Raw genomic sequence first — 72,089 nt, forward strand, 5'->3', positions numbered from 1 at the left:
TATGAGTAAAGTGGAGGTAAACCTAAGCGTTGGGTAACAATGAAAGAGATAGCATCGCTGGAGGCATCAATTGAGTCGGTCTCCGCGTGTATAGGGGGAGGGGCAAAGGAGCTATCTAAGGCAGGTTTAGCTAGGCTGGGGGGTCTACAGTGATATAGTACAATTAGAAATAACCGAAACAACAATAAACTAACCATGTTTGGGCTGAGGCTAAACATAAACAGGATGTAGTACCGTAAAAAGGAACAGTCCAGCAGATATCAGCTGTATAGCTGAGTTATCATAAGGTCCGGTGGTGAAGCACTAGTGAGTAAGAGGCCACGGCTAGCGTGTGCTAGCGGGCCAGGGCTAGCAGATGGATGGAATCTTCGTGGTTAACGTCGTAACCACATCAGACGATTTCGTCGGCAGACCAGTCGTGTAGGATCGGCGGGGCTCCGTGTCAACACTAGGTGGTCCCGTCCGGTTGACAGAGAGGTAGATAGCCGGGAGATGGGCCTAGCTCAGGATGATTAGCCAGACCACAGCGTCCGTTTTGTTGTAGCTAGCTGGTAGCGATGAATCCGGAGTTAAAGGTCCAGTGATTCAGTGATTCCGGCGGAAAAACTGATATGTTCTGGGTCGATAACGCGCTGTGCAGACTGGCCGAATATCCGGTGATCAATGTCCAGTGATTAAAATTAATCCCGCAGAAAAAAAATCCAATGTTCTGGGTGAAACACCGCTAGCTGTGGCTAATAGCAAGTAGCTAGTTAGCTGGCTAGCTAGTTTCAACTGGAGATTCTAGATTCTAGATAAAGGTAAGTCAATAATAGAATCCGTTCCACATTGAGTGAGGCGGGTTGCAGGAAAGTATATCTTGTAGAAGGATGAAAAGTCTGATAGGGAAATATGTACGAAAAATAGGGTATTTACAGGCTATTTACAGACATACGATAAAAACACAACTGCACTACTACGCCAACACAGGGACTATTAGACTACACACATTACACTACAGGATAACACAGGGACCATTAGACTACACAGATTACACTACAGGATAACACAGGGAAGACTACACACATTACACTACAGGATAACACAGGGAAGACTACACACATTACACTACAGGATAACACAGGGACCATTAGACTACACAGATTACACTACAGGATAACACAGGGAAGACTACACACATTACACTACAGGATAACACAGGGAAGACTACACACATTACACTACAGGATAACACAGGGACCATTAGACTACACACATTACACTACAGGATAACACAGGGACCATTAGACTACACACATTACACTACAGGATAACACAGGGACCATTAGACTACACACATTACACTACAGGATAACACAGGGACCATTAGACTACACACATTACACTACAGGATAACACAGGGAAGACTACACACATTACACTACAGGATAACACAGGGACCATTAGACTACACAGATTACACTACAGGATAACACAGGGAAGACTACACACATTACACTACAGGATAACACAGGGAAGACTACACACATTACACTACAGGATAACATAGGGACCATTAGACTACACACATTACACTACAGGATAACACAGGGAAGACTACACACATTACACTACAGGATAACACAGGGAAGACTACACACATTACACTACAGGATAACACAGGGACCATTAGACTACACACATTACACTACAGGATAACACAGGGAAGACTACACACATTACACTACAGGATAACACAGGGAAGACTACACACATTACACTACAGGATAACACAGGGAAGACTACACACATTACACTACAGGATAACACAGGGACCATTAGACTACAGGATAACACAGGGAAGACTACACACATTACACTACAGGATAACACAGGGAAGACTACACACAACCTAAAACCATCATCCTCAGTGTGGTGAACTGAAATAAAGCACTACCCTACAAAGTAGTTTGAGCCCCAATACACCAGGAGAAAAACTGTACACTTCTACAGCAAAACAGAAAACTGGAGAATTATTCATACTATTTTGACCATGGTATATACTGCAGCCAAGTGAAGCTTCATAAGCTCTTCATAAGGAAAACACTAGCCAGTAACCACACCCCTTCACAAAGATCAGAAGTGCAAGAAGTAAGTTAGCCGTTGTTCAGAATGTGAATATTTCCTTTGCTCCTTGACTAACAAGTGAAGCCTAACATTAGTCATGCCATGCTTGCAGTCACTCCAAACCTATACTCCTCCTCAGAATGGACGGTGAACTGAAACTTAGGCTAGTTCAACTCTACAAATTATTTTCAGCCCCCCAAACAAGAAAGTTACTATTTGCCATGAGTTGTGAGCTGAAAGCCACGCCCAGAGTTGAGTTTGGTTTGATGGAGCTGAAGCAGGAACAGAAGCGTCCACAGCTGTGCCCAACTGGGCAAACGGAAACGTGTCTAAGAGAAAAAGGACACATGAAAAGATGCAGTCTCTCTCTGCTGTCTCAAAATAGACCAGCCAGGAATAACACAACACATGTAGATGACACAATCACAGGGAGGAGAGGAGAGACATCCCTCCATCTCTCCATCTCTCCATCTCTCCATCTCTCCATCTCTCCATCTCTCCATCTCTCCATCCAAAGAAGGAATGGGAAACAAACTTGAACAAAGTAAAGTACCCCTTCATCAAGACAATCTCAACCATCAGGCAGCTGAAGTGGAGGGCTGTGTGTGATTGGTTGGTCAGCCTGTCAATCAAGAGACCAAACATTCTTTGACAAATGGTCAATTCTCACCGAGCACTAAATTCAGTTAGATCTCATCTGAAACATGTACTAAAAGATGCAGCTACTGAGGTGATTCTATTAGAGTTAATCTGAAACATGTTCTAAAAGATGCAGCTACTGAGGTGATTCTATTAGAGTTCATCTGAAACATGTTCTAAAAGATGCAGCTACTGAGGTGGGCACTGCTCTGCATGATGGCTTTGATCAAGGCTACATCCGAAATGGGACCCTATTCCCTATATAGTGCACTACATTTGACCAGGGCCTGCATAGGGTCTGGTCAAAAGTAAGACACTATGTAGGGAATAGGGTGCCATTTCAGACGCAGACCACATTACAGTGAGCAGAGAAATTAAATATTAATCAGGATTCAGGAAACCCCTTTCCACTAAAAAGTCTCAGGCTAAAAATACACTTCATAACAAGATTTCTGAAAGGCTATTGGGGAACATTAGCATAATGGCAATAATTGAGATAAGAGGAACTTGGACTGGAAAATATTTTCTGGGACATAGGCCTGTATATTGCTGAGAAAGTTTAGTGAACTTTTCATCCAATTATTTAACCTAATTTGTAAATGAAGTTATTACTATGATTTTATTATGATTCTGACTTGGTTAAATTCAATTAGTGAATCATTTCCCAACCTGTGAATGGAGATGTATTGCCTATTCAAACTATTGTATGCGTCTTAAATTGCACCCTATTCCCTATATAGTGCACTACTTTTGACCAGATCCCTATGGGCCCTAGTTAAAAGTAGTGGCTTGCGAAAGTATTCACCCCCCTTGGCATTTTTCCTATTTTGTTGCCTTACAACCTGGAATTAAAATTGATTTTTAGGGGGTTTGTATCATTTGATTTACACAACATGCCTACCAACCACTTTGAAGATGCAAAATATGTTTTCTTTGTGAAACAAACAAGAAATAAGACCAAAAAAAAGAAAATGTGAGCGTGCATAACTATTCACCCCCCCCAATGTCAATACTTTGTAGAGCCAACTTTTGCAGCAATTGAAGCTGCAAGTCTCATGGGGTATGTCTCTATAAGCTTGGCACATCTAGCCACTGGGATTTTTGCCCATTCTTCAAGGCAAAACTGCTCCAGCTCCTTCAAGTTGGATGGGTTCCGCTGGTGTACAGCAATCTTTAAGTCATACCACAGATTCTCAATTGGATTGAGGTCTGGGCTATGACTAGGCCATTCCAAGACATTTAAATGTTTCCCCTTAAACCACTCAAGTGTTGCTTTAGCAGTATGCTTAGGGTCATTGTCCTGCTGGAAAGTGCACCCCCGTCCCAGTCTCAAATCTCAGGAAGACTGAAACAGGTTTCCCTCAAGAATTTCCCTGTATTTAGCACCATCCATCATTCCTTCAATTCTGACCAGTTTCCCAGTCCCTGCCGATGAAAAACATCCCCACAGCATGATGCTGCCACCACCATGCTTCACTGTGGGGATGGGGTTCTCGGGGTGATGAAAGGTGTTGGGTTTGCGCCAGACATAGCGTTTTCCTTGATGGCCAAAAAGCTCAATTTTAGTCTCATCTGACCAGAGTACCTTCTTCCATATGTTTGGGGAGTCTCCCACATGCCTTTTGGCGAACACCAAACGTGTTTGATAATTTTTTTCTTTAAGCAATGGCTTTTTTCTGGACACTCTTCCGTAAAGCCCAGCTCTGTGGAGTGTACGGCTTAAAGTGGTCCTATGGACAGATACTCCAATCTCTGCTGTGGAGCTTTGCAGCTCCTTCAGGGTTATCTTTGGTCTCTTTGTTGCCTCTCTGATTAATGCCCTCCTTGCCTGTTCCGTGAGTTTTGGTGGGCGGCCCTCTCTTGGCAGGTTTGTTGTGGTGCCATATTCTTTCCATTTTTTAATAATGGATTTAATGGTGCTCCGTGGGATCTTCAAAGTTTCGGATATTTTTTTATAACCCAACCCTGATCTGTACTTCTCCACAACTTTGTCCCTGACCTGTTTGGAGAGCTCCTTGGTCTTCATGGTGCCACTTGCTTGGTGGTGCCCCTTGCTTATTGGTGTTGCAGACTCTGGGGCCTTTCAGAACAGGTGTATATATACTGAGATCATGTGACACTTAGATTGCACACAGGTGGACTTTATTTAACTAATTATGTGACTTCTGAAGGTAATTGGTTGCACCAGATCTTATTTAGGGGCTTCATAGCAAAGGGGGTGAATACATATTAACGCACCACTTTTCCGTTATTTATTTTTTCGAATTTTTTGAAACAAGTTATTTTTTTCATTTCACTTCACCAATTTGGACTATTTTGTGTATGTCCATTACATGAAATCCAAATAAAAATCAATTTAAATTACAGGTTGTAATGCAACAAAATAGGAAAAACGGCAAGGGGGATGAATACTTTTGCAAGGCACTGTATGTGGAATAGGATGCTATTTGGGATGCAGCCTATTAACTTTTCCCCTTGCTCCAAATAGTTTCTCCCCAGGCCTGATCAACTGACCAACTAAGAGATGATCAATACAGGTTTGTCTGTAGCCTAATTAATCAATATGAAGCGGAGTTGATGATGTCAACAGTTAAAGGTTCACATTACCAACACTGCTACTGATTGACCTTGGGTCTGTTGCTCTGCCCTGCCCAGGACAACTATTAATAAACTAGAAGGTTCTGTTGCTCTGCCCTGCCCAGGACAACTATCATTAAACTTCAAGGTTTGTTGTGAGTTCAACATGATTTACATGTAGTGAGTCAGTAAGTGGGTCCTATTGTTCCAAACTACACTGGGCTTCATGTTAGGCCTAACATCAGACGTAGTCAACACTGGTGAAATTAGATTTCATGGGTAACCATTCAGAGAGAACATGAATCACATCAAAATCTGTCCCCGTGAATACAACGACCAGAAGCTTACTTTTGCACACCACACATTCCTTCAAAGAAATAGATCACCCCCGGGTATCAGATTCTGCCTGTCTATGGATCTCTGCAGGCTTCATCTCTTTTAAAAACATTACATTTACATTTGAGTCATTTAGCAGTCTTACAGTTAGTGAGTGCATACATAATTGTTTTACTCTTTTTTATTTTTTTCATTTCACTTCACCAATTTGGACTATTTTGTGTATGTCCATTACATGAAATCCAAATAAAAATCAATTTAAATTACAGGTTGTAATGCAACAAAATAGGAAAAACGGCAAGGGGGATGAATACTTTTGCAAGGCACTGTATGTGGAATAGGATGCTATTTGGGATGCAGCCTATTAACTTTTCCCCTTGCTCCAAATAGTTTCTCCCCAGGCCTGATCAACTGACCAACTAAGAGATGATCAATACAGGTTTGTCTGTAGCCTAATTAATCAATATGAAGCGGAGTTGATGATGTCAACAGTTAAAGGTTCACATTACCAACACTGCTACTGATTGACCTTGGGTCTGTTGCTCTGCCCTGCCCAGGACAACTATTAATAAACTAGAAGGTTCTGTTGCTCTGCCCTGCCCAGGACAACTATCATTAAACTTCAAGGTTTGTTGTGAGTTCAACATGATTTACATGTAGTGAGTCAGTAAGTGGGTCCTATTGTTCCAAACTACACTGGGCTTCATGTTAGGCCTAACATCAGACGTAGTCAACACTGGTGAAATTAGATTTCATGGGTAACCATTCAGAGAGAACATGAATCACATCAAAATCTGTCCCCGTGAATACAACGACCAGAAGCTTACTTTTGCACACCACACATTCCTTCAAAGAAATAGATCACCCCCGGGTATCAGATTCTGCCTGTCTATGGATCTCTGCAGGCTTCATCTCTTTTAAAAACATTACATTTACATTTGAGTCATTTAGCAGTCTTACAGTTAGTGAGTGCATACATAATTGTTTTACTCTTTTTTATTTTTTTCATACTGGTCCCCCGTGGGAAACAAACCCACAACCCAACTGAGCTACACGGGACAACATGACGTTGTGGATTAAGTCCTTTCATCAGAACCCACCTACTGTAATGGTCATACAGTGTATTCTGAAAGTATTCAGACCCCTTCACTTTTTCCACATTTTGTTACGTTACAGCCTTGTTCTAAAATTTATTAAATAAAAACAAATCCTCAACAATCTACACACAATACTCCATAATGGCAAAGCATAAACAGGTTTTTTGAAATTGTTGTAAATGTATAAAAATTAAAAGCTGAAATACCTTATTTACATAAGTATTCAGACCCTTTACTATGAAACTCGAAATTGAGCTCCGGTGCATCCTGTTTCCATTTATCATCCTTGAGATGTTTCTACAACTTGATTGGAGAATTCAAATGATTGGACATGATTTGGAAAGGCACACACCTGTCTATATAAGGTCCCACAGTTGACAGTGCATGTCAGAGCAAAAACCAAGCCATGAGGTCGAAGGAATTGTAATCGCTGCCAAAGGTGCTTCAACAAAGTACTAAGTAAAGGGTCTGGATACTTATGATATTTCAGTTTTTGATTTTTAATACATTTGCAAAAAAATCTAAAAACCTGTTTTGCTTTGTCATTATGGGGTGGTGTGTGTAGATTGATGAGGAAGAATAAAAAAAAGTAATCCATTTTAGAACAAGGCTGTAACGTAACAAAATGTTGAAAAAATCAAGGGGTCTGAATACTTTCAGCGTGCCCTGATTACTACCAGCAGATAAACCAGTGGTTTTCACCAGCCTGTAGGTTCACTATCAGGCACGTGCACAGACAGGGCTCTACCTGCAGAGCACATACCCCTTTGCCCTTCCAGGCTCCAAAGTGCCATTTTGGGTGGTGGTAGAATTTACCCAAATGTATTGTATTTTTTTTTGTATACATGTTTTGTGTTTTTTCTGAACCCACTGCCCGCAAGTCGTTGCTACATTCTCATCTATGCTTCAGAAGTAAAAAGTTGCTTGTCTTGATTGTTGACGACCAGTCATTAGCATTGGTGCGCAAAGGTGGGCGCACATATCCAGATTCCCCACTGGGCACAAACTGGTTGAATCAACGTTGTTTTCACGTCATTGTGTGATGTACGTCATTGAATCTATGTGGAAAACTGATTGGATTTGGGGAAAAAATCATCAATGTAAGGGCATTTTGTCCATTTTTTCACCCAACTTTTAACCTAAATCCAATGACATGGTGCCGTTTTTTTGTTGATTTCACGTTGAATTAACGTCAGTTGACAACTCAACCAAATGTAAATCAAAACTAGACCTTGAACTGAAGTTAGTGCCCAGTGGGTAGTGACCAGAAATAACTTGTTTCATTTCCTCCAGTTTTGCCTGGCAAAAACAGAGTAGGCCTACGTTTATCATCCATATAAAATACAGTTTAGCAATCTACTACTAACTACTATCTAATACTAACTACTATCTACTACTGACTACTATCTACTACTGACTACTATCTACTACTAACTACTATCTACTACTGACTACTATCTACTACTATCTACTACTAACTACTATCTACTACTAACTACTATCTACTATCTACTACTAACTACTATCTACTACTAACTACTATCTACTATCTACTACTAACTACTAACTACTAACTACTAACTACTAACTACTAACTACTATCTACTACTAACTACTATCTACTACTGACTACTATCTACTACTAACTACTATCTACTACTAACTACTATTTACTACTGACTACTATCTACTACTGACTACTATCTACTACTGACTACTATCTACTACTGACTACTATCTACTACTAACTACTATCTACTACTGACTACTATCTACTACTAACTACTATCTACTACTGACCACTATCTACTACTAACTACTATCTACTACTAACTACTATCTACTACTAACTACTATCTACTACTAACTACTATCTACTACCAGTGGCGGCTGGCCGATAGAGGGCGCTAGGGCGCCGCCCCCTTAAATAAAATTATTTTAAAAAATAAAATAAAAAATAAATTAAAATAATAATAATAATAATAAAAACATCAGTATGTCAATATTTGTGTGTTTGAAATATGGAATGCACACAGTAATATGTGTAAGATATGATAGAAAATCATATTCGCAACCTTTCCTCTGCCTGTCAAACGCCTCGTCAGCTCTGGGCGATACAGAAAGTGCCCCGAGGAGGCGGGTCTACGTAGCAGTTAAGCCAATTGCTAATTTAAGATATGAATGTATGACATAAAATGTAGCCAATCAGCGATCTTAAATCGAATCCAAGGAGGGCGATTATTTTATCGCCCCAAGCTCGCCCCTGATAAAATAAGGACCGGGCTCCAGTGGCGCCATTTTTACTAGACGACAATGGCGAGCGCAAACGTTACTCCTCCAAGACCCAACCCTAACTCGGTGAAATCTCTCCTCCAAGATCCGTTTGAGAGGAGAACTTTGTCAGAGAAAGTTCGGGTGAAAGAGCTGGGCCCAGATCAACCTGACCTCTCAATCAGACAGCAGGCTAGCGAGAAAGGGAAGCAGTATATGCGCGGCTTCTCCCGTAGCTGGTACACCAGGAAGGCTTGGCTAGCTGGGTGCACTGATGCTAATGCTTTATTTTGCTTTCCGTGCTTGCTTTTTAAAACGACGGGGTCAGATTCAGCATGGACAGGTACCGGAGTGAGGGATATGAAGCACCTGTCAGAGAAGGTAAAGAAACATGAGAACACCAGGGCACACATGGACAACTCTGTAAAGCTAGCTGTATTAGGAAGGGTGAACATTGCTACGCAGCTGGATGACGGCCACAGGATTGCGGTGAGGAAACACAATGAGGAGGTGGATAAAAACAGGCACATTCTATCCAAAATTATCGATTGTGTGAAGTTCTGTGGGGCTTTTGAGTTGGCCTTGCGTGGGCACGAGGAGACTGACTCCTCGGACAACCCCGGCATTTTCCGGGGCTTAGTGGATTTTGTTGCCTCCCTCGACAGTGTGCTGGAGGAGCACCTGAAGACAGCTACCGTTTTTAAGGGCACGTCAAAGACGATACAGAACGAGCTGTTGGACTGTATGCTGTCAGTGCTTAAGGATTACATCCTGGAGGAAGTAAAGAGTGCTGATTTTATCGCCATTCAAGCTGACGAGACGACTGACGTTTCCACCCACTGCCAGTTGGTGCTTGTGATACGCTACATCGATGCTAAAAGTAACGTCCAAGAGCGTTTTTTCGAGTTCATTTTGATCGAGAACGCAACCGCCGACACCATCGCTACAGCGCTGCTGGAGAGGCTCAGCACCATACTCTCACATGGACAAAAGGCCAAACTTATTGCCCAGGCTTACGACGGAGCAAGTGTGATGAGGGGAGCCACCGGCGGAGTGCAGCGTAAAATAGTGGATGTGTACGAAAATGCGCACTACGTCCACTGCTATGCACATCAGCTGAACCTCATCATGCAGCAGGCTACTTCACGCATCCCCAGGATCGGCACTTTCTTTTCCGACCTTGCAGGATTTTCTGCTTTCTTCTCCAGGTCTCCCAAGCGAACCACCGTGCTTGACGAAGTGGTTGCGCATAGACTCCCCAGAGCCTCTACAACACGGTGGAACTTCCACAGTCGCGCTGTAAACACTGTGTACGAGTACAGGGATGACCTCCTAACGTGTTTCCAGACCATCAGAGACTCTGGGAACTTTGATGCCCCGACTGTCAGAGAGGCGGGGGGCTTTGTGAGGATGCTCGAAGACGAGGCTTTCTGTTTTTTCCTGGCACTGTTCCACAAGATCATGCCAAATGTGGACATGCTTTTCAGCCAGCTGCAGAAGAGGAACATCGACCCTGTCTTCATTAAAGCACTTGTCCAGAGGTTCACAGACAGCATGCTAACAATCAGGTAAATAACTATATTTACTATTGGCTGATAAAGATGTTGTTAGAAAGATGAATAGTTCACTTACAACAGTTTAAAAGCCTAAATGTGTCTGGTCATCAAAGTGAGTGATTATCATAGAGCCGTCACAATTATATTTGTTTTAGTATTTTAAAAGGAAAGAGAAGACACAATCAGACGTTGATAATAATGCAGGAAAGTACTACACAGTTTGTAATAATTATTCAGGTGTCCACCAGGTCAATTTCTAGAAGAGGCCTAGTTGTTATTGAAGATTAACTTTATTGCTAAGTGCACAGCAGAACAAAATGATGTTGCATCCCTCTCACAAATGTAATAGAAAAAGGCTTTAAAACGTAATAACATCAGTTAATTATGTACATCACAGGTTAAAAGCAGTTACTAGACATAGTTTGTGTGTATATACACACTATCTGTCTGTCTGTCTGTCTGTCTGTCTGTCTATATATATATATATATATATATATATATATATATATATATATATATATATATATATATATATATAAAAGTCACTGGTTGTGTGTTGAGGGGGAATTACAGTGAGTTAAGAAGTCTGATTGCAAGTTATCAAATTAAACTTTATTTTTTGGACCCAGGGCCTCAATTCCCTCTTTGTGTGGGGACAGCGCATCTGACGAGCAGCAACAGCCCATCAAGCGACGGAGGATGCTGGGACCAGGAGAACAACAGAGGTTGGCTATAGAGGTAAGTTGTGATGTAATTGTCAGTGTTTCCCCCTAGAACTTTTTTCAGGCCTGGTAGTATGTAGCCAAAACCCTGAACAATCAGCACCTTGGTAATCATATACTTGAGTTGGACATAGGCATGTGTCAGTCAGGATCACTTGCATCAAAATAGCTTAATTGCAAATTAAAGCTGATGATGTATCTTTTACAGGTATGTGATACCATCCTGAGTCATGCCAAAGAGAGGTTCTCCTTCACCCAGCACCTCATCAGCGCAACACTATTGCACGGAGAGTTGTTCCCACAACACAGTGTGAAGTTCCCCGATACAGCGCTTGAAACAACCGTGGAGGCGTACCCCATGTTGAACAAGGCCAAGCTCAAAACCGAACTGTCCCTCATCTATGAGAACAGTGAGTTCAAGGCTTGTAGTGGTGCAGTGCCCCTGTACCAGTTCTTCATGGAGAACAACCTTCAGAGCACTTTCACAGAGACTGCCAGCCTCCTCAAGATCCTCATCACCACACCCATGACAACTGCTGAGTCAGAAAGGTGCTTCTCTACACTGAAAAGGATCAAGACCTTCCTGAGAAACAGCATGACACAGGATCGCCTGAACGCTCTGGCCATGCTCTCCATGGAGAAGAAACTTGTCAGGGACATTCCTGACTTTAATCAAAGGGTCATTGAGAGGTTTGCCACTCAGAAGGACAGACGGGCAAAATTCCTGTACAAATAAGATGACAGACACACACACACAGAGCAGCTCTGGCCGCATGTTTCTTTGTATATAGTTGACCTTAGCATAACAAATCCAGTTATATATGGTACTCTAGAAAGTCTTAATAGTGTCTTTGCTAATATTACTGTATATATGTTGTTTTGTATCAATTAATTGTTGCAGTTCTGGAGCACATTAACAATTAGTCACATTTAGTATGATCATAAAATACTGTATGCTATTCTTCCAGTCAAAGGTTTGAGTTCATCCACTTGATATCCATTTCTATATTATACATCCTTTTATACAGTGTAAGATTTCCTATAAACTTTATAATAATTTCATGTTATTGTCCACTTTCCACTCTGTTCTGACAGCATGCCTGTTGCGTTGCCTGTTTACTACCAATGGTGAAAAGTTCACTTTAAATGCAAATGAAAGGCTTGGGTTTGTGTAATATGTTTTTGTGTAAGAATGCCTCAACTTTTTAATATTGGCATTAAATAATTACTGAATGTTTCACTGAGCACTGCTGTCCTGCAGTTTGTGTTAAAATATATCGCGATGGTTACAGGAAAAAAAAAGTATGGCACAGCCCCACCGAGAATATTTTTCACCAGCCGCCACTGTCTACTACTAACTACTATCTACTACTGACTACTATCTACTACTAACTACTATCTACTACTGACTACTATCTACTACTGACTACTATCTACTACTAACTACTATCTACTACTGACTACTATCTACTACTGACTACTATCTACTACTAACTACTATCTACTACTGACTACTATCTACTACTGACTACTATCTACTACTGACTACTATCTACTACTAACTACTATCTACTACTAACTACTATCTACTACTGACTACTATCTACTACTGACTACTATCTACTACTGACTACTATCTACTACTGACTACTATCTACTACTAACTACTATCTACTACTAACTACTATCTACTACTGACTACTATCTACTACTAACTACTATTTACTACTGACTACTATCTACTACTAACTACTATATACTACTGACTACTATCTACTACTAACTACTATCTACTACTAACTACTAACTACTACTGACTACTATCTATTACTGACTACTATCTACTACTAACTACTATCTACTACTGACTACTATCTACTACTAACTACTATCTACTACTAACTACTATCTACTACTGACTACTATCTACTACTGACTACTATCTACTACTAACTACTATCTACTACTAACTACTATCTACTACTGACTACTATCTACTACTGACTACTATCTACTACTAACTACTATATACTACTGACAACTATCTACTACTAACTACTATCTACTACTAACTACTAACTACTACTGACTACTATCTATTACTGACTACTATCTACTACTAACTACTATCTACTACTGACTACTATCTACTACTGACTACTATCTACTACTAACTCATCTTAGGCAGAACAACAGGCTACCTGGCGATTTGTTTGATAATTTTCATATTTCAGATAGGCCTAGTTTGGGTGGCTACTGGCTATGTCTAAAGGTAGCTGTAACATCGCACTGCCTTCAATATTATTGGACGAAGATGCAACATATTCTGGCGAATTAATTTACGATATTTGTGAGGAAGAACAGGGCTACCTGGCTGGCAACGGGCACTCTGCAGGCAGGCTGCCCTCCAACGTGATAGCCAGGTTCACACAGAACATGCTTTCCATCCGATCCTGCAAACCCACTACAAATAGGCTGTATGATTCAGCTTGCTCTGGACTCCAGAGAAGTGACATGACATATCCCTAGTTGATATTGGCTGCTAACATGAATGACTTCCAGCTCCAAATGCAGGTGTAAAACGCAGTTTGTTTCTGTAGCCTATCTTGTGTTTTGAAAATGAAACACCTTTTATGGCTGTAATGACAGGCTACATTTGCGCAGCGATTGTGCGTGAGCGAGGTCGCACTGGGATACATGAAAGTGCAACAAATGGTGTTGGGATGGATATAGCCATGGTAAGCTACAGATGTAGGATTTCAATTTGAGCTAGTTTGCTACAGCAGGAAAATAATCCTGCAGTAACAGAAAATGTGAATTATTATCTGGATTATAATTAATGTAAATTTTTGTAGTGGTTGATACATTTTTCTTAAGGGAAAATCAAGTCTGGAATTTAAAAGTGGAAATTACAAACTTCAGAAGCTTTTTAAAAACTAAATTACACTATAAGTTTTACATTTCCTGCATTGAAGGAAAGTTCTCCTGTAACAGGGTGATCAAATTAAGATATTTCTAACATTCTTTTATTGTGACTGGAATTGTGTTGCAGCATTTATTCCAATTCACAATAGTTTAGTAAAATAATTTACTCATCAGATTGTGCTGCTTTCCCCTCTTCTTGTAATAATTGCTCAACGAGTCTGTGACCACAGTTGCGGGAAACATTATTTGGGGGTACCCTTTTTTTTATATTATTACCTGTTATGAGCATGTATACCTTAAAGCTGCAATTTGTAATTTTTGGGTGACCCGACTAAATTCACATAGAAATGTGAGTTATAAATCTGTCATTCTCATTGAAAGCAAGTCTAAGAAGCGGTAGATATGTTCTATGTGCGCTATTTCTATGCTTCCCGTTCTTAAGTTTTGTTTTTGCATCTTTTACTTTCGGTTTTGTACACCAGCTTCAAACAGCTGAAAATACAATATTTTTGGCTATGGAAAATATATTTCACAGCAGTTTAGATGGTACAATGACTCTCTACACTATATTTGCTTGTTTTGTCACATAAACTGAAATTAGGTGAACTATTAGAATTTTTGCAACCAGGAAATGGCAGAGCGGTTTCAGCATATTTCACCTTTAAGGCTAAAGAATACCTGTTCTGAGCATGTTTACCTTAAGGCTAAAGAGTCAAATATTACTATGCATTTCACATGAGACTTGAGGACCTGAAGAATCAACTGTGTGACAATGAAATTGTGTGACAATGATAACGTCATGGTCTTACCTTGTGCCTGCACTTCAGGACTACGCCATAGGCTCCTGGAGAGAGAAAAGAGAGGAGAACGGTTAGGAGGAGGGATTTATCCAAACATGGGTTATATTTGCATTAATGGTTCAGCTAAAAAAGTTAGGAAATCCTACTATAAAGAGTTGATATTCTCTAAACAAGGTATAGATGAGTGAATGGGAGCTCATCTTTCCTATGTTCTGTAGTCATTCAAGGGTGAAGAAACAGTCTTGGGAGATGTCATGCACCTCAGCTCATGCACACTTTATGCTCATCTATATTTCAAAGGTGACAACTTCAACTGTGAACCCTTCATTTGGCTTTCTGGCTTTCTGACAGATGGTGTCAGAGCAAACATGAGTCCTCCATTACCTACATAACATTACAACATGACCGGTCAGTCAGTAGTCAGTTTATAGTCGGTGGATAGTCAGTTTTTAGTCAGTGGATAGTCAGTTTATAGTCAGTGGATAGTCAGTTTTTAGTCAGTGGATAGGTTGGGTATAGTAAGTGAATAGTCAATGATAGTCAATTGATCGTCAGTGGATAGTCAGTGGATAGTTGTTGGATAGTCAGTTTATCATCAGTGGGTAGTTTGGGATAGTCAGTGGATCGTTTTGGGATAGTCTGTTTATATTCAGTGAATAGTCAGTGGATAGTCAGTTCATAGTCAGTGAATAGTCTGTGGATAGTCAGTGGATAAGCAATGGGTAGCCATTAGATAGTCAGTAAATAGTCATCACATAGTCAGTGAACAGTCATCACATAGTCGGCAGACAGCCAGTGAATAGTTGCTACATAGACAGTAGGTAGCCGATAAATAGTAATTGTGTAGTCAGTGGATAGTCATTTAATATTAATTTCACAGTCAGTAGATAGCCGATGAATAGTCAGCACATAGTCAGTAGATAGTCAATGAAAGTCGTAACATGGTCGGTAGATAGTCGGTGAATAGTCATCCAATAGTCAATTGATAGTCGGTGAATAGTTATTACATAGTCGGTAGACAGCCGATGCATAGTCATTACATAATCAGTAGATAGTCTGTAAACAGTCATTGCATAGGCAGTAGATGGTCAGTGAATGGTCATAATATAGTCTATAGATAGTCAGTGAATTGCCATTACATAGTCAGTTGATAGTCCGTGAATAGTCATCCCATAGTCAGTAAATAGTCAGTGAATAGTTATCACACAGCCAGTAGATAGTTGGTGAATAGTCATTACATGGTTTGTGGATAGTCATTTAATAGTCATTGCATTGTCAGTTAACAGTCAGTGAATAGTCATTACATAGTCAGTAGATAGTCAGTTAATCCCAATCTCCTACTGAAAAACGGACTTCTCTATTATCTTCAGCTATGCCAATCAACTAATAATAAATAATGACTCTACGAAATGCAGAATGTACTCCATTCCTTGCTCTTGAAAACGTACTAACTACCTTCCTGATATGAAGTTCCTTTCTGTGTCACTCAGTCAAGAGTGTCTTAATGGGAGAAGCAACGCCCTACCATTATATGTTTTACAAGTGGTGGTCGCTCTCCTTCTTTGTTGCTTCACTTCCTGAATTGACGGGAGTTGGAAACTGAATTGCTCTTAACCCCGGTGTGATGGGTGACCAGTAATCTGTGTGATGATGATCCTTGTATTACCTAACACAGTAAAGACACTGAGCCCTACAGAAGAAGCTAAAGCCCTGAAGGAAAGTAGCCTATCATCTCCTCATCTTCAGTCAACAAATGGCATGGGAATGAAATTACTCATCTGATCTAGCGTTAAATTGTATTAGTGGAGGGACCGGCGAAGGATCCATGGGCCAGGGAAGTAGCCGGTCATTATACCCCAGCTCGGAGTATCTCTCCCTGGCCTGAGAGAGGATTGCCACCCCCTCATCCTTGCCCTGTAACCCTGGGGCATCAGCCTCAGCCCTTCAGCCAGTCAACCACACATACAGGAGAAGGCAGTGCTAAAGATTTACTGACTAAGATGACTACACTCTCTTCCTCCATCTATGTCATTTATGCACATATTAAGTGAATGTTGACATGAAATGACAGTTAAATAGTTAGATAAAAGTAAAAGTGCGTAGCCCAAGAGATGAAGACATTATTTCCTAAACTCCATTTATGAATCTAAAAGGAATGGATGAAGAGCCAATCCTGCAAATGCAAAAAGGTCAATGAGTGTGACGTTGTCAGTTTGGCGGAGGTTTCTGGAAGGGTTTCATGGGCACAGCAGCTACAGGGCCTAGCCAGAGGACACATCGAGTGGGGGAGACATTTTTAGCCCACTTTAGACCCCTCTGGTTAAGTGCCGACTGTTCAGAATTGGGAACATTATGAGCACTTTAGAATAATAATTTATCTCTAGTTCTGCAAATAGTGTTTTTGGACACATTAACAGAGAATTTCTGGGGCCTTTAGGTTAACCCCTTGATCGTTGTAAACATTTTCAGTCACAGCCATAAGTAACACAGTAGTAACAAGGTCAGAGAGGTTTTGGCTTTCAGCTTTGGCAATCACACCAAAATCACTAAAAACTACAACAAAAACACATTACTGTAAAACCTTAGTGTTACCTTTCACAGCGTAATACAGTAGTTGTAAATAATGATCATCAACTTACCTTCGCCTACAATGCCAAGGACTTCAAATTTATTCATCACATCACCAATGTCAGGGGTCTTCATGCAGAGGAAAGCAGCTGAGAGGAGAAGGGAGGTCTTAGAGAGGAGAGTACTCCAGGCAGGACTGAGACGAGAGCTTGACAACGCAGAGGCGAGTCCTGGAGGAGTCTCCTCATCTTCTTGCTCTCTCTCTCTCTCTCTCTCTCTCTCTCGCACTCTCTCTCTCGCTCTCTCTCACACACACACTCTCTCTCTCTCTGCCTCTTTCACTCTCTCTCTCGCTCTCTCTCTCACACACACACACACTCTCTCTCTCTGCCCCTTTCACCCTCTCTCACTCTCTCGCTTTTCACTCACTCTCACTCTTTCACTTTCACTCACAAATCTCTCTCTTCCTCAAACATCATTTATCTTGCAGTCTCTCTATCTCACACCCACACACCCCACACACTCTCACCTGAAAAAAGCAGAGGGAAAATAGAGAAAGTGTGAGGTCACACAGTGCAGATCAGCTGGAGGTCCCAGCTAAGGTCATGCCTTTCTGCTGCCTGTGTGACAGCTAGTGACACACACACACACACACACACACACACACACACACACACACACATACACACATATACACACAAACTCACACATGTCACACATCATCACACGTCAAATCACATCCCGCACAGATGGTAGTCAGTACACACAGCACAGCAACATTTCCTTGGGTTCCATAAATCATATATGAGCAAGAAACAACTTCCATCCCTCCTTCCATCATTCCTTCCATCACTCCCTCCATCACTCCTTCCATCACTCCTTCCATCCCTCCTTCCTTCCATCACTCCCTCCATCACTCCTTCCATCCCTCCTTCCATCATTCCTTCCATCACTCCCTCCATCACTCCTTCCATCACTCCTTCCATCCCTCCCTCCATCACTCCCTCCATCACTCCTTCCATAACTCCCTCCATCACTCCTTCCATCACTCCTTCCATCCATCCCTCCTTCCATCACTCCCTCCATCCCACCTTCCATCACTCCCTCCATCACTCCCTCCATCACTCCTTCCATCCCTCCTTCCATCACTCCTTCCATCCCTCCCTCCATCACTCCCTCCATCCCTCCCTCCATCACTCCCTCCATAACTCCCTCCATCCCTCCTTCCATCACTCCCTCCATCCCTCCTTCCATCCCTCCCTCCATCACTCCCTCCATCACTCCTTCCATCCCTCCATCCCTCCCTCCCTCCATCCCTCCTTTCATCCCTCCTTCCATCACTCCCTCCCTGCATACCTCCCTCCATCACTCCTTCCATCCCTCCCTCCATCACTCCCTCCATAACTCCCTCCATCCCTCCTTCCATCACTCCCTCCATCCCTCCTTCCATCCCTCCCTCCATCTCTCCCTCCATCCCTCCCTCCATCCCTCCCTCCATCACTCCCTCCATCCCTCCCTCCATCACTCCCTCCATCCCTCCTTCCATCCCTCCCTCCATCTCTCCCTCCATCCCTCCCTCCATCCCTCCCTCCATCACTCCCTCCATCCCTCCTTCCATCACTCCCTCCATCCATCCCTCCCTCCATCACTCCTTCCATCACTCCCTCCCTCCATCCCTCCCTCCATCACTCTCTCCATCACTCCCTCCCTCCCTCCCTCCATCACTCCCTCCATCACTCCTTCCATCACTCCCTCCCTCATCCCTCCCTCCATCCCTCCCTCCATCACTCTCTCCATCACTCCTTCCATCACTACCTCCCTCATCCCTCCCTCCATCCCTCCCTCCATCCCTCCCTCCATCACTCCCTCCATCACTCCTTCCATCACTCCCTCCCTCATCCCTCCCTCCATCACTCCCTCCATCACTCCCTCCATCACTCCATCTCCCCTGAAGGAAGACATTAGAGAAATACTGAAGAAAACAGCATGGATGGAAACGCTAACCTTTGAAATGGTAAAGTCGAAACGATGCATATGATATATGTACATGATAAAACCGTAACATAGATTTGATGCAGTCATTAGATAGGACCATGAAATACATAGGACCATGAAAGACTGGGACTTTGTAATCACAGACACTGCACTCCCGAACCTGGGTCCTACAACGACCTAATGTCTAGAGTATGTGAGGGGAATCACAGTTAAAATAAGGAATGAAATGAATGCTATAAATATCATTACGAAAAGGACGTGGATAATCAGTGCATATTTCCAAATGTTGGTGATTCCTGGACCGCTTGGCCGGCAATATGTTATAGGTTAACTATTCCACTAAAATAGCATTGGCAATAACTGCACAGTCAGTGTACTCTACATCATGTGTTGCAGATAAATACTCTGTAATCAACTCTCCCATAGGCAGGACCTCCACATAGTTAAGAAGGAACATGAGTCTAAAAACAGCAGATGACCCCAACCATTTCCCTTAGAGGTATGTTCTGCACTTAGGAAAACGCCCCCACACAGAAAACACATGAAGGAGAAAAAAACACATAAAAAATGTAGAACTGTAGTTGAAAATACTCTGCACATTGTTGTCTCACTCCCTCCATCACTGCCTCCATCACTCCTTCCATCACTCCCTCCATCACTCCTTCCATCCCTCCCTCCATCCCTCCTTCCATCCCTCCCTCCATCACTCCTTCCATCCCTCCCTCCATCACTCCTTCCATCACTCCCTCCATCACTCCCTCCCTCCATCCCTCCCTCCATCACTCCTTCCATCCCTCCCTCCATCACTCCTTCCATCACTCCCTCCATCACTCCCTCCCTCCATCCCTCATCCCTCCTTCCATCTCTCCCTCCATCACTCCCTCCAGAACGTGGCCAAAATCCATCTCGTTCAATCTTCTCCCACTGCCGGCCACTGGGTTTCCTGTCACTACCATATTTGGTGGTGAGTGGAAACGCCAACCGGATGCTTCAGATGTATACATCTGGTGAAACATCATTGTTCTATCTGTGGACTAACCTAGAAGACAGAGGCAGTGGTTCCCAAAAGCTCAACATCTACAACTGCTACGTTGTAGTAAATACCCCAGACTAGGTCTGACAACCGGCAAATGAACAGATAAAAAGTAGTCCCTGTTGCTATTCTGGGGTTGCTACATCCCACAGGTTCAGAACTTGAAATGATGAATGATGGATTGTGCCTGTGTGTGTTATTTTGTAGGCTAGCCCTCATTATGAAAGTTGGTTGATTACTCTCGCTTTCAGTGTGTGTGTGTGTGTGTGTGTGTGTGTGTGTGTGTGTGTGTGTGTGTGTGTGTGTGTGTGTGTGTGTGTGTGTGTGTGTGTGTGTGTGTGTGTGTGTGTGCGTGCGTTGGTGTGACAGAGTGAGAGACAGAGAGAGAGACAGAGAGAGAGACAGAGAGAGAGAGAGAGAGAGAGAGAGAGAGAGAGAGAGAGAGAGAGAGAGAGAGAGAGAGAGAGAGAGAGAGAGAAGAGACAGAGAGAGAGAGAGAGAGAGAGAGAGAGAGAGAGAGAGAGAGAGACAGAGAGAGAGAGAGAGAGAGAGAGAGAGAGAGGGAGAGAGACAGAGAGAGATAGTGAGAGAGAGAGAGAGAGAGAGAGAGAGAGAGAGAGAGAGAGAGAGAGAGAGAGAGAGAGTGTGCTGGAGTGCGATGAAACTGCGTCTCTAAATCGCAGCGACGCTAAAGCAAACCAAAACACCATTCCAATAGCCTGCTCTGTCTGCCTCCCACATACTCTTCCTCCTGCATCACCATGTAATGTAGGCAGCCTATGTAGGCTATGTCATGTATCGATCACGATGTCTACCAACAAACGGCTTTACCAAAACCTGATTCCATTCTCATTACAAATGAGATGTTATGTCTGTGATATAATAGAATGACTGAAGGAGATCTGGATAATAAGCTATTATAATTGTCATCAGGTTGACTGTAGGCTATGCCTGCCCCTGCCTGTGCAGTCTATGAAAAAAAAACTCGATCTGCACTGACTGAATAACACCATGTCCATGAAAATGATGATGTGGTGGTGATGGTGGAGACAGAACAGAACAGCATACTACGAAAAACACAGTTAAACGGTTAAACGATCCAATACTCACTCAGTCAGATCTTTGAAACGGATAAAACGATTCCACCTGCATCATCCTATCACGGTGTGTCGAATGCAGCTAGCCTCAACAGTAACTAATATTAACCTGCACCGTGCTCCATACTCAGCCTACTGCTGGTTATAGCAGCAACGGCATCCTTCTGACTGGCGTCAGTTTAGACCAATAGAAAGGCGAGAAGGGTCATTTCACCTAAACCCTGTTTCTCTTAACCTATGAGGGTAGAGTAAGTGGAGAATATTGTCCAAGAGGCGGGATTCTATTTACGTTCGCGCTGTCTCTCTAGTGACCGTCCGTCCTGCTTTGACAGTGCTGAAAGTCTTAGAGCCATGCAGGCTATTCAATTCAATTCAATTCAATTATATTCCACTATATTCAATTATATTCAATTCTATTCTATTATTTAACTTAGGCTAGTTATTTACTGTTCATAATGCTATGTTATGACGGTATGATGGTTTCTTCTGTCACCTAATTAGTTGAAATGCAAGTAAAGGTGAAATCAGGAAAGAATTTAACATTAAAACGATCTCAAAATTATTTGTCTGTAATTATTGCAAGGTTCAGTCTATGGAAAAGAGTTAACAAAGCCCAAAACAGTCTGAAACCATTAGGCTACCTGTGGCATCTCCTTTCGGGGCTTTCTATTCTATTCAATTGTTTCTATTCTATTCTATTCATAATTCATGCTAATGAGCCAAGTAAAATATGCTATAGGTTTCTATCTATTCGTAGTTAATTTTATAATAAACTATGTGACAAAATAGTAGACCCTTTCTCTCGCTCTCTCTCACTCTCTATTTCTCTCTCTCTCTCTCTCTCTCTCACTCTGCTAATATAGCTCCTTTGCCATAACAGAAGTTTGTCATAACAATTTCGTATATATTTTGTATATATTTTCTATTCAGATTTAAGATTTTGAATATTATATAATAAATGTAAATTCCTTCTACTATGCAAAAAAGTACCACTAGTCTATTGTAGTTTCGTTTCCTTATAAATATATTTAGTAAATATAGTTCATTTCACAGAAGGATATTCTGTATTTGATCGAATCAATGAATAAATGCCCCTTATTATAAAACCTACAGTGGAAAATATAAATTGCAGCTCGCTGTTGGACATGCGCGTAGTGTAGAGCACTGAATATGGCGGCCTGCATCTGATGGCAAAAGAAGAATCTGACGCGAATACCTTCTCGAAACTGTGAGTACTGCGTTGTGTGGGTTTCATGATAACTTCCAGATATAGTTTATCGAATTTGCGCTCTCATCTAGGCCTACTGGTTTATGTAGGCTATTTACGAAGGCTGAGGAAGCAGAGATTAAACGTAAACAATGAGTAGTACGCCATGAGCTCGGTGTGTATTTTTCATGGCACATTTTGGCTCTGGTAGCCTATTCCCTGGACTCTACTGCTGCACAGTGGGCGCTATTGGTGTTTACGATGGTCACATTCTTTCAGAGAAAGAGATCATAATAATAATAATAATAATAATAATAATAATAATAATAGTGGAAATATGATCGAGGCACATGGTCCATTTCTAAATCGAAATATTAGTTCCTAGCTGACATCATTGACAGGAACAGAGAATGATGATAAAGGGAAAAGGAAACGCATCACATACGCCGATGTTTTATTTGGTAAATTGATTGCCAACACACGTTAGTATGTTGTTATTTCCACTTTATTGTTTTATTTACAGTAGGCTTGCCGTATTTCCCCAAAACTTATTTGCACAGGGTTGTCTTTGATAAACAATGAGTCAATCAATAGGCTTTTCTTTATCTAAGAGAATGCTTTAACAGTTGCCTATCTATTTACCCCGTTTTACAATATATATTAATGAATGAAATAATTATTAACGAAAGATAAAGGCATCTTTTTCTCATTTCTAAATTGCTGTGAACCTCTCTTCGGTTAACGCCCACTTCTGAGGAGTGCAGCCACTCGATATGGACACGCCCCCTACAGTCGTTTTAATCAGACACCATTCACCTCATGTCATACAGTTTTTACATTTACATTTTAGCAGACGCTCTTATCCAGAGCGACTTACAGTTAGTGAGTGCATAAATTTTTCATACTGGCCCCCCGTGGGAATCGAACCCACAACCCTGGCGTTGCAAGTGCCATGCTCTACCAACTGAGCTACAGGAAGTCTACAATGGATCAAATAGAGATTTGATGGTGTAACATCAAGGGTTCTTAAAGGGTAGGTAACATAAACGGAACCACATGTAACATGTGGATTTGCATTAGTATTACACATGAAAAGTTCCCATGCAAAGTTACACCTCACTTTTCTATTTTTGGAGTTATGACATAAAACCGATCAGAATTTCCGAAGAATGCCGAAGTCATGTCGGAAAATGTTTTTCCAGAGTGTGATGTAATATGGAGGACCCTGCAAGCAAACCTATTCCCTAAAATGTAAACTCCAAAAATAATATCTTCAGGTGTATAACTTCAAATTAAACCAAATCGTTGGCACTCATGACTACTGGTTTCAATTACTTTCAGCCAACTTACAAGCAAATACTTTATGAATTTATTTTTACAAATCAACTTGCAAGGTTGCTACCTGCTAACATTAGCCCTACTAGCCTGCTAATGGTAGCCTTATTACGTTAGCAGTGCATGAGTCAGTCAGATGCTATCAACACCTAGCTTACAGCTTCATTTAAAGTAAACCAAAGTCTTGGAAATATATAACACCATACAACCAGTTATCAATGAATGTTCGCTATATGCAGTTATCTTCGCCAGCAAGCTAACCAGCCAGCTAACGTTAGCTATTTAGCCAACTAGCTATTAGCCTAGCCAGCCTATCCAACCACCACAGTTACGGTCGGCAAGCTAGAGCCCTCCTACTGGAGTCCAGCTAGAACACAACTAACACAACTAAAACATAACCGCAGATTAAAAGCAAAGAGAAAGCAGATACTTACAGATTGATGGTTGGGGCCCATCCGATGCAAACACTTTTAAAAGAGTGCAGGCTGAGTTAGCTACCAAAGCGAGGGGGAGGCGGGCCGAAATCCAAACTAGTTGGATTTCAGATGTCAGTCAGCTAGCGCGCTAGCACTAAGCCAATGTTGGAAAAGTTGCAAAACTTGTGAACTGTGTGAATTGTACCATTTTCCTGTCTTGCTAAGCATTCAAAATGTAACAAATACTTTTGGGTGTCAGAGAAAATGTAAAAAGTACATTATTTTCTTTAGGAATGTAGTGAAGTAAAATTTGTCAAAAATATAAATAGTAAAGTACAGATAACCCCCCCAAAATACTTAAGTAGTACTTTAAAGTACTTTTACTTAAGTACTTTACACCACTGCACAGCCACAAAGTCCGTGAATAGCATGAGGTGTGGCTAACGTTAGCCAGCTTGGCTGAACTCGGTAGCACAGAGTACATCCTCCATATGACGTTGAGAAATTGTGGGTAGTTTAGAAGTTATCCAGAAGTAAGTTAATAAATATGTAATAACCCAAAAACATAACTATGTTTGTAGTTCTAGGTAACCAGATCGGGACTACAACTACGTTACTAAGTCTTTGGCCGTGCTGTGGTAAGTAAAAACTCATGCTTGCTACCCTTTAAACTTTTTCAGCTCCAAACCCAAATAAGAAATTGACGGTCCTCCTGTGACCCAAATCGTCCTACAACAACCCAAATGAATAATACATAGTGTGTGATAATAGATGTATTCTCATGACCTCTGACATGCCCAGGGCCCACTTTGGGTCCCTACCCATAGTTTAAGAAACCCTATGTTACAGGTTAGTAAAAATAGAACATTTGAAGAACAACCTTCTTTCCTATGACAACAACAACTGAACAATAGAACAATAATCCCTTAGTGGTGTTTCTGTCATATTCCTCTTCTAAATCAAAGGTGTATATCAGTACTGTACTGTTTTTGATGATGGACTACTAGTATAACCATCCTTCTATATAGTATAACCATTTAGTATAATATTATTAATGTCAGTATTATTTAGTAGGATATTATTAATGTAGCAGTATTATTTAGTATGATATTATTAATGTAGCAGTATTATTTAGTATGATATTATTAATGTAGCAGTATTATTTAGTATGATATTATTAATGTAGCAGTATTATTTAATATTAAATTATTAATGTCAGTATTATTTAGTATGGTATTATTAATGTCAGTATTATTTAGTATGGTATTATTAATGTGTCGGTATTATTTAGTATGATATTATTAATGTGTCAGTATTATTTAGTATGATATTATTAATGTGTCGGTATTATTTAGTATGGTATTATTAATGTGTCAGTATTATTTAGTATGGTATTATTAATGTGTCAGTATTATTTAGTATGATATTATTAATGTCAGTATTATTTTCTTTACTGTGGTTCCCCCCAAGCTAAGAAACAGTGTCAGATGCTCTTTCTGACCCTCCAAAATGCCTGGACATTACACACAGATATTACTGTATATATTATTTTGGTTTAGAAACAAGTTGTCAGTGATCTACTCCTGGGCATTTCCATCTAAAAGGACCCATGAGCACCAACATGTGAAGTTCATAGAAGCATGTCAAATTGGGTGTCAGGTGAAAGCTAAGAGTCTATATTTTTGAGAAATTAAGGCATATATACATTCTTCAACCATTTTCCATCCTAAAATTTTTTGAATAAGCAAAGGTTTTGATTTCTGGTCAAGCAGAGGAAAAAGGGTTCTTAGACAACATCTACCAGAAAAAGTCCTAAGAAGTATTAGAAATACATCAAAACACAATAATGTTGAAATAAGACACCTGCCAACTAATATCAACACTTATATTTAGTTTTGGAGAAATGATTTGCCTTCTGTATGTTTAATAACATTGCCTTGTGCCTTCCCACTGGGCACAGATGTCAGTTCAACGTGTAATTTGTATTTACATTTTGTTGAGTTGTCAACTAACGTGAATTCAACAAAAATGTAGGTTAAAAGTTGGGTTAAAAAAAGGCAAAACGGTAATAACTTTTTGCAAATCCAATCAGTTTTCCACGCTGATTCAATGTCATCACTTAAATAAATGACATGGAAACAACGTTGATTAAACCAACTTTTGCCCAGTGGGTTTTAATTCCGTTACCAAAAGCCCACATCTTTTAGATGAAAGTTCACAAAAGTAACAAGTAAAGCTAGACCTACCAACGGAATTACCGAAAAATCTGTAATGGAATTACTGCAATTGAATTGGCTACAATGGGAAATCATAGTAGTCACAAACCACAGTTGGGTCACCTGCTAATGTCCTTCCTTCCACTGACATACTGTTATGTTCAGCTCATAACTGTTTTCTGCCGTCTGGTGGTCAAAGCAAGATTGTGAAAACATTCTGGACAACCTCTTTCTTTCTTTCTTTCTTTCTTTCTTTCTTTCTTTCTTTCTTTCTTTCTTTCTTTCTTTCTTTCTTTCTTTCTTTCTTTCTTTCTTTCTTTCTTTCTTTCTTTCTTTCTTTCTTTCTTTCTTTCTTTCTTTCTTTCTTTCTTTCTTTCTCTCTCTCTCTCTCTCTCTCTCTCTCTCTCTCTCTCTCTCTCTCTCTCTCTCTCTCTCTCTCTCTCTCTCTCTCTCTCTCTCTCTCTCTCTCTCTCTCTCTCTCTCTCTCTCTCTCTCTCTCTCTCTCTCTCTCTCTCTCTCCAGTTAATGCCATCTCTACTGGCTCTTACTGACACCTACCTACCAGGGCTGGGAATTGCCAGGGACCTCACGATACGATATTATCACGATACTTTGGTGCCAATACAATATGTATTGCGATTTTATACTGTTCATTTATTGCGATTTGATGTTCTAAACATATTGCTCGCCATACTTTATTGTATGTCTGCTGCAGAGAGACGAGAGAGAGTTATGAGAAAACACGTTTTGAACAATCATGGAAATAAAAGTGCTGAAAACAAATTGGCTCCCTATTTAAAAAGAAGATGGAGAACAAGCTATGAAGGGAAAAAAACAGGAGTTTTGGTGCAGGTACAGCCAACTAGTGCAACATTTTTATTTTGCGATATTGTCAAAACGATACGATAAATCGTGAAAAATTATATCCCGATATGTGTCTGTATCAAATTTTGTTTTTTTACATCATCACTACTACCTACCCTCTTTCCATTTACTGTAACAAGCATCCTTACCCACTGAGCACTGACCGACACCGGATGTCCATTGACGTTGAAAATTAGTTGAAATTGAATCAATCTGCCCTGGCCGGACCGAATCTGAACCAATCATAGATATATATGTTTCACAAGTTTGTACAGCACAGCAGAGAACAGTACAGTAAAGAGAAGTAGAGAACAGTACAGTAAAGAACAGTTCAGTAGAGAACAGTACAGTAGAGTTCAGTAGAGTTCAGTACAGTAGAGAACAGTACATTAAAGAGAAGTAGAGTTCAGTAGAGAACAGTACAGTAGAGAACAGTACATTAAAGAACAGTTCAGTAGAGAACAGCACAGTAGAGAACAGTACATTAAAGAGAAGTATAGTACAGTAGAGAACAGTACAGTAGAGTTCAGTAGAGTACAGTAAAGAGAAATAGAGTTCATTACAATTAAAGCACAGTAGAGTACAGTATAATCGACTGTATTGTACTGTACTCTACTGAACAGATCTACTTTACTGTACTGTACTGAATTATACTCTACTGTGCTGTACTTTACTGTACTGTTTTGTACTGTGATGTCCAAACTTGTGAAACTTAGACGTCTATGATTGGTTCAGATTTGGTTTGGTCCGGACCAACCAAATGTGGTCTTGTTTGGGGGCGGAGCTCATTACAATAACAGCCGGTGTTTAGAATAATACCCAAATATGCAAAAGGAGGATATTGCATATTTCTACCTCAGTGTACCTATTCAGGATACATCACCATGAAGATAATTATATTCATATCCATAATTATGCATTTCTGTATAGTACAGATTAGGGACCCATGATGTAAACCCGTTACCGTAATTCTGTTTACGGATGTAAATCCACTTCACCTACTGTAGTTCAATAACCAACATTTGTTGTGAAATTGACTGTAAATTGTTCAAAGTATAGCTGTATGGTTGGTTAAACATTGAAAATCAATGGTTTTTGTTTGGCATACATTTTAAAGTGAAAAGTTGGAGTCAAAGCGTAATTCCGTTATTGTGGAATTGCCTTCCGCCAGTAATAAGGAAGCAGACCTAACTAAAACACTAGCACTTCCTCTCCTGTTGTAAAGTGGGGACATCTCCACTCCAATGGGATCCTTTCTGTCCTGGGGGCGTGGCCCTCCTGAATGGAACGGGGCCTCGGCCAATGAGAAGACAGACATCATCTGTCTGTTAATGAGAGGTTCTGGAATCCTTTTCATGTTAGAGTTCTAGACTCCCCCAGACAGACTCCCCCAGATGTACATGGCTTAATGGCCTTTTACAGAGGCTAGGAATCTTTATGGCTGGGGCAAGCTCAATGGGATCCACATCTAAGAAGGGGAGGGAGGGAGGAGGGGAGCGAGAGAGGGTGAGGGGCTGGGGAGATAGGGAGATAGGGGCTAGGGAGATAGGGGCTGGGGAGAAGGACAGAGAGCTGTTGCACTGCAAAACCTAAACCTGACATTTTTTTGGCTCAGCGGAGATGTTGATAGAGAGAGAATTCCTTCTTAATTTTCCGTCACATGGATTTAATTGGGACTTTACTGGTTAACTGGATGTCTTCTCACCTTGAGCGTCCTCTTTGGTGATTGGTTTGATCTTGAGAATGTAAGATATCTGGGCTCCATTGCTGTCTCATTGTTACCTACCTAAACCAGCTTGTCTAGTTGGCTGTGGGTGTTTCCTTTCCTCTTATGTGGCATTGTTTAGTACCTTGCACCGAGAGAATGACTGGATTGGATGTGCACGTACACTACTTTAGAACAGGTTATGATTGTTAGACAACACAACACTAGTTATTATTCTCCACTGTTTCCCAAACCATTGGTTCTGTCTGTCTGTCTGTCTGTCTGTCTGTCTGGAGGCGGACGCTTCAGTCTTCAGCCTGGATCATGTTATTTGTAGAAAAAAGGTTATGTCTGGGGGGTTTTCTATGCATTGAACAGATCTTCCTTTTGTCTACCTCCTGTTACTACTTTGGACGTGAGTTAAAGCCACTCCTTTCATGTCAGTAGAAGCTGTTCAAACTGTCCTAACGCATCTGGCTAGTTCAAGAGCATGGACTCCAGTCTTACTGTAGTGTACTGTACTGTGGATAAAAGTGTCTGCTAAATGGCATATATTACTTTACCGTCCACAGCCATGACAGCTGTGACCTCATCACTTCTCCAAATACTCTTTGATCTTCATAAACCTGCACGGTCCGGAGGCCCAGTAAATTATTACACTGTCTGTCAATGTGATGAAATCCACTTATGGCTTTCATTCCCTCAGAATGCGTTCATCATGATTAACACTGATCCTTTTCCTTCGGCGTTCCGAGCTTCTGATGCTTTAGTTTCTGTGGAATGAAGATGATTAAAAATTCCGCTCCATTTCAGTTGTTGCTGTTAGATATTTTCTTTGTGTGTTCTCTTGCTTTTTCCCCACTACTGAAACAAGCTGTGGGTATAGATATTGCCTGCTGGACCAACCTAGAAAGAGGGCCCTGCCTAACTCTGCTTGTCTCCCTTGTTTAAAAGGTATCTTGACCTCAATGGAACTTCCTGGTTAAATGAAGGTTAAAAAAAAACATACATTGGGATTTCCTGGTTAAATACAAGTAAACAAATAAATGTCTCTCTCTGTGTATCTGCTGTAGGAGCTCAGCACAGCGTCGGTAGTGGCACATTGACCAGTCTGTGCCCCGTCTGTGGTCCCTTCACCTGGCACCTGGTGGTACCATCGGTCAACATGGGCCGAACACCTCAGAAAGGTCATCACTTTTTTGATGCTTTGTATTGGATTGTATTATTTTCTATTATATTCTGTTCTACTCTACTCTAAAGTGTATTAATAAGAGGTTGAATTGTCTCCTTTTCAGAGCCAAAAGAAGAGAAGGGGGAGAAACCTGAGAGAAGTAACCCCTCTCCAGGAACAGGTCCCCCGTCTCTGGATAAATCTAATGGTATTAAACAATGTTCTTCTCTGTCACAATATAGTGTAATCTAAGATTTTCAGATAGTTTGAACTATGCCCTTTTCTTTTGCCAGAACCCTTCAGTTGGGAGGAGTACCTTAAGGAAACGTCATCCACTGCTGCCTCTCCCAGTTGTTTCAGACAGGTAGATATTACCTAATAACTACAACACTAAAGGCTGCTTTAGGAAGTGGTTTTTGACATGTGTCCAATGCCAAATCAACCCCTAACCCCCCATGCATTCCTAGATCTGAGAGGATTAGAAAAGGTGTCAACAATTTGGCAACATTAGGTTTAGATAAAACTCTGCCCAACATTAGGTTTAAATAAAACTCTGCCCAACATTAGGTTTAAATACTTTTTTTTAAATTACATTTTAGTCATTTAGCAGACGCTCTTATCCAGAGCGATTTACAGTTAGTGAATGCATACGTTTTTTTTTTTACTCTGCCCAACATTAGGTTTAGATAAAACTCTGCCCAACATTAGGTTTAAATAAAACTCTGCCCAACATTAGGTTTAAATAAAACCCTGCCCAACATTAGGTTTAGATAAAACTCTGCCCAACATTAGGTTTAAATAAAACCCTGCCCAACATTAGGTTTAGATAAAACTCTGCCCAACATTAGGTTTAAATAAAACCCTGCCTAACATAACATTAGGTTTAGATAAGCAAGTAAATCCGTTATTGACTGTTCCATTGTCCTCCTGTCTCCCCCAGTCCCGTTTCCCTCCCAGTAACGACTTCAAGGCTGGTATGAAGCTGGAGGCCCACGACCCTCGGAACAACACGTCCGTCTGCATCGCCACGGTGATGGGTATGATGGGTACTCGTCTGCGTCTCCGTCTGGACGGGAGTGACAACACCAACGATTTCTGGAGACTGGTGGACTCCTCAGACATCCAGCCTATAGGGACCTGTGAGAGGAAAGGGGACATGCTGCAGCCACCTCTGGGTAAGGCTACATAGAGAGATATGACATGTTATAAGACTTCATAAAGGTTTATTAGACATCCAGCCTATAGGGACCTGTGAGAGGAAACATGCTGAAACCACTGCTGGGTAAGGGCTGCACTATGTCTTGAAATGTGCTACATAGAAATAACAAATGATAACATATTATAACTTAACATATTATAACATATTATAACTTAACATATTATAACATAATATAACATATTATAACATATTATAACATATTATAACATATTATAACATATTATAACATAATATAACATATTATAACATAATATAACATAGTATAACATAATATAACATAGTATAACATATTATAACATATTATAACATATTATAACATATTATAACATAATATAACATATTATAACATATTATAACATAACATGCTTATAACAGCAATAAAGCAGCAAGATATGTAATCTTTACCTTTACCTTTGACTTGTCTTTAGGCTTCAGAATGAATGCCTCCTCGTGGCCTATGTTCCTCCTGAGAACCCTGACTGGAGCAGAGATGGCTCCAGCCACAGCTTTTAAAAAAGTAAAGTCACAAAGAAAAATGAAACATTTTCGATTCACATTGGACCATAAAGCTGTATTGTACTGTATTGTATTTAACTGTTTTGATTTACTGATGTACGTACATCAATGATTTACATGTGTGTGTATATAAACGGATCTGTCTCGTCTGGACTAACAGAGTTCTCTGTGTGTGTAGGAACCCTCCAAGCCCTCCCAGAATCTCTTTAAACCTGGGATGAAGCTAGAAGCAGTGGACAAGAAGAACCCCTACCTGATCTGCCCGGCAACCATTGGAGAGGTCAAAGGTAACAAGATCTTTTTTATTTAACCTACCTTTACCCCATCTCTTTGGAGGACAACTTTATTACTATAACTAAAACTCCATACTATTTTTTATTGATTTACTATAATACTATTTGTTCCTTTGCCCCCATTTGTCCTCTATGTCCTACTGTTTATTATATTCATCTTTATTTTTAGGTGATGAGATATTTGTGATGTTTGACGGCTGGAGAGGGGCCTTCGACTACTGGTGCCAGTTTGACTCCAGAGACATATTCCCTGTAGGATGGTGCTCTCTGACCAGACACAGTATCCAGCCTCCTGGTAACTTCTGTAAGTACCTCAACCTCACCACTAGAGGACAGCAGAGCCCTGCTTGCTGATGATTTTGCCCTGTCTGTCCGACACCACTGGGTGCTGGCCCAGGGTTCCTTTCTGAAGCTGCCTGAATGAGCAGAGCTGGATGAGAAAAACAAACTATTTCTTTCAGAGAGGATTGCGCTGGCAGTTTTTCTCCTATTTCCTGTGTTCTTTTCTAATTGTAGTAGGTTTACTACAATTAGTACCTTTTCACTGGTACATTTCAAGCAGGATTGTCCTTCCACACTTTGCATTTGGGTATAGTTTGTTTGTATAAAGCCAAGATTAAAGCCAAGATGATATATATATATATATATTGATAGGTTAAGGTCATTTTCTTATTCAAGTAAATCATTGTAAATATATGATTGTGAGCTTCATAATATCTTCCTTAATGTGTTATTTGTTTAAACCTCTACTGCACACAATAACTTGTTTGCCCCTCCCCCCCATATATATATTTTAAATTCCTACACAATATGTGATGACATGTCTGTAAACAATCCAATGAGGTGCAGAAGTTGGTATGACGTTTCAATTGGGGGAGGGACCTTCTTTCAGGAAGCAGAGCGACTTGAGTGCATGGTGTGAGGGAAGGGTACAATACATTTCATTCTTTTGCATGTTTTAAATATAGACAATAAAAAAGATGTGCTTGTGTAGGAACCTCTAAAGAAGAATATTTGCTAGGTTTTAAACATATTTTGTTTTGATATATATTCAAAAAATGTACTTTTCTTTTTGCCTCAGGGCAATATCATACTCAATGAAAGACGTGTAAAATGATGGCCTTGGTCGATGTTTTTGCCAACTTATCCACTGACATTCACAGGCAGTGGACACTGGGACATTCTGTTGGTGAAAGAGCCCAATCTGATACAGAGGGCAGTGACCTTTAGGACTGCTAGGAAGAATGGCCCCCCAGAAACTAGTTTATGCGCAACTTGTATTTTCTTATGAAAGAAGTGCTTGTTTCTACTACGTTCGACTTAATCGGTTGTTGGTCTTATACGTTAGTTTCAAGTTCTATTCTGTCTTTTTTTTATTTAGGGGGGGGGGGGGAGTTCTATTATGTCTTTTTTTTATTTAGGGGGGGGAGGGGTACAATATTTGTTCAATTATTGATACACTATCAGAAAGCCAAAATCTTCCAAAAAATAGGATGACATATTTTTTGTAATGGAAAAACCAAAACGTGTGCAGTGGAGGGTTAATCCAACATCAAGTCGTACAGTAGCAGCGCGGTCTGGACTCTTGTTGTTAGAATACTACATTTAGCTGGATTGTTCATGTCAAGCTGTGACCAATTATGGTTCCTTCTCAGCATACCACAGGGTATGTGTTGCTTTTAATAACCCTTTGGTTGATTAACCGTCTTAGTGAGGCTGATGATCAGTAGACATTTATCTCATCCATTGTCTTACCTTCAGAATGATTTTTTACACAGATTTCCCTTGGGTTTCTTCAATTCCTCAACTTTACCAATTTTTCACGGAAATCTACCCATAATTTCTGGTTATTTTTTAAAAAGTAATTTGTGCTTAAAAGCAAATAAACTAAAATAGAGAAGTAATTAACTCTTAATTCCATGACAAATGAAAGGGTTTTAACACAACGTTGACTCACCTGCCAACCATTTTAAATGTGTGTGTGAATGATTTCAGCTCAAACACACTTTGTTTCAGTGCAAGAAGAATGTTGTTTTGCTTTATTTAATAGACCCTGATTACCAGCGAGGGCCAGTCATCCCCACTACATGATGTATGGTCGTTTTGATAGGTCTTAGCATGCACAATAAAACATCCAGCAGTCTTTTATAGTCCACACTATGTATCACTGTACTTACAGAGTAAAAACAACTCTCCCAGTACAGCTTTATGATCTCTTGTGCTATTAAGCTACAAGCTACAAGCTGCTCTCTACAGCTCCGACAGGGGAATTGATATGGATAGCATTAAGACTGGCGACAGAGTGTGCATCCAAAATGGCACCCTATTCCCTATATAGTGCACTACTTTTGACCCGAGCCCTATGGTCCCTGGTCAAAAGTAGTGCACTATAAAGGGAATAAGGTGCCATTTGGGACGCACACTGTGACTGATGGTGGTAGTTATGTGTCTTTCAAACTGGCTTCAATCTGGTCCTCTTCCCTGAGTGACTGGCATGTTTACAACTGTCTTCCTGTGTTTATTGTCCATGTGTGTGTCTGTTTGTCATCTGTGTGTGTGTGTGTGTGTGTGTACCACGGTGTGGGTGCAGAGAGGATATAGTATGATGTGGAGATGGATGCATCTCTTCTCTCAGCAGAACTTTAACTGTTAGGAAACGCACACTTCCTCTATCTCAGTATCAGTAACAGTCAGTCTGGTCGGGAGGGGGTGGGGGGAGGGTTTTACTACCACCTTGTTCAGGCCATCAGCTCACATTTCTCTGACCGAAAAAAGTATTGATCAAGCTTCAAATGTATATATCTTTTGCTATGCTTTTTAAAGGTGCACTATGCAGAAGTTGCGCCGCCATTTCCTGGTTGCAAAAATTCTAATAGTTCGCCTAATTTCAGTTTATGTGACAAAACAAGCAATGGATGGTGTAGAGAATCATTGAACCATCTAAACCGCAGTGAAATATGTTTTCATTAAACCAAAAATATTGTATTTTTCAGCTGTTTGAAACCGAAAGTAACAGAGGCAAAAACTAAATGTAAGAACATAGAAATTGAGCACATAGAACAGATCTACTGCTTCTTAGACTTGCTTTCAATGAGACTGACAAGATCTATAACTCACATTTCTATGTGAATTTGGTTGGGTCGCCCCCCCCCCCCAAAAAAAAGTTACATATTACAGCTTTGAAAGAGGTAATGAACATTTATAATTTATAATTTATATTAATAATTAATAATTTTTACTGGTTTTAAGATTTTTTTACATATTTTTTATGTTCTGTTAAACTTTTGTTTTGGTTTGATCCTAATTTCTACCAACATAATTTCTACCAAGTTATATTACTAAACTTTTAGAAGGAATTAACAATGCAACTTGTTCATTTGATGCAGCTGTTTAGATGGAGAAAAACATTTACTCCCCTTAGCTGCTTTTAGAGAATGAGATTTATCCTCAGGGTGCTATTCTCCTCCATCTCCCTCCCAATTTGAGTCTGATTAGGAGATAATGGTCAGACGATAGGTCTCAGTGATGAGCCATTGGAGGGATGTGGGGGGTAAAGAGGGTGTGGGCGTGATTGAAGGGGCGGTGGTGGTGGGGGCGCTCTACACTTTACCCACGTCTCTATTGTTGAATGTCACCCTGGGTTGTTGAGAGACCGCATGCAGTCTGATGGGGTGAAAAGAATACAGCCGGGGACACAGTGGAGAGAACAGCCCACTGATTATTCTCATTTACATTTACATAGTTATTTCGTACAAAAACAGTATTTTTGTTTTTTGTTTTAACAGTGATTGAGTAATCAGAGTAAGGAATGTATTAAAGTGTACATTTTATCCATTATAAAATAAACAGTATTTTTGTTTTTAGACCCCCTTTTGATTAAGAGATAACCAGCGAAGGAACGTGAGAATCTTAAAACAGTAAGCCATTCAATTACCTTGTGAAATTACATTCAGCCCCATCTGTTATAACCTATAACACTGCTGTCAGTTTGAACAGAGAATAATATCTAGACTAAATCCTTCCCATACTAATGTAGAATTAGGAGTGTGTTCGTTTCATTTTCCTCATTAGCAAAAGGCTGTTTGCATGGATTTCCAAATGCACATTTTGTACTTTCTCTTTTAACAATCAGAAAATAATATTAAAAAAATAAATGTTTTGTATAATTTTGATCCTGATATAGAGTTACTATAACATTATATTAGTGACTAAATGACAAAATGTGTGTATCTATTTTTCCTTAAACATTAAAATATTAAATCTCTTTATTGTAGATTTTATAAAAATCAAAAAGTAATTTAGCTTTGAGTCACCAAGTTTGACTTTTTCATCAAAGTCAAATCAACTTTTGTTTCATGAGGTGAAATTAACTTTAGCAGATGTGTCATACAATTAAATATAGTTTATATCAAATAATGTTTTTGTGGTGTTTATTTTAATAGCAGCCAAAGGGTTTACGTCTTGTTGTTCTAATGTTAGAGTAGTGTTTATTTTTATTTTTTATTCATTAAAAAAAATGGAAGGTTTGTTTGAATAATTGAATCCCACTGTATAGAAACGCCACACAAATGCTCTTCATAAGTACATGAGGAGGAATAACTGTTGTAATTGTAAAACAAACACTTTCATTCTTATTTACCCCTTTCATTGAAGTTATATTATGATTCATCTTCACTAACTATGTGTTTCAAAAGGAAACACTAGGGGGGGTGCTGAAGTTCATTTCTAGCTAAAGCTCAAATCATTTCTGTTCCTTTTGAGCAGTTGTCTTTGATTGGTTGGTTCTCTTCTACCTCACTAGTATTAGTTATGCAGGATGAGAAAACAACAGCCTCTTCATCTGGGACTTTTAGAACAGACACATTTATTTATTTATTTTTTATTTATTTATTTGGGGAACTGTTTCCTGTAGTTGACAGTCCTACACCCTAACCCCACTGGCAGGCTGCCAATCAACCCCCCCACCCCATTTCTTATTTTCTTATTATACCCTGAGGTAAATAACCCTCAGATAATTTCTCTGGCTCCATGGTGAAATAACCATATGAGCAGCATTAAAGGTCTTATTTTCTGGAGATGAAGCTGTCTTTGTTTGCCTCAGATCAGTCAGATTAGAAGGAGACTTTCAACATACTTTCTGAAGCAGGCGGGCAGTGGCTGCTTCCCAAATGGCACTCTATTCCCTTTAATAGTGCACTACTTTTGACCAGGGTGCCTATAAATGGAATAAGGGTGTTATTTGAGACGCAGGCAGGGTATGGAAAGCCGTGGCTGCTGCTCCCTGCTACGTGCCACTGTTTCCTGCCCCTATCCAAGCCGTCTTTCACCAGCTCCTCCAGGGACGTCTGAATGGGCTTGGGTTACAGAGAGAGGGATGAGGGACCCCTCTCTTCTTGGGTTAGGAGTCGGGGAGACCCCTCTCTCCCCCTCTCACCCCCTCCCTCCCATTCTCTGAGCCTTCTAATGCAGCCTACGGGAGACCTCTTGTGCCCCCTCCTGAATCGGGGTCCTCTCATCCATTTGAACCTTTTACCCCCCCGCCCCCCTCCCCAGGCACCCCGCCTCTCAACAACCCTCGCCCCCTCAGAGAGTTGGAGGGGCCTGGAGAGGAGAGCGAATGGTAGGCAGGTGACCGATGAGCACTGTCAATATAGCTCTTTGATCACATGCATAAAACCTTCCCCCCCTTTACCCCTCCCTCCCTCCCACTCCTCCTCCGCCCGCCAGCCCCATCCATCCCCCTCCTCTTCCCCTGCGATGCAAATCAGCCGCTCAGCCCTCTGCTGCTCTGCTCTGTTCATTCACAGGGAGGGAAGGAGGCGGCACTAGTAGCTAGCTCCTCCTGTTTCTAATACGGCCTCCGTCAGTCAGGCAGCAGCATGGGGCTTTGTTGTGGACTGGAGCTGGACAGAGAAAGACAGAAAGAGGGAAGGAGAGAGAGAGAGAGAGAGGAGAAGTGAGAAGAGGACAGAGAGAGAGAGAGAGAGAGAGCGAGAGAGAGAGGAAAAGTGAGAAGAGGAGAGAGAGAGAGAGAGAGAGAGAGGAGAAGTGAGGAGAGAGAGAGAGAGAGAGAGAGAGAGAGGAGAAGTGAGGAGAGAGAGAGAGAGAGAGAGAGAAGGCTCTTCAGACCCTGACGTTAACCAGGGTTCAAACTAGTAAAGAGGGACTGTTCTGTTGTTGTGGACTACTACTGCTGCTGTTGCTGGCCGGAAACGTAGCACCGTGTTGGGAGTTCCTGGTGAGTTTGCTGCCTCTGCTTTTGTCTCGTGTCTATTTTTAACTAGTGGTGGCTGCTCTGTTCAGTTCCTCTTCCTCTCACGTGAGAGCCGGCGTTAGACTTCGTCTTCATAGTAACAGTCAGTTTCTAGAAAGGAGGGAATCCACTGTTTCTTTGTGTGAATGAATGGCTGTTGCATCTCAGTCACCCGTAGACGTACTTACTGCAGATTATTTGATCTACTAACTGCAGATGATTTAGCTATTGTTTGCAGGCCCTGACTGTTTCAACGACCCTCTTTGTTTGCTCTGGTTGATTTGAATGATTGAAATGAGGGCTTATAGGGAACAGTCATTTATATTTAGGACTACTGGTCTCTGCTTAGGGTTGGTATCTGTGTCTACCATCTATCATATAATGTCCATATTTGTTCAATAATTGTATGACTCTTAATACAACATTTTAGTTTTAACGTAATTGTGTTAGGATAGAACCATGCAAATTGCTTCATAAATGTAAATTCAGGAATATAATTGTCCATACATTTAAATACACTATTTAACCCTTAGAGAATTGCTTTACTCTCTTATGGTTATGGAAATATTCACCCATCTTGTTATGCAAAAAAACGTGTTTTTAATTATTATAACATCTTTGAAGTAGAAGTACTTTTTCGATCAAGTTAAATGTGTTTTCAGTATAAAGATAATTGTTTTGTTTGTGATGTTTGACACAGTAACAGATTGTTTAAAGTGGTCTGCCTGGGGATATCAGAACCACTCTACCCCCCCTCTAAACCCCAGCCCAATCCTCCCCTGGTCTGCCTGGGGATATCAGAACCACTCTACCCCCTCTCTAAACCCCAGCCCAATCCTCCCCTGGTCTGCCTGGGGATATCAGAACCACTCTACCCCCTCTCTAAACCCCAGCCCAATCCTCCCCTGGTCTGCCTGGGGATATCAGAACCACTCTACCCCCCCTCTAAACCCCAGCCCAATCCTCCCCTGGTCTGCCTGGGGATATCAGAACCACTCTACCCCCTCTCTAAACCCCAGCCCAATCCTCCCCTGGTCTCAAAGCATGTGGTTCAGATTCACACTGCATCAGGGAGCACAATCAAAAAGGATATGGAGAAGAACCAGATTCCCTCCAGAGCTCCCAGTCCAAACTGAAATGGAAATATTACAAGAGGGAGAGCTGGGTAATACGGCTTGAGGCGTGGTCAAACACACACACACAGGTCCCGACCCAACCCCCAACCAGTCATCCAGGCCTCCAGGCTAAGGAGCCACACTTCTCAGCCCCAGAAGCAGCGCCCCTCACTGCCCCGGGACTCCAGACCTCCTGGCCACCGGGTCATTGGGTCAGCCTGAAATGACCCGTCCTGATTAAGTCCTTATACTCTTACTGCAGAACACAGAGCTTTCCATTCCATTAAACTGTCCCCCTAGTTGTCCTAACATAGAGCCTTCCATTTCCATTTATATTCAACTGTCCTATGTTAGGACAACTAGGGGGACAGTTTAATGGAATGGAAAGCTCTATGTTAGGACAACTAGGGGGACAGTTTAATGGAATGGAAGGCTCTATGTTAGGACAACTAGGGGGACAGTTTAATGGAATGGAAGGCTCTATGTTAGGACAACTAGGGGGACAGTTTAATGGAATGGAAGGCTCTATGTTAGGACAACTAGGGGGACAGTGTAATGGAATGGAAAGCTCTATGTTAGGACAACTAGGGGGACAGTTTAATGGAATGGAAGGCTCTATGTTAGGACAACTAGGGGGACAGTTTAATGGAATGGAAGGCTCTATGTTAGGACAACTAGGGGGACAGTTTAATGGAATGGAAATGAATCTTTGTCTTGACTTGGAACTAGGAACTAAAATAGGTTATTGTCTATTGCTCACTAAGCTGTTTTGGAGAGGTGGAGTATTGTAGTGTCTGTGTGTGATCGAGAGAATGTGTGTGTTTGTGTGTGGGGGTGGGGGTAGCCCTGCCCCTAGTGAGTGAACTTTCCCTCCTTGTGAAACAAAACACTCCTCTATTCTTCCCCCACTTTCCCTCATCTCTCAATGAAACCTTTCCCAAGCTGCTTAAGCAGCCATAGCTGCATTTTGCTGGCCCTTAGAGAACGCTGTAGAGCCAAGCCATAGAGTGTGTCCCAACTGGAACCTTATTCCCTACATAGTGCACTACCTCTGACCAGGGCGGAAAGGAATCTGGTCAAAACTAATGTGATGTGTAGAGAATAGGATTCCATTTAGACACCTAGTCCCTGTGCTATAGTCTAGCTGGAGGACCCATGGAGCTCCCTCATGTAGCCTCCTTAGAGACGCTGCCTCTCTACCATACCTGGCTTCAGATACTATTGGAGATCATCTCAAATACTTTAGCCGGGCTGGATTGAGCTTGCCTGGCACAAAAGAACCAATAGACGCGCACAGTATTTGAACCATTTCGAATAGTATTTGAACCCAGGTCTGCTCTCTACTAGACAACCAGCCTCTGAGCTCCTCTATTGAAATAGGAGATGCTTATCAGGGCATATTTGACATGGGCACACACACACACACACACACACACACACACACTGCTACTAATAATAAAAGTCAGAATCGTGGACTGACTTGTGAGGCCGGGGCCACTGGCTGCTTTTGCGTGATTACCCACAATGCCTTTCAATGTCTTTCTCTGGATGTGCCATTTTACACCTCTATTGATGGACGGGTTGACTTGATGCTTTGAATGGCAGATATCCTCCGAGACTTTCCACTCCCATTGTGTTGCTGGGCCAGATTGAGAGAGTAGGAGAGAAGGCAGAATTTAAAAGCCTAAGTCAGAAGTCTGCTGGTCTTGATAAGAATGAGTTATTTATATAAGCGACAGCTGAGATTGAATTGAGCAGTAATGAAAGAATAATATTTGAATATAGTAGTTTTACTTGACACACCCTGGTTACCTGCTATTGTTTGTCTTTATAGCTGGTTTAGGGATGTGTTTAGCTACGATGCCCTGTCTATATAATAATAATAATAATGTGCCATTTAGCAGACGCTTTTATCCAAAGCGACTTACAGTCATGTGTGCATACATTTTTACGTATGGGTGGTCCCGGGGATCGAACCCACTACCCTGGCGTTACAAGCGCCATGCTCTACCAATTGAGCTACAGAGGACCATAGTAAGTGCCCTGTATACCAAGCTGTTTAAATACAAAGATTTCAACCCTTAGCAAACCTCACCCCTTGAAAACCCATTGTCCGTATATTAGGCTAGGTTTTTTATTTGGTTCAACAGTCTTTTAAAGTAGTGATTGGCCATCGCAGTGTTATAACAAACCTAAACCTCATAGTAGGTTTGGCCTTAGTAATTGAACATGTAACAGGAGCCTAGTGTTGTGGTCTAGGTGAGATGAAGGCAGGCTGTCTGCAGGAGGGGATTACCTGGCTGGTCTCAGGGGAGCCTGACCCCTGACCTCTATAATGGAAGGGGGGAGGGCCCCAGACAAAAGACTTGTTAGACCTAGAGAACACAACACACTGGAAACGTATCCCTTATCCCCAATGTGATGGAATACTCTGGTATATCTCACCTTTTCCCTCCTCTCAAAGATTCCAACCATTCCTTCCACTGACTCAATGTTTTGAGGGGAAATTGGGCGAACAGCGAACACTTGAAATGTAGCCAACCAACACGAGGAGTGGAAATGTGACGCTTTGGATATTTAAAGAACCTTTGGCTGCCTGGCTGGAGCTGGGGGAGGTAGATTGTGTGTGTGTGTGGAAGTAGATTGGAAGTAGTAATAAGTCTGACTTTGAGTTGTAGCTGTGAATCAAAACAGGAAGATCAAAGTTGTTATTCATGTGTGTCAGACAGCGTTTGATCTTCTGGTGCTGCAGAGTGTAGACTCGCTTCAACTCAGTGGAATTCCTAACGCGTATCAGAACAGACAGTGATTGATTTGTGTGTCCAGGAAGTCCTCCTGTTTTGCCTCCCAGAACCGTAGCTCCTCTTTTTCTTATGCCTTAATACCATGAAGTCATTCAACAACAGCTGTATTTAGATGCAACATTAAATGAACCTTGGGTAAGAGACAAAAACAGCTATGGTCATTATAAGCTAGGTTTTCAGTTGTTGTGTATTCCTGGTGATATTGCAGTGGTAAATAACTTCCCATCGTGATTTATTTTCTATTTGCCTTTCCTCTCATTTCAGTCACCCTCCCCAAGGCCCTCTTCCTCCCAGCCTCCTCCTCTCCCCCCACCCCCTCCAGACGCTCCATGCAGTCCCCCTCCTCCTATCGCCTGCCCCACCCGCTGCCCCCTCTTCCCGTGCGGAAGGGGGTGCGGGGCCGGCGCCCCAAGCTCCAGACCATCGCCCTGCTCAAGGCAGCGGCGGAAGCAGCAGCCGAGGCTGCCCTGAATGGTACACCACAGGTCTCTGGCTCCCAGCTAGCACCCAGACCCCATAAGAAGAGGGGGCCCAAGCCTGGGAGCAAGGTAAGGAGCTATGGTCAATGGGCCCGTTTCCTGGATCCAGATTGAGCTTAGTACTGGACTGAAAAAGCATGCTTAATTGAACAGCATTTCTATTGTAAATCTGTTTAATGAAATGTAAATGTGTAAGGTGTGATGTGTGACTGGCTCCAGTTAACACTCCTGGATGAGTTTACATCCAGTCCAATAAATGTACATGATGTTTAATGACAAAATCACCATTACATTACAGTCGGTCTGCTGTGTAGTGTCAGTATATTATACGGATCAAAGAGTTGTCAGTGAACAAGGTTGTGTTTGTTCAGAGGAAGCCACGTGTGCTGCCCACCTCGGGGACAGGCTCTGTATATACTACAGCCTCTGAGCCCAGCCTCAGCTCCGGCCCTGGAGTGGTCTCCACAGGTAAGACTCAGTACTGTCAAATAAATAATACCACCAATGCAGTTTAACAGATAGATATATTAACAACAATACACTGAGTGTACAAAACATTAGGAACACCTGCTCTTTCCATGACATAGAATGACCAGGTGAATCCAGGTGAAAGCTATATTGCAACTCAATATTAGGAAGGTGTTCTTAATGTTTTGTACACTTAGTATATATTCCCAAGCTAGAGGAGTCCAGCTTGTCCCTTGTTCTGAGTGATTTAACTAATACATCTTTATTATAAAGCTTTAGAAATGTTCTAGTGCTTCTTCACCCTGTCTACTGATACATTCATCTCTCTCTCTCTCCCCCAGTGTGTGTGTACGTGAATAAGCACGGTGCCTGCGGCCCACACCTGGACAGGAAGCAGTTGCAGCAGCTGCCGGACCACTTCGGGCCAGGTCCGGTCAACACTGTCCTACAGCAGACTGTCCAGGCGTGTGTAGACTGTGCCTACCAGCCCACCTTCCTCTACAGCTTCCTACAGGCCCAGTCTGACGGAGGAGAGATCATCAGAGGTATTATAGCCGTAGATATAGAAACCTAGATAGGAGGAGAGATCATCAGAGGTATTATAGCCGTAGATATAGAAACCTGGATAGGAGGAGAGATCATCAGAGGTATTATAGCCGTAGATATAGAAACCTAGATAGGAGGAGAGATCCTCAGAGGTATTATAGCCGTAGATATAGAAACCTAGATAGGAGGAGAGATCATCAGAGGTATTATAGCCGTAGATATAGAAACCTAGATAGGAGGAGAGATCATCAGAGGTATTATAGCCGTAGATATAGAAACCTAGATAGGAGGAGAGATCATCAGAGGTATTATAGCCGTAGATATATAAACCTAGATAGGAGGAGAGATCATCAGAGGTATTATAGCCATAGATATAGAAACCTAGATAGGAGGAGAGCTCCTCAGAGGTATTATAGCCATAGATATAGAAACCTAGATAGGAGGAGAGATCCTCAGAGGTATTATAGCCATAGATATAGAAACCTAGATAGGAGGAGAGATCCTCAGAGGTATTATAGCCATAGATATAGAAACCTAGATAGGAGGAGAGATCATCAGAGGTATTATAGCCATAGATATAGAAACCTAGATAGGAGGAGAGATCCTCAGAGGTATTATAGCCATAGATATAGAAACCTAGATAGGAGGAGAGATCATCAGAGGTATTATAGCCGTAGATATAGAAACCTAGATAGGAGGAGAGATCATCAGAGGTATTATAGCCGTAGATATAGAAACCTAGATAGGAGGAGAGATCATCAGAGGTATTATAGCCGTAGATATAGAAACCTAGATAGGAGGAGAGATCATCAGAGGTATTATAGCCGTAGATATAGAAACCTAGATAGGAGGAGAGATCCTCAGAGGTATTATAGCCGTAGATATAGAAACCTAGATAGGAGGAGAGATCATCAGAGGTATTATAGCCGTAGATATAGAAACCTAGATAGGAGGAGAGATCATCAGAGGTATTATAGCCGTAGATATAGAAACCTAGATAGGAGGAGAGATCATCAGAGGTATTATAGCCGTAGATATATAAACCTAGATAGGAGGAGAGATCATCAGAGGTATTATAGCCATAGATATAGAAACCTAGATAGGAGGAGAGCTCCTCAGAGGTATTATAGCCATAGATATAGAAACCTAGATAGGAGGAGAGATCCTCAGAGGTATTATAGCCATAGATATAGAAACCTAGATAGGAGGAGAGATCCTCAGAGGTATTATAGCCATAGATATAGAAACCTAGATAGGAGGAGAGATCATCAGAGGTATTATAGCCATAGATATAGAAACCTAGATAGGAGGAGAGATCCTCAGAGGTATTATAGCCATAGATATAGAAACCTAGATAGGAGGAGAGATCATCAGAGGTATTATAGCCGTAGATATAGAAACCTAGATAGGAGGAGAGATCATCAGAGGTATTATAGCCGTAGATATAGAAACCTAGATAGGAGGAGAGATCATCAGAGGTATTATAGCCGTAGATATAGAAACCTAGATAGGAGGAGAGATCATCAGAGGTATTATAGCCGTAGATATAGAAACCTAGATAGGAGGAGAGATCCTCAGAGGTATTATAGCCGTAGATATAGAAACCTAGATAGGAGGAGAGATCCTCAGAGGTATTATAGCCGTAGATATAGAAACCTAGATAGGAGGAGAGATCATCAGAGGTATTATAGCCGTAGATATAGAAACCTAGATAGGAGGAGAGATCCTCAGAGGTATTATAGCCATAGATATAGAAACCTAGATAGGAGGAGAGATCATCAGAGGTATTATAGCCGTAGATATAGAAACCTAGATAGGAGGAGAGATCATCAGAGGTATTATAGCCGTAGATATAGAAACCTAGATAGGAGGAGAGATCATCAGAGGTATTATAGCCGTAGATATAGAAACCTAGATAGGAGGAGAGATCATCAGAGGTATTATAGCCATAGATATAGAAACCTAGATAGGAGGATAGATCCTCAGAGGTATTACAGCCGTAGATATAGAAACCTAGATAAGAGGAGAGATCATCAGAGGTATTATAGCCGTAGATATAGAAACCTAGATAGGAGGAGAGATCCTCAGAGGTATTATAGCCATAGATATAGAAACCTAGATAGGAGGAGAGATCATCAGAGGTATTATAGCCGTAGATATAGAAACCTAGATAGGAGGAGAGATCCTCAGAGGTATTATAGCCGTAGATATAGAAACCTAGATAGGAGGAGAGATCCTCAGAGGTATTATAGCCGTAGATATAGAAACCTAGATAGGAGGAGAGATCATCAGAGGTATTATAGCCGTAGATATAGAAACCTAGATAGGAGGAGAGATCATCAGAGGTATTATAGCCATAGATATAGAAACCTAGATAGGAGGAGAGATCATCAGAGGTATTATAGCCATAGATATAGAAACCTAGATAGGAGGAGAGATCATCAGAGGTATTATAGCCGTAGATATAGAACCCTAGATAGGAGGAGATATCATCAGAGGTATTATAGCCGTAGATATAGAAACCTAGATAGGAGGAGAGATCATCAGAGGTATTATAGCCGTAGATATAGAAACCTAGATAGGAGGAGAGATCCTCAGAGGTATTATAGCCGTAGATATAGAAACCTAGATAGGAGGAGAGATCCTCAGAGGTATTATAGCCGTAGATATAGAAACCTAGATAGGAGGAGAGATCATCAGAGGTATTATAGCCGTAGATATAGAAACCTAGATAGGAGGAGAGATCCTCAGAGGTATTATAGCCATAGATATAGAAACCTAGATAGGAGGAGAGATCATCAGAGGTATTATAGCCGTAGATATAGAAACCTAGATAGGAGGAGAGATCATCAGAGGTATTATAGCCGTAGATATAGAAACCTAGATAGGAGGAGAGATCATCAGAGGTATTATAGCCGTAGATATAGAAACCTAGATAGGAGGAGAGATCATCAGAGGTATTATAGCCGTAGATATAGAAACCTAGATAGGAGGAGAGATCATCAGAGGTATTATAGCCATAGATATAGAAACCTAGATAGGAGGATAGATCCTCAGAGGTATTACAGCCGTAGATATAGAAACCTAGATAAGAGGAGAGATCATCAGAGGTATTATAGCCGTAGATATAGAAACCTAGATAGGAGGAGAGATCCTCAGAGGTATTATAGCCGTAGATATAGAAACCTAGATAGGAGGAGAGATCATCAGAGGTATTATAGCCGTAGATATAGAAACCTAGATAGGAGGAGAGATCCTCAGAGGTATTATAGCCGTAGATATAGAAACCTAGATAGGAGGAGAGATCCTCAGAGGTATTATAGCCGTAGATATAGAAACCTAGATAGGAGGAGAGATCATCAGAGGTATTATAGCCGTAGATATAGAAACCTAGATAGGAGGAGAGATCATTAGAGGTATTATAGCCATAGATATAGAAACCTAGATAGGAGGAGAGATCATCAGAGGTATTATAGCCATAGATATAGAAACCTAGATAGGAGGAGAGATCATCAGAGGTATTATAGCCGTAGATATAGAAACCTAGATAGGAGGAGAGATCCTCAGAGGTATTATAGCCGTAGATATAGAAACCTAGATAGGAGGAGAGATCCTCAGAGGTATTATAGCCGTAGATATAGAAACCTAGATAGGAGGAGAGATCATCAGAGGTATTATAGCCGTAGATATAGAAACCTAGATAGGAGGAGAGATCCTCAGAGGTATTATAGCCATAGATATAGAAACCTAGATAGGAGGAGAGATCATCAGAGGTATTATAGCCGTAGATATAGAAACCTAGATAGGAGGAGAGATCATCAGAGGTATTATAGCCGTAGATATAGAAACCTAGATAGGAGGAGAGATCATCAGAGGTATTATAGCCGTAGATATAGAAACCTAGATAGGAGGAGAGATCATCAGAGGTATTATAGCCGTAGATATAGAAACCTAGATAGGAGGAGAGATCATCAGAGGTATTATAGCCATAGATATAGAAACCTAGATAGGAGGATAGATCCTCAGAGGTATTACAGCCGTAGATATAGAAACCTAGATAAGAGGAGAGATCATCAGAGGTATTATAGCCGTAGATATAGAAACCTAGATAGGAGGAGAGATCCTCAGAGGTATTATAGCCGTAGATATAGAAACCTAGATAGGAGGAGAGATCATCAGAGGTATTATAGCCGTAGATATAGAAACCTAGATAGGAGGAGAGATCCTCAGAGGTATTATAGCCGTAGATATAGAAACCTAGATAGGAGGAGAGATCCTCAGAGGTATTATAGCCGTAGATATAGAAACCTAGATAGGAGGAGAGATCATCAGAGGTATTATAGCCGTAGATATAGAAACCTAGATAGGAGGAGAGATCATTAGAGGTATTATAGCCATAGATATAGAAACCTAGATAGGAGGAGAGATCATCAGAGGTATTATAGCCATAGATATAGAAACCTAGATAGGAGGAGAGATCATCAGAGGTATTATAGCCGTAGATATAGAACCCTAGATAGGAGGAGATATCATCAGAGGTATTATAGCTATAGAGATAGAACCCTAGATAGGCTGATGTCACGTAGTCCCTATACATCAGAATGGAACAGTTGGGCAGCCATTTTAGCTGGGGCCTGTTCTGATATATGGTCTGTGGTTATAGCTAGTGTTGTATGACATTGTTCTTATGACATCATGAGGTATTATATGGTTGTGTAATGAAGGTGGTTCGGTGAACTACTGTGTTGGCGTGGTGAGGAACTAAGCTTGCCTGTGAGCTGAAGACTTTTGTTAGCTTCCCCATGCTAATGCCTGTAGGCTTTAGTTCAGCGCGCTAACAAAGTCCTGTGATGTGTCGGAGAACCAGGTCCAAACCCAGATGGTCCAAACCTCACTGGACAGCAACACTAGGTTTGTTACTCTACAGTGATGTAATGACATGCTGAAGAAGTCGGAAGAGCACACCGCCCCGGAGACCGTCTACTCTAGACCAGACAGGGTTACATATTCAAATAGTTCCTAATTCCAAATTTGAATATGGGGGTAGGCTAGGGATTCAATCAGGCAGTAGGAATTGGTTTAGGCTGCAGGACCCACATGGTGCACTGGATAATGCCTGGTGGGATCGTGTGTCTGTGTGTGTGTGTGTGTGTGTGTGTGTGTGTGTGCAGCAGCAACTGATGTCATATGTCTGGGGGTAATGAGAAGCGACATGCGTGCATAACCTGGTTTGGAGGGGCTCCCCGGGGGAGGGTCCCAGTCTGTGTGTGTGTGGGGGGGGGGGGGGTCATCTGATGCTGGGACATCTGTTAATGCACCATATAAACCAAATAATCATGTCTGTTACTGCACCATATAAACCAAATAATCATGACTGTTACTGCACCATATAAACCAAATAATCATGTCTGTTAATGCACCATATAAACCAAATAATCATGTCTGTTACTGCACCATATAAACCAAATAATCATGTCTGTTACTGCACCATATAAACCAAATAATCATGTCTGTTACTGCACCATATAAACCAAATAATCATGTCTGTTACTGCACCATATAAACCAAATAATCATGTCTGTTACTGCACCATATAAACCAAATAATCATGTCTGTTAATGCACCATATAAACCAAATAATCATGTCTGTTACTGCACCATATAAACCAAATAATCATGTCTGTTACTGCACCATATAAACCAAATAATCATGTCTGTTACTGCACCATATAAACCAAATAATCATGTCTGTTACTGCACCATATAAACCAAATAATCATGTCTGTTACTGCACCATATAAACCAAATAATCATGTCTGTTACTGCACCATATAAACCAAATAATCATGACTGTTACTGCACCATATAAACCAAATAATCATGTCTGTTAATGCACCATATAAACCAAATAATCATGTCTGTTACTGCACCATATAAACCAAATAATCATGTCTGTTACTGCACCATATAAACCAAATAATCATGTCTGTTACTGCACCATATAAACCAAATAATCATGTCTGTTACTGCACCATATAAACCAAATAATCATGTCTGTTACTGCACCATATAAACCAAATAATCATGTCTGTTAATGCACCATATAAACCAAATAATCATGTCTGTTACTGCACCATATAAACCAAATAATCATGTCTGTTACTGCACCATATAAACCAAATAATCATGTCTGTTACTGCACCATATAAACCAAATAATCATGTCTGTTACTGCACCATATAAACCAAATAATCATGTCTGTTACTGCACCATATAAACCAAATAATCATGTCTGTTACTGCACCATATAAACCAAATAATCATGTCTGTTACTGCACCATATAAACCAAATAATCATGTCTGTTAATGCACCATATAAACCAAATAATCATGTCTGCTCAAGTGATCTTTAAATAATTATATTGGTGATACAGATGTAGTGATGGGGGAACAAATGTATACAGTTACATATCGTGATATTATTTTTGACAATGTATCGTTTTGACAATATCACAATATTATTTTTGCGCTAGTTGGCAGTACCTGCACCAAAACGCCAGTATTTTCCCTTCATAGCTTGTTCTCCATCTTCTTTTTAAATAGGGAACCAACATATTTTCATCACTTTTATTTCCATGACTGATCAAAACTCCTTTTCTCATGGCTCACTCTTGTTCCTCTGCAGCAGATATATGATGAGCAATATGATTGGACCATCGAATGGCAATAAAATCACAGTATCGAATCGCAATACATATAGAATTCTGAGAATCGCAATACATATGTATCCGCACCTAAGTATCGTGATAATATCATATCGTCAGGTCCCTGGCAATTCCCAGCCCTAACAGATATAGCATTTCAATAGCTAGGTAAAGGGCTCCTGTGTGATGGATGTGTGGTAAAGCCAGTCATTTTTCCATCTGCTGAGTGCCTCTGCCTGCCTCTCTCAGCCCAGATACATACAACCACAGCACCAGAACAATGACTTCAGTGGGCTCTGGTTTAGTCCAACACTGACGGATGCTGTATACCCTCTCCCAGTACGTAGTGACGGAGGGATCATCTATGTCAAGCTAATCCAGGCCTCCTTAGATAGATAGAAACTACCACAGTATCTGTTCTGTCTCCCACTCTGCAGTGTGTCGTGATGGAGGGATCCACTATGTCAAGCTGCCCCAGGCCTTCAGTGCCTCTAATCAGCTAGATACCATATGACTGTGTCTATCTGTTCTGTCTCCCACCCTGCAGTGCGGTCTGATGGGGGGATCCACTATGTCAAGCTGCCCCAGGCCTCCTCTGCCTCCTTTGTGCTCAGGTTCATGGAGACTCTGTGTCACCAGCTGCAGAGTGACAACCTGTTCTCCTCCCAACCCTTCAGCCCTGCATTCATGGCCTCCGCTGGACACACAGCCTATGACAGGGGCAAGTCAGGTAATGCCTGCAAACCATGATGTGTGTGTGTGTGTGTGTGTGTGTGTGTGAACTTTTCAATTTCTTTGTCACAAAGTCACAAGCCAGCATTTATTTTCCATCGACATACACCATCAACAGTCACATTAGAAACTGTGGCTATTGCTTTAATGTTCCATTGCTCATCCATCATTTCATAGAATTTCCTTCAACATGTCACTGACCGAAATGAAACATCAGACCCCAAAAAACACAGGTCTATAGAAATAACCCACTGGCCCTCAGTTTGCAGTAACTGATGCCATCTCTTGTCTCTCCTCTCCTCTGTTGTCCTCAGTCAAAGAGGAGATGTCAGAGGCCTTGTCCATAGCCAGAAACACCGTAGGAAGGAGCAGGCGCTTCCAGATGGACAGAGACAGGGACTCTAACCTTTACCCTGCCCCCCTGTCCTCCTCCAAACGGCTGCACAGCACAGAGGCACACCCCTCAGAAGGTACACTTACACCCCTCAGCCTCAGAGCTACCCCTGGTGCACTCACTGGGGGTGCATCTCAATAGTTTGAAGTGACCTCCTCTCCTTCCTTTGTCATTTCGTCTCCTTCAGTGCTGATATATAAACACAAAATACAGGATAAGGAAAAACTAAATGGAGGATAGCTACCCAGGAATTGACTTTCACCTGTCCAGTTCTTTAATAAGAAAAGAGATGAGGAGTGGAAGCCTCTCTACACTATTAAGATACAGCCCAGTGTTGGACTGTGATTAACTAGAAGGACCACTCTACTGAATTAACAAAAATAACCACTTCCTTGTGTCCTCAGTAGAGTGATAGTTGTGGAGGACGCCAATCGTCTTCCTTCTCATTGCCTCCTGATTCTACATTATTGAAACACTTTCTTTAATGCACAACTGCTTTTTGATTCATTAAAACCTCAGATTGTATAGTTTATTAATTAAGTCTTAGTAACTGTACAGATATTGATGACCTGCCACTGTTCAATGTAATTGCATTTGCAGCTAACGGCTAAGCTACCGCTTCGTGATTAATCACCAAGCAGCTAACGGCTAAGATAACACTTCGTGATGAATAACCATTCACCAAGCAGATAACGGCTAAGCTACCACTTCATGAATAATCACCAAGCAGCTAACGGCTAAGCTACCACTTCATGATTAATCACCAAGCAGCTAAGGGCTAAGCTACCACTTCATGATTAATCACCAATCACCTAGCAGCTAACGGCTAAGCTACCACATCATGATTAATCACCTAGCAGCTAACGGCTAAGCTACCACTTCATGATTAATCACCAATCACCTACAAGCTAATGGCTAAGCTACCGCTTCATGATTAAACACCAATCACCTAGCAGCTAACGGCTAAGCTACCACTTCATGATTAATCACCAAACACTTGTTTGGTTTCTCATGGCACATTATTAGATGGCATTTTACTTTAATAATTAATGTGTGTGTGTTTGTGTGTGTGACACTGTATTTATGTGGGTGTGTATTTATGTGTTAGTGTGTGTGTGTGTTTATGCGCTCAAGATCCTACCTTTCTTACCCTCCATCAGAGCCCCTTCCTCGCGGTGAGAACGGTTTCACCGAGGACCCCATGGACACCTCCTCCACCTCTCCGTCCATGACCCCTCGCCCCCCGACACAACGCTCCACCTCAGAGTACCGTGGCCATGGGTCCAGCAGCCCCTACTACCCTGGGTCTGGCCCTGGTCACCCCCCACCACCACCCCTCAGGCGCCTGGCCTCCAACCCCTCCGACCTGGGGTCCAGAGGGCTACAGAGAAGAGTGGAAGGTAGGCCTTGTAAGAGCTGAACCCCAATTGGCTGGCTGGGCGGGCCTTGTGTGTGCCTCTAGATTCTAGTTGGCCATTTTACGTTTGTTTGAATGTAGATTTTTTTGTCTATTTTTGGGCTAGGCTTCCTGTGTTGGTGCAGATTACATTTAACATTTTAGTCATTTAGCAGAAGCTCTTATCCATTTGTGCATTCATCTTAAGGTAGCAAGGTGAGACAACCACATATCACAGTCATAGTAAGTACATTTTCCCTCAATAAAGCATCTAATCAGCAAAGTCAAAGCTAGTAAGAAAAGTCAAGTTAGTTCAAGAAAGGCAAGGGTGTTTTTATTTGATTTTTATTAGAACGATTTTAATGGAAGTCAGATGGCAGTAAAGATGTTGTATAGCACTGCCACCTAGTGGACTATGTACCTTCCATGTAAAGTCTGAAAGGGTTGGTATTTATGGTGGTTAAATAGAGAGGTGAATATTTGTTGTCATTCTGAACATCTTTCTGACTCTCGGCTGCTCTGCCTGTGTGTTCTGTTCTCCAGCTGCAAGCTCCACCACAGGTCCTGACAACCTGGCGGCTGCAGACCGGGAGGCTGCAGCGGGGAACTGGGCCGGGAACCCCCCTTCCTCCTGGTCTGTGGATGAGGTGATGCAGTTTGTCCACGACGCCGACCCCCAAACACTCGGACCCCATGTGGAGCTCTTCAGAAAACACGTGAGTGGAGCTTGATTGATTTATTGATTGATTGATGACGTTTCTTGTCCTTCAAGAGGAAAGGACTTTGTATTTTATTTCTTCCTTTGGTGCATCAGTGCTGATGAAGGAAAGGAGACAAGGGAAGGCAGACACTTTAAAGTATTGAGATGCACCCTAGATGTGTGTCTTAGTGCCAGGTCCATGCCTGATGTTTCCCTATTGAGATGCACCCTAGATGTGTGTCTAAGTGCAGGGTCCAGGCCTGATGTTTCACTATTGAGATGGATATGTTGTTATGTTTGGTGTGGTTCTGATGTGGTCCAGCCCTCCTTGCTGTGTGTATGTCCCTGTCAGAAGCAGGAAGCAGAAAAGGAGGATGCCTGTGTCACAGAGACAGATTTATAACAGTGTTCTCATTTTATTTCTATGGCCTGTGTCCTCAGTGTTTAGTCTATAACCTGGGAGACTAGCACTAGGCTGTCTCAGAACCTTCCCTACCTGTCTGGAGAGGATCACTTTCATTCCCTCCAGGAAAACCAACTCTGTTTAACCCATACAGGAGATCTACAACATAGTGAATGTTTACAGTACAACGCCAGACAATTTCTGTTTGGAATTTTCTGTTGATGTCTGTCTGATCATCTCAGCTCAGAGAGAATAATGTTGTTATTGTGTTGGTTCTGTGTTGGGGAAAATAGGTGCACCTCTCTGTTAAAGTAAATATAAAAACTACTTCATTTAGAAGAGTTAAAAATCCTTGATGTTTGGGCCATCTTGGCTGTCACCTTGTCCTGTGTTGGTGTCAGCCCTCTTGCTGACTGTGTTTGTCTCTTGTCTTCAGGAGATTGATGGAAAGGCGCTGATGCTTCTACGTAGTGACATCATCATGAAGTACATGGGTCTGAAGCTAGGCCCCGCCCTCAAGCTGTGTCACCATATCGAGAGGCTCAAACAGACCAAACAGTAACACACACACACACACACACACACACACACACACACACACACACACACACACACACACACACTAGAATGGGCTGATCATCTTTGCTGTGAAACCCTAAGCACAATGAGTCCTTAATCATTCCTTTGCAGAGACCCTCATACCTCATCCTCTGATGAAGAGCATTCAGAGAAACACTATGAACGTCAGTACAAAGAAACACTATGAACGTCAGTACAGAGAAACGGTATGAACGTCAGTACAGAGAAACAGTATGAACGTCAGTACAGAGAAACAGGATGAACAAACTTCAGTATACTATTCTTTCGAACAGACTCAGCTGAATCCCAAAGGATTATGTTGAGTGTTTACCTACCTATGCATTGTCCATCACACCTTCTCTCACCCCTTACCACCTTAGCCTGTTCCCAGATTGTTCTTTAAAGAATTAACAGATCTGAGACCAGGCTACTGTCAGCCGTGGAGACCTGGAGATGCAAGGAGCTATCTCCACCCAACCCCTGATGGCATCTACCGCTTGTTTCATTAGTCTCTCATTGCAATAACATATCAACCATTCAGCTTCTATATGGATACTGTGATTGATTCTTTAATAGTTTCAATATCAAAGGACTTTGAGAAGGAGAATGTACCATGCTGTTAAGATTCATTGTTTGTTTTGGACACCACATTTGTCCAAACTCCTTAGTGCATTCAGGGTGTGACATTACAGAATCTGGAGTCTTTGGAACACTGATCGTTCTTTGGATTGCCCAATGGAACTTCTAACCAGGGTCTATGGTTGTGATTGGACATTCACACATTCCTCTGCTGCGTGTAGATTCTAGAATACGTTGGACAATGAAGACGGGAAGTTCCTGTTCAAGTCAAAGTCTTATTGTAAAAGAAGAAGGTGGACTTACAGTATGTTTGAAGAATCAGACAAAAAGCCTATGTTTTACATAAAAAGCCAAAAAGGATGTGTTTTTTTTATATCTTGGATTTTGTACTGTCTGTAAAATGTATTATTAATCTCTGCATACATACAGGAAGGTTGTGATTAATCCTGTCTAATATGTGTTTGTTTGGCTACACCATCAGAGAACTATCGATGCTAGCCAAGCTCAACATTGATTGCAATATGTGTATGGCCTTCATCTCATTTCCTATCATAGCCGTCAAATGTAGATAGTTGTCTGAAGGTTGTCAAGCACCAAATACACAGTTGATATGTATTTCACATGTTTCATGTTCAGGATATGTTTTTTTCATGTTTTGGATACAAGGATGTGTGGGAGTCTGGCAACAGGCTAGGATATAGAGTGTTGGGATTTAACACAAGCAAAAAGAGATGTGGATGGGATTCATTTGTGTCATAACAACCTATAATAATAAAATATCTCTTATTTTAGTATTTATCTGGTCACTGTGGCAGAAGAAGTGATCCATTTCGGAACATTTCAGAAGTCATATATTCAAAACAATCTTTTGTAGTTGCATTTTTATGTGAACGCTTTTAGTTTAAATGAATGGTAATAGTTCAAACGGCCTTGCTTTATTGTGATACTCAGGTTTTATTAGGCTTTTGTGTTTTAGGACAGACTTCTTCATAGTAGCATTTGCTGTAAGTTCATTGCAATTGACAATATTTTAGATCAACTTTGTATATATTTTTTAAGATTCTACATTTTCATCTATTGTTCCATAGAAACAACACACAGTGTACATATACTAGAAAAACAAAACCTTTTTCAAGTACCGGTACTGGAAAATGCTTGTTTGTTAAATAATATTTGCATATGTACTTTCACGCAATTAAACTTTTTTTTCACCATTTGCCTCATTTCATGAGAGTTGACAAGCATGACCTTTTAATCATTAGAAAAGTGAAGTGTCCCTTTAATAATAAGTGAGTAACTGCGATGTTAAGACAAAGGGGCATCAAGCTCAACAACAACACTCTTTTATTCTTATGTGATCCCAACTGAATTTCCGTACAACTGCATCACATACAAACATGAACCATCAAATGACTGGCTAAGTGTCAGATCCTCAGTCAGATATTAAATACTGTATAGGCCTAGCAAAGCAGAAACAAATGTACGTTTCACATGGAAAGTAGTAGACGATGGACATCCACATTTCATCTGTGAATTGACAGCATTTTGTAAAAGGAGAAAGTCATCTTTTAACAGTCTGTACTGAGGAATTAAACATGAATGTTTTCTAAGGTAAAAAGGTCAAACAAGTACAAATACTGTTACAACACTACAGCAACAAAGTCGTCCTCCGTCTCTCAACACATGGAAGAGATAATGTACATGCCAAGCAAATAAAATGCCATGAAGATTGTCCCCAATCATCTGCCGTAGTGACGGCACTTGGCCAATGTCTCAGAAGAATGCGTTGTAACTTCTGTCAACCAGCTAGCAGTAAAGACTGTGTGTTAGCCTGTTGAGCTAAAGCCTAGGCATTAGCAAAGCTCGGGGAGCTACCTTAAGTCTTCAGGTCTCGGTCAAGGATAGTTCACCTCATCACCACCTCCTTTATGTAACAGAGACCGCCCTGTCTGTCTGACCCGGGATTCGATCCCATTTCAACAATGACACTTCACGCTCCAGCCTGGTCCCAGATCTGCAAGACAGTACAAACAGATCTGGGACCAGGCTAACTCCTCTCTACTTCCTGGGGCAGAAGGCGGCTAGGCGTTGCTTCTTGATGGGGAGGATGTGGATCTCCTGTGAACTGACCTTCTTCAGTTTGATGGCCTGTCTGTTCCTGGGGAGGTTAGGGTCCTTCTGCTCCACCACATGGTGTCCTCTGGGTAGAGGCAGAGCACCGTAACACTGATGTAACAGCGCCCCCGTGTGGCCGGAGGAGTCCTGTTGTTGTTTAATAGACAGGCTCTTACTGGACACCCCAGAGAGAGACTTGATCTTCCCACAGAAGATGGCGGTGGTGGGGATCGCGTCTTTGACCGCCACGATGACTTTGGCTGTTTGAGAGGTGTGAAAGATCTCAAAGTTAGAGCTACCACTGCTGCTACTGCACTTGGGCTCGCTGCTGGGTCTGTTACTGCTGCCACCTCCATCCACCACCGCCCACTGACGCCGGCCTCTGAATTCTACATGGGTTACACCGTTCAGCAGGTTAGGGTGGCGGTGGAGCTTCTGAGTGCACTCCGCAGGCTTTAAGACCTCCGGAGAAACAGATGCAGTGCCCTCGGATGAAGGGAGCCAAGCTGTAGCGGTACCCTCGGAAGAAGTGTGCCAGTCCCGCGATGAAGGACGCTCTTTTCTACTGACAGTCTGTTTACTAGCCACAGACAGGTCAAGGACAGTGTCATCGTGTTGTTGAAATGCCATTTCCTGCTTTGGTTGGATTATGGGAGGGGCTTTCAATGATAGGTCAAGCACCTCCCCCTCAGGGACCATGGCAACAGAGGACAGAGAGGCCATAGAGGATGGAGGGTAAAGAGTCATAATGTTACCGTGTGGTGGAGGACTGACAATCTCCTCAGAGTTAGTCTGTGTGCTTTTAGTCATCATACAGGCTGGTTTACAGGGTTCAGAAAATCCTTTGGACTCCTGTCTCTGTGGGACGGGGATAGGAAGAGGGAGAGGGATGGGGAGAGGGACAGGGAGAGGGACAATGACAGGGTAGGGGACCAGGAGGGTGGCAGGGGGTACCAGGGGGGCTAGCGGGGAGCTGTAGGGGTAGGAGAGGGGTGGAGGTTGGGGTTGGGATGGGGGGAATGAGGCTGAAGCGAAGGGGTCAGTTGGGGTTGATCCTACTGGGTGACAGGATGGGGAGGTGGGATTGGTCTGGGCAGAAAACAGGTCCTGTATGAGGGCAGCGAACGCTGGGTTCTGGAGGAGGGCATGAATACCTAGGAGAGAGAAAGAGAGAGAATAGTTGAATTACTACAATTGGAGGGATTACACACCAATAGTAGACAGCTGAATTACTATATGCCATTACAATTACCTGGGTCCTGGGCTGGAGGTCCGGGTAGTTTCTGATCCAGGGCTGGAGGCTGGCAGAAGGCCAATGAAGCCATGGAAGAGGTCTGAGGCTGGGTGTGACACAGCAGATTGTTCTGGAGGAAGGACAGGGAAGGATAGGGCGGAGTCTGTTGGAGCATCGCTCCCATGGTATTCAGATGCTGGAACACATGCTGCTCCAGGACCAGAGGCAGGGAGAGGCCAGGGCCCTGGGAGAGGGAGCCTAGGGAGAGAGGCCCCTGGTGGGTCAGGAGGTACGGAGGGATACCCTGGGGAGTGGTTCCTCCAGCCATCTGTTGGAGGGGGTGGATGGGCAGCATCACAGGACTGTCCCCCAGACAGAAAGGCTGAAGCACAGTGGCAGCCACCTTGAGAGCCACCCCTTCTGGAGCCTCGGCGCTGGGGCTGACCATGGTGGGGGACGCTGGGATATTTACCATATGTGAAAGGGTTGGTTTCTGATTAGCCTGGGCAGGAGAGCCGATGCTTGAGGCCTCGCTTGTAATCAGCTGGGTGACAGTGTTCTCTACCTTTCCGACCCCCTCTCCACCACCTCTTCCTCCTCCACTACTCCCTCCATTTTGAGGAGGGTCAGCTACATGCTCTGAGCGAAGATCCTCCATCTTCTTTTTCCTCAAAACATCCACTGGAGTCTTAGCTTAGGATAGGAGGGCCATGGTTACAGTGTAGCAGTGTCACAGACTTGCATCTAACCTGACGGGGGAAAATAAAAAAGTTTTAATGAAAAATGAAGTGGAGAAATATTGGTCATTAGACAGAACTAGAACTGGCAAGTTAGCAAAGTAAAGAAACAGAAAATAACAAGCTTCAGTGTTTATTCAGTGTTCATGTGGATGAAAGCAGAGTAGAGTTGGAGCTTAATGTCCCAGTCCCTCCTGCTATGATTTAATGAAAGACCCTGAGGACAAACTGTTGGACTTGACTTGGTTCAACTCAAAATGAACACTAAATCACTTCTAAATCCTCTTGTCTTTTCCAAATCCCCCAATATTACCCTTGAACCTGCTAGTAATGTCGGCGTCCCAAATGGCATCCTATTTTCTATTTAGTGCACTACTTTTGACCAGAGCCCTATGGGTCCTAGTCAAAAGTAGTGCACTATAAACCTAAATACAATAACTAACATCGCCAGCAGCAGTACACATTTATTGCAAACTTGTTTCTCTGGTAGGCATAGATTAAGCAGGAATGTAATTTCATAAGGGTCATATTGAGCCTGGTTTAATTTAGTTCGATTGGACAGAGGGTGGATCATGTCTTTACAGAGACCTAGGAGGTAGATGACCTGTAATGATGAGACAGTTCTAGAGATACTCTATGTGTGATAGCACTGACACAAGCTCACAGCTGATATAACACTCATTTTAGCAGCAGAAGACAGAAGAAAATAAATCATTTATTTTGTTCTCCAACGTATTGACCAAATACAGGAAATAGGATGTTTCTAAACAGGGAACACTAGTAGAACAAAAAAGTAATAATGAGGCCGTGAAATGACCATAAAACTAGACTGGAACAACAGTCCACCATTGTTGTGTTTTAAACCAGAGATTACATTTACATTTTTACATTTTAGTCATTTAGCAGACGCTCTTATCCAGAGCGACTTACAGTTAGTGAGTGCATACATGTTTTCATACTGGCCCCCCGTGGGAAACGAACCCACAACCCTGGCGTTGCAAGCGCCATGCTCTACCAACTGAGCTACAGAGATAAAACTAGACTGGAACAACAGTCCACCATTGTTGTGTTTTAAACCAGAGTTCTGGAAAACCATCACAGACCAATTTAGATCAGTATAATTCCTGATTAAGCATTACTACGTAATTGACCAGAAACAGAACTACTCCCTGCCTCTCATCAGTCCTCCCAGCCTCTCTCCCATCTATTAGATTTAGTTGTTTATGGTGGAAGCCAGTGGCTTTAGCCTGGTCCCAGATTTGTCTGTGCTGTCTTGCCAACTCCAGCACATTGCTGTGACAGAAATGGAGTTGGCAAGACAGCACAACCCGATCTGAGACCATGCTATTGTGTGTTTGGATCAGGCTGGATATTCCTCTTCCTGTCAGCTAGTTAGATCAGGCTGGATATTCCTCTTCCCCTCAGATAGTTGGATCAGGCTGGATATTCCTCTTCCCCTCAGATAGTTGGATCAGGCTGGATATTCCTCTTCCTGTCAGCTAGTTGGATCAGGCTGGATATTCCTCTTCCCCTCAGCTAGTTGGATCAGGCTGGATATTCCTCTTCCCCTCAGATAGTTGGATCAGGCTGGATATTCCTCCTCCACTCAGATAGTTGTTTACGTGCAGGCCAAATAAATAGGAGACGTGTACTGAGAGGGAAGGCCCAGCTATCTACAGTATATTCCCATGGAGACTATCTCTGCCGGTCATATTACTTTGGAATAGAATACTTTACTTTCACGTGTTGACAGAAACTCTGTCAAATAGATATGCCCATCTGGACATTAGGGGCAGGTTTCCAGGACACATTAAAGCCTAGGTTACTCCTGGACTGACAAGCATAGAAAATGTTCCATAGAAAATCTCCAATCTCCTATGATATCGAAACTAAAATGAAACTAAAAAGAAAGATAAAGAAAGCCCCAGAAATGAACTGAAATCTTGGCGATATCTTGTTAAAGTCCTTGAACATGTCCTTTATAGTCTTATGTCTCTCCTATCAGGTCACCCTGACACAGACACGGGGAGAGAGAGAAAACACATAAACCCTCCTCAAAACATCTCCTCCAATACCAGGCCTGCATGTACACCATAGATATGCCCATCCAAAACACCAGATACAGAACCTCCCCCACATTACCAGGATCTAGAATGTGAATAGAGGACGGCTCTCCTCTCCTCTGCTTGGCTCTCCTCTCCTTCCCAGCGTTCGGTCATGGGCTGAGTTGAAAAGGTTAAGGCGGGGGTAATAGTCCATATGTAGCTGTTTAGAGGGAAGCTTTTCATTTGTGAGGCTTCAGGGTCCTGTGGTGAATTGTGTTTGGAAAAACCTTAATGCCAAAGGAGTTCTGTTCCAACTCCCTGACCCTAATGCGCTGCTTAAGTGTGCGTCCCAAATGGCACCCTATTCCCTACGTAGTGCACTACTTTTGACCAAGGCCCATAGGGCTCTAGTTAAAAGTAGTGCACTATATAGGCCAGGGAATAGGGTGCCATTTGGGACAAGATTTAGATCGCCTGCTGTTCTGCTGATCACTTCTCTGGACAAAATGGTTCCTCTGCATTATCCCACTAATGGAATAAAGGAAAGGCCATTTGGAACGGTAAATGATTACTAATGTATACAGTGCATAGCCTTCAGATTCATAATGATACACTATTTCCTGTATTTGAGAGTCTTGTTGTCATTTATTTTCTTCAGTTGGCCTTAAGACGTCAAGACTTAGTTAGGAATTTGTTTTATTGAGTACAAATATTCGGTTCTGTCAAAATAGTCTGTTCAAGTCTGACTGTAAAACGCCAGAGCTTTTTACAACTGTAAGATGCATTTCATTTTACGAGAGACACAGTTTTACAAATCTGTCTTCAATTGAACGTCGTTCTGTTGACTTACACTCCCTGGGACTCATCTGGGACTGTGACAGAGATGAGGTCATCAATCAGTATACATTTAAGCACTTGTTTAAAATCTGGTGGTGGAAAACAAACACATGCTCTTAATGATACCAGCACCTTGCACACACACACACACACACACACACACACACTGCCGGCCTAAACTCCACTTTATTGGTCTGAAATCTATTAAACGCCCTGCCAAGAACTCTGAAATAAATCTTCAATAAAAGAAAGTCTTATAAATAATAATCCCAGCATTGGAAGCGCTACAAGGTTAGTCACCAACAGGCCAGCCGGCTTCAAGAACGTGATTTATCCTCCAGAGAAGAAGAAACTCAGCAGTAATGTCAAATAAAAAAGTTTAACATTTCCAAACACACCCAAAACTCTTGCATCGAATAATGACCTGTTGTACATGTATTTATGTGAGTTCTAGAACACAACTATGCGCGCACGGACGTACGGATGCACACACAGAGTGACCCCCCCCCCCCCCCCCCCCCCCCACACACACACACACACACACACACACACACACACACACACATATAACTCAAAGAAGCAGCAGTGCAGGGCTGCACCATATCTCACAGCTTGGAGCCAATTACTCTCAGATCAGACGAAGGCTTCAGAAACTGATCCAGACTACTACCTCACCACTACTACAGAATGTATGGATGCTACCTCTGGGCAGCACCTGGCTGGGCCTGGGATGATGCTTTGGAGTGAATTTATGGTCCAATTCCTGACCGACAGAGAGTCCAGTCAGGGTAGCGTTTTAACAACAGTCATGTGAGGTGTGTGTCTGTGTCTGTGTGTGTGTGTGTGTGTGTGTGTGTGTGTGTGTGTGTGTGTGTGCGTCAGTGGAGGCTGCTGAGGGGAGGACGGCTCATAATAATGTCTGGAACAGAGTGAATGGAATGGCATCAAACCATGTGTTTGATGTATTTGATACCATTCCACTTATTCTGCTCCAGCCATTACCACGAGCCCATCCTCCCCAATTAAGATGCCACCAGCCTCCTGTGGTGTGCGTGTGTTTGAAGAAGACCCACGGTACTGTATCACTCCACCAACTAACAGATTACCTTCAGGTGAACAACCCACGGTACTGTATCACTCCACCAACTAACAGATTACCTTCAGGTGAACAACCCACGGTACTGTATCACTCCACCAACTAACAGATTACCTTCAGGTGAACAACCCACGGTACTGTATCACTCCGGCAACGACCAGATTACCTTCAGGTGAACGACCCACGGTACTATATCACTCCGCCAACGACCAGATTACCTTCAGGTGAATGACCCACGTTACTGTATCACTCCGCCAACGACCAGATTACCTTCAGGTGAATCATTGCCTCATGTGGCAATTTATTTACAAACACACTACAGGCACTGGTCTTGAAAGAACCCCCTATAGTCACCTGGTCTATAAAGAACCCCCTATAGCCACCTGGTCTATAAAGAACCCCCTATAGCCACCTGGTCTATAAAGAACCCCCTATAGCCACCTGGTCTATAAAGAACCCCCTATAGTCACCTGACCTATAAAGAACCCCCTATAGCCACCTGGTCTATAAAGAACCCCCTATAGCCACCTGGTCTATAAAGAACCTCCTATAGTCACCTGGTCTATAAAGAACCCCCTATAGCCACCTGGTCTAGAAAGAACCCCCTATAGTCACCTGGTCTATAAAGAACCCCCTATAGCCACCTGGTCTATAAAGAACCCCCTATAGCCACCTGGTCTATAAAGAACCCCCTATAGTCACCTGGTCTATGAAGAACCCCCTATAGTCACCTGGTCTATAAAGAACCCCCTATAGCCACCTGGTCTATAAAGAACCCCCTATAGCCACCTGGTCTATAAAGAACGCCCTATAGCCACCTGGTCTATAAAGAACGCCCTACAGCCACCTGGTCTATAAAGAACCCCCTATAGTCACCTGGTCTATAAAGAACCCCCTATAGTCACCTGGTCTATAAAGAACCCCCTATAGCCACCTGGTCTAGAAAGAACCCCCTATAGTCACCTGGTCTATAAAGAACCCCCTATAGCCACCTGGTCTATAAAGAACCCCCTATAGTCACCTGGTCTATAAAGAACCCCCTATAGCCACCTGGTCTATAAAGAACCCCCTATAGTCACCTGGTCTATAAAGAACCCCCTATAGTCACCTGGTCTATAAAGAACCCCCTATAGCCACCTGGTCTAGAAAGAACCCCCTATAGTCACCTGGTCTATAAAGAACCCCTTATAGTCACCTGGTCTATAAAGAACCCCCTATAGCCACCTGGTCTATAAAGAACCCCCTATAGTCACCTGGTCTATAAAGAACCCCCTATAGCCACCTGGTCTATAAAGAACCCCCTATAGTCACCTGGTCTATAAAGAACCCCCTATAGCCACCTGGTCTATAAAGAACCCCCTATAGTCACCTGGTCTATAAAGAACCCCCTATAGCCACCTGGTCTATAAAGAACGCCCTATAGTCACCTGGTCTATAAAGAACCCCCTATAGCCACCTGGTCTATAAAGAACCCCCTATAGTCACCTGGTCTATAAAGAACCCCCTATAGCCACCTGGTCTATAAAGAACCCCCTATAGCCACCTGGTCTATAAAGAACCCCCTATAGCCACCTGGTCTATAAAGAACCCCCTATAGTCACCTGGTCTATAAAGAACCCCCTATAGTCACCTGGTCTATAAAGAACCCCCTATAGCCACCTGGTGGAGATCTGAAAGGATTTGATAGGTATACACAATATGGTCACCACCATTACCATCACCACCATCACCACCATCACCATCCCCACCACCACCTCCACCATCACTACCATCACCACCATCACTACCATCACTACCATCACCACCATCACCCCCACCATCACCACCACCATCACCACCATCATCATCACCATCACCACCTTCACCACCATCACTACCATCACCACCATCATCACCATCATCATCACCATCACCCCTTACCATCACCACCACAATCACCACCATCACCACCATCACCATCACCATCACCATCACCACCATCATCACCATCACTACCATCACCACCATCACCCCCACCATCACCACCACCATCAATACCATCATCATCACCATCACCACCTTCACCACCATCACTACCATCACCACCATCCTCACCATCATCATCACCATCACCCCTTACCATCACCACCACAATCAGCACCATCAGCACCATAACCACCATCACCATCACCCCTTACCATCACCACCACAATCACCACCATCACCACCATCACCACCATCACCACCACCATCACCACCATCACCACCACAACAACCATCACCACCATCACCACCATCACTACCATCACCACCACCACAACCATCACCACCATCACCACCATCACTACCATCACCACCACCACCACCACCATCACCACCATCACCACCATTACCATACTGACAGACTGGAACATATTACACGGCTACAAGCACATCTCCCTCAACAGGAGGAGACAGGCCCAGCAAAGCATCAGGCACAACAGACTGTAAACTCGAACTCTAACTGTCTCTGTGTTATGGTAATGCTAATTTATGACCTGACTGAATGCAACATCTGTAAACACTTTAAAGGGGCAATCTGCGAATGCTACATCCATTGTTTGACTTTTAAATTCATGATATATAGCCATTGATTCTTGAAGAATATAACTTATATAGTTCAACTGTTTAACTCCATCAGAACCTAAAGTAAACTAACACTGGCACGGATGGCTGCCATGTTTTAAACCTTAATACTATAATTTTGATATCATAAATGGTCAGTCCTTGCATCCATAGCTCTGTCTATGAATTTGAGCGTGGTTATATTTCTCCAGCCCCATCCCTCAGCTGTTTACTGAAACAGTTGCTGGGTGGCTGCTTTGTAATGCAGATTTCCCCTTTAATTCTACACTCAATCTTCATTGGTTGTCACACTGACTGGTATGGGGAGATATTGGAGGAGATATTATTGGAGGAGAGAGAGACTGTCTTTGACTTGCTGTGCTTCCTGAGCCCCAATCTACTGTTGTCATGGCAACACATGTTGTTGGCACAGTGAAGCAGCAGCAACTCTGGCAGCCATTTTGTAGGCTACATGGATGCTAGGCTTCATCTGTGTTGGGGGAACAGTGATTGTTTTTTTTTACCAGTGCCCTTTCTCTAGGTTACTCTTGTCCGATGTTAGCTGTGGTCTGATCTATGTTGCCTGATCTATATCTCCCATACCACACCACACCACAACAACACCACAACACCACACCACAGCACCACAGCACCACAACACCACAGCACCACAACACCACACCACAGCAACACCACAGCACCACAACACCACACCACAGCAACACCACAGCACCACAACACCACACCACACCACAGCAACACCACACCACACCACAGCACCACAGCACCACAACACCACACCAGCACACCACAGCAACACCACAGCACCACACCACCACAGCACCACAACACAACACCACATCATATTATTATTATTATTATTATTATTATTATTATTACCACAACACCACCACAACACCACAGCACCACAGCACCACAACACCACAACACCACAGCACAACACCACAGCACCACAGCACCACAACACCACAACACCACAGCACAACACCACAGCACCACAACACCACAACACCACAGCACCACAGAACCACAGCACCACAGCACAACAGCACAACACCACAATACCACAGCACCACATCATCACAACATAACACAACACCACAACAGCACCACAGCACAACAGACAGCATCACAACATAACACAACACCACGCAATTTTGCAGATCCACTATAGCCCCGAATTACATTCAGCAGTCCGCCGATTTTTCCTTGAGCGGATGGTCGGGGGGCAGGAACATAGTTGTAAATAATTTGTACACTGTGAACTGACTGCAAGAACCCCAAACAGATATAGTACTTGACAAAAACAGAATAATTTCAAACCTTGATTACAATGATACCATCAACTATCTCACTTCCGCCTGGGAATACTTGGGAACAGATTTCCTACATTTAAATCAGTTTGAGCTGATTTCCTGGTGAGTTTACAGTATTTTATGTGCAAAAATTAAAACGATATAGAAGAAAATCTAGAAAACCTAAGGGGCCAAATAAAATCCCATGGCTGCCTATTAGGGAACCCAAGCCTAAGTTGTCTACATCTGAGGACAGAGACAGAGTGTATGTGAAAACAACACACAACGTGGACTACGTCATCTCTCAGAGAGAACAACTAAATAGAAGAGAAGATATAAAGGCATATGAGAGAGAGAGAGGAAGACTTCATGCCCCCATGGAGGGGGAAGCGGTTCACATAATCATACACTTCAAAACTTCAATTACAAAATGGCATGTCTTCAACCCCAAACCTCAGAAAGCCTGTCCTCCTGCAACATTTCTCCAGTTTAATGGAACCCATGTGGGAAGCTGTGGCAACCATAAGGAAAGGGGTAAAATAGGCTTACTAGTTTGTGTCCCAAATGGCACCCTATTCCCTATTTAGTGCACTACTTTTGACCAGGACCCATTGGGATCTGGTGAAAAGAAGTGCACTCCACTATATAAGGAATAGGGTGCCATTTGGGACGCAGCCCTAAAACCGTTTTGTACATGAGTTTGAAGCAAAGCTGGCACAGAGTGAGAGACATGACAAGGCTGTTATTGATGAGGAATGTAATCCTAAAGCAGAACTATTCATTATGATCATTACGATGGGTTTGGAGAGCAGTGACTTGAGTTCACTCAGTTTATGCCCATCATATGACAATCCAATAATGTTTTGTATATGTTTAGTACTGACGTTTATAGCACCAAGGTTTTCCTCTTTCCCCCAGGGCTCTCCTGAACATATAGAGTGGGACTCCAAGCCCAGATGAAGCCTACTCCTTGACTCACACATGCCCAATGGAGATAGTCATTAGCTTAGACGGTTAGTGTGTCATTGTTTTAGAATGGATGAGGCTTTGCTCAGGCAGGCTGTTATTGTACGTAGACGACGCTCTGATGGCCGTGTGTTTATAAAGGCCTTAAGTGTGTTCTTGGTCTGGGCTGGGAGTTTATTCATGCTGTAATACGTCATTGTTAACTGACCCTTCGCTAAGCCCTGCCCCAGAAAGTTGGGTAACCAATCGCAGCGCTCCAATGGATAGCAACTATCGTCGAGTCCAACACCTTGGACAAGCTCACGTAAATCTCATGAAAGCCAGTGAGGGCTATAGCAAAAACGAAGAGTTTTCTTCCTAAACTAAATGTTTAAATGGCTAAATCATTTCCCAGTGCACCAGGAGTACTTGCTACTGTGAGTCCTAAAATTCAGAGACTGTTGATGGAGTGTTTCCCTTCTTTATTTTCTTTCCAAATCTCTTGAGCGTGCCGTCTCTGACCAACTCTCAGAACTCTCAGATAGTTCTGCTATCTCACTCAGAACCATCTTCTTGACCCTAACCAGTCAGGCTGCAAGTCGGCTCACTCAACCGAGACTGCTCTTCTCTATCCTGGCACCCCTGCCCATGTAAACATTTTCTTACTATGACTGAGATATGTGGTTGTCCCACCTTGCTATCTTAAGATGAATGCACTAACTGTAAGTTGCTCTGGATAAGAGCGTCTGCTAAATGACTAAAATGTAAAAGGTAAATGTATTTTTCAATCTGAAATTATCCTTTTGTTACATTGTTTGCTAGCTCAGCTGATTAGCTAGCTCAGTCTCATTGACCACCAAACGTTGCTAACGCTAGCTTGCTAGCCACTTCATCTCAACATGTTAGCTAGCTAAATTAGCAATGTTATGAATACAACTCCCATCTGCTGTCAACATCAGGATACGATTTGAGAGCACTAGTTTGCTCCCAAAGTGGTTATAGCTTTGACTGCATGCTGACAGTGAATTCAGAGCCATTCAGTGGCTAGCTACACTACAAACATAATTTTACCAGGTTCCCTTGAAGAAATTCTAATTTCAGTCCACCACAACATACCCAAGAGTTTCCTGATTAGCAAGGGGTAGACTGTGTTTAATTTCATTGTGTATTAGAAACACAGCTTAAGATCATTGTGAGGAGATTTCGCCAGTGGTTGAATCAGGAATTGGACTTCCCGGGAAAATGTTGCCTGAGGTTGCAACAGCATCCAAGGGGGGCGGGGCTTAGCGAAGGGTCAATTGAAGCAGAGCAGAGATGTTCTGGACTGGTGGGTTATATATAGCACCAGCCCCCCCTGGCCTGACACACCGAGGACCCTATTCTCAAGTATTGTCTCAAATAGGACCATATTCCTTATGTAGTGTGCTGGTTCCCACTAGTTTATAACAACAGTATAACTAGGGGCTGATGTTCTTCCTGGTCAGGTCACGTGGTCAGGAGAAATCAGGGGTCCTAGTAATGACCGGTTACCTCATAGTTTAAAGGTATAATCTGTAAGATGTGCCTTTAAGATGTGCCTCTGCAAGAAAAGGGGCAGGGGGAGGCTGTGGAAATGACATACTGTGCCTTTAAGCCACTGGCGGGGCATGGCCTTGACCAGCTAGCACAGCCAGCATACTCACTGGACAACAACACAGTGACTGTCTGTGTCTGTGTCTCTTTCTGTGTCTGTGTCTGTGTCTGTGTCTGTGTCTGTGTCTGTGTCTGTGTCTGTGTGTGTGTGCGTGTGTGCGTGTGCGTGTGTAGTAATGTCTTCTCTCTCTCCCCAAAGAGGCTCCGTCCATCTCCATTTTCACAAAACAAAACAGAGTTGGGTGCCCAGATTACTGATGTGTGTGTGTGTGTGTGTGTGTGTGTGTGTGTGTGTGTGTGTGTGTGTGTGTGTGTGTGTGTGTGTGTGTGTCTGTGCAACATGTTTTTACTCTCTCTAAACATCTGCATATAATAGAACAGTATTTCAAACTAGAATGGAGAGACCGCTATTTAGCAGAGGGAATAGACCTGATATATTCTATTTAGCAGAGGGGGTAGACCTGATATATTCTATTTGGCAGAGGGAATATACCTGATATATTCTATTTGGCAGAGGGAATATACCTGATATATTCTATTTGGCAGAGGGAATAGACCTGATATATTCTATTTGGCAGAGGGAATAGACCTGATATATTCTATTTGGCAGAGGGAATATACCTGATATATTCTATTTGGCAGAGGGAATAGACCTGATATATTCTATTTAGCAGAGGGGGTAGACCTGATATATTCTATTTGGCAGAGGGAATAGACCTGATATATTCTATTTGGCAGAGGGAATAGACCTGATATATTCTATTTGGCAGAGGGGATAGACCTGATATATTCTAGTATCAAAACATAACAAACATACATCAGTAGGCTATCTGTACCAACTTCTTATCAATACATCTAGCAGTCTGCCACAGATGATCTCTGTACCAACTTCTTATCAATACATCTAGCAGGCTGCCACAGATTATCTCTGTACCAACTTCTTATCAATACATCTAGCAGTCTGCCACAGATGATCTCTGTACCAACTTCTTATCAATACATCTAGCAGGCTGCCACAGATGATCTCTGTACCAACTTCTTATCAATACATCTAGCAGTCTGCCACATATTATCTCTGTACCAACTTCTTATCAATACATCTAGCAGGCTGCCACAGATGATCTCTGTACCAACTTCTTATCAATACATCTAGCAGTCTGCCACATATTATCTCTGTACCAACTTCTTATCAATACATCTAGCAGGCTGCCACAGATTATCTCTGTACCAACTTCTTATCAATACATCTAGCAGGCTGCCACAGATTATCTCTGTACCAACTTCTTATCAATACATCTAGCAGGCTGCCACAGATTATCTCTGTACCAACTTCTTATCAATACATCTAGCAGGCTGCCACAGATGATCTCTGTACCAACTTCTTATCAATACATCTAGCAGTCTGCCACATATTATCTCTGTACCAACTTCTTATCAATACATCTAGCAGGCTGCCACAGATGATCTCTGTACCAACTTCTTATCAATACATCTAGCAGTCTGCCACATATTATCTCTGTACCAACTTCTTATCAATACATCTAGCAGGCTGCCACAGATTATCTCTGTACCAACTTCTTATCAATACATCTAGCAGGCTGCCACAGATTATCTCTGTACCAACTTCTTATCAATACATCTAGCAGGCTGCCACAGATTATCTCTGTACCAACTTCTTATCAATACATCTAGCAGTCTGCCACATATCACATTTGTCATAGGAGGAGTAGGCT

General features: G+C 42.2%; 2 protein-coding genes across 2 annotated transcripts; one reads left to right on the forward strand and one right to left on the reverse strand.

Moving 5' to 3' along the window:
• The first annotated feature begins 22,894 nt into the window (after positions 1-22,894).
• On the forward strand, positions 22,895-57,030 carry LOC311109569 (sex comb on midleg-like protein 2). The gene is made up of 17 exons (XM_084152489.1): positions 22,895-22,950; positions 25,262-25,318; positions 30,539-30,652; positions 30,761-30,844; positions 30,930-31,000; positions 31,577-31,811; positions 32,284-32,372; positions 32,550-32,658; positions 32,834-32,968; positions 43,101-43,384; positions 43,687-43,783; positions 44,125-44,328; positions 51,581-51,763; positions 52,080-52,235; positions 53,320-53,559; positions 54,099-54,271; positions 55,095-57,030. The coding sequence occupies exons 3-17, from the start codon at positions 30,631-30,633 to the stop codon at positions 55,218-55,220; spliced, it is 2,208 nt and encodes a 735-aa protein (XP_084008615.1). The 5' UTR covers positions 22,895-22,950; positions 25,262-25,318; positions 30,539-30,630; the 3' UTR covers positions 55,221-57,030.
• Position 57,031: 1 nt separating this feature from the next.
• On the reverse strand, positions 57,032-59,823 carry rai2 (retinoic acid induced 2; the record flags this gene model as incomplete). Its single annotated transcript, XM_084152493.1, has 2 exons — positions 57,032-59,085; positions 59,184-59,823. The coding sequence occupies 2 exons, from the start codon at positions 59,821-59,823 to the stop codon at positions 57,875-57,877; spliced, it is 1,851 nt and encodes a 616-aa protein (XP_084008619.1). The 3' UTR covers positions 57,032-57,874.
• Between the last annotated feature and the right edge of the window lie 12,266 nt (positions 59,824-72,089).

The sequence above is a fragment of the Coregonus lavaretus genome (assembly GCF_964263955.1).
Source record: "Coregonus lavaretus genome assembly, chromosome: 35".
Lineage (NCBI taxonomy): Eukaryota > Metazoa > Chordata > Actinopteri > Salmoniformes > Salmonidae > Coregonus > Coregonus lavaretus.

Bases quoted from the DNA above. Each gene is read 5' to 3' on its own strand.
- LOC311109569 (XM_084152489.1), top strand. From the start codon at position 30,631: ATGGGCCGAACACCTCAGAAAG. The intron at 30,845-30,929 runs GTATTAAACAAT...TTCTTTTGCCAG, and splicing joins GTCTCTGGATAAATCTAATG to AACCCTTCAGTTGGGAGGAG. The intron at 44,329-51,580 runs GTATTATAGCCG...CCCACCCTGCAG, and splicing joins CGGAGGAGAGATCATCAGAG to TGCGGTCTGATGGGGGGATC.